Source organism: Homalodisca vitripennis, chromosome 6 (assembly GCF_021130785.1).
Source record: "Homalodisca vitripennis isolate AUS2020 chromosome 6, UT_GWSS_2.1, whole genome shotgun sequence".
In the NCBI taxonomy this organism is placed as follows: Eukaryota; Metazoa; Arthropoda; class Insecta; order Hemiptera; family Cicadellidae; genus Homalodisca; species Homalodisca vitripennis.
The window spans coordinates 161,956,794-162,028,882 of record NC_060212.1 but is presented as its reverse complement, the minus strand read 5'-3'; positions in this window follow the sequence as shown (position 1 = coordinate 162,028,882).

Sequence of the window (72,089 nt, the reverse complement as noted above, 5' to 3'; positions counted from 1 at the left end):
AGTAACCAATAGTTCCAGGTCTCGGTTGTAGTTTTATTGACATGTCCATAACGAACACTGCCAATTAGAAACACAACTGAGCGCTATTTACAATAGTAACCTATAGTTCCAGATCTCTGTTGTAGCTTATTGACATGTCCATAACGAACACTGCCAATTAGAAACACAACTGAACGCTATTTACAATAGTAACCAATAGTTCCAGGTCACGGTTTGTAGTTTATTGACATGTCCATAACGAACACTGCCAATTTAGAAACACAAACTGAACGCTATTTACAGTAGTAACCAATAGTTCCAGGTCTCGGTTGTAGTTTATTGACATGTCCATAACGAACACTGCCAATTAGAAACACAAATGAACGCTATTTACAATAGTAAACCAATAGTTCCAGGTCTCTGTTGTAGTTTATTGACATGTCCCATAACGAACACTGCCAATTAGAAACACAACTGAACGCTATTTACAATAGTAACCAATAGTTCCAGGTCTCTGTTGTAGTTTATTTGACATGTCCATAACGAACACTGCCAATTAGAAACACAATCTGAAACGCTATTTACAATAGTAACCAATAGTTCCAGATCTCTGTTGTAGTTTATTGACATTTCCATAACGAACACTGCCAATTAGAAACACAACTGAACGCTATTTACAATAGTAAACCAATAGTTACAGGTCTCTGTTGTAAGTTTAATTGACATGTCCATAACGAACACTGCCAATTAGAAACACAACTGAACGCTATTTACAATAGTAACCAATAGTTCCAGATCTCTGTTGTAGTTTATTGACATGTCCATAACGAACACTGCCAATTAGAAACACAACTGAACGCTATTTACAATAGTAACCAATAGTTCCAGGTCTCTGTTGTAGTTTATTGACATGTCCATAACGAACACTGCCAATTAACGCCAACAAGGCTCGTATTGTCGCCAGCTCCCTTTTCTTATTTTTTGTACTTCCGTGATAACGTGTATGAGATGTAGTTGTTGCTAAAGAGAATTTTAAATTATAGATGTTTGACTACAAATAAATTATGTTATTTTACAGTTTTGCGAGTTTAAAATAATTTTTAATAACATTCCTAATAATACCAAAAAAACCATAGCATGTTTTAGAGACATATTATAAATAATGTTATAACCAGCTTATATTTAACTAACATTCATTTATTTGCTGTATTTTATAGAGATTAATTTATTTTAAACTCAGTTACTGTTTCCCTCTCTTATAGAAATTTACGGAACACATTTGTTCATATTCCCATAGTCTCTATGCAAGAAACTCCAATCGATACACTCTACTTGGGCATTTATATCCATAGAGAATCGAATTAATTAAGAAATGTATAAGTCAATTAAACAAATACAAAATTTAATAACTTCTTTTAGCATATGTTCGATTGTGCGTGTATGTTTAAATGTATATTTTTGGTTATAGATGTCCGATCTAGTACATGTTACAGTAATGAAATAAAACTTGCTGTCTATACTAATGCACAATTCTGTAACAAATACGTAACTGCTGCGAAACGTAAACTGAAGTAACTGTAAAAGTTTCACAGGTAAAGGTTTAACAGTAAAATTCTCTACATACGTAAAACTCGTACAATTTATTGACGCACAGATAAATTGATGCTGATACACAATTTATAAACACTCTCCTAAGCTACAACTCTTAGGGCCATAAGAAACTAAGATGCTAGGTGCCAAATGCTCAGCAAGAATTTGTATTGGTTCAAATGTATGTAGGGATGACAAGTTAAGACAGTGAAACTGAGAATGTATAGAAGACAATTACCAAGGCGCCAGAATTAAGTCCATTGTTACAGTTACAAGAGGAAAGAGCCCAGACATTGTTTCTTGTCCTTGTGTCACAATAACTCAGTCTTTGTCTGTATCATAAATGATTATTTTGTTCTTCTGCAGAACTTTCTTTATGCGTTTTATCCACTGTTAATTTTCTATTAAGATTGATACATATTTTGATAAACACAATATATAAAGCTTTCGCAAAAAGCATTCTACATAATAGCCTCACCTATATTTTTCTACACAAACATTTAATTAACCTATGCCATAAAAATTGTAATTGAAACTATGTATAATTTAAGGCAATACGCATGTGCATTCTTTTCTATTCATTCTACCCTTATGTCATAAATTTTGCACTATCCGTTCCCAATTTGATGAATGGTGTAATGGCATTTACACTGAAGTATGTAGGAGCTATCAATCATTGTTCGGGGATATGAGAGCTTTACTATAAAGTAGCCATTCCTCTGTTACAGATATGTGTTATAGCCCTTAATAATACAATTATTGACATTTTGAGCCCGTATACTGATCTGTATATCAAGGTATGACCAAGGAAAAAATGTAATTCCAATAAAACGTGAGGAAGAAGAAAAACATACAGTTACAGGCTAACCCATACTCTTTATTGCATCATATGTACTTTTCAAGAAGAACGCTAAAGTTACCAATGATAGTAGGAAGACGAATGGTCAGGTGAAGTAAATGAACTATCAACGAATATCGTTTTAAGGATTCGTCCTTATCGAAAATATTTTAAATGCGATGGAATTAAATATCTGTCATTCTACCTTGTAGCGTCTACTATTTAAAATAAACACGTTGCATGATTTTTCTTTAAATTTATATTATATTTAAACGTGTGTATTTTATGTTTAAATATGATTACAGCCGCTTTTATGAGTTGCACAATGGGGATGGATTACAGACCATGATGTAGAGGTGCGGATTTAATGAATAACCTTATCACTTACTGCACTCTTAGAAGAAAACGAACCACTTATTGTGACATTTCAAATTGAAACTGTTCCGCTTTTCAACTTTATGGCTCTTACACACACTGCCATTTACACTTCAAATGTTTATTCATAATTGAACCTGGATTTTAGAAATGTTACAAAGATCAGTTATCTCCCAGAGAAATGACTCGCCTAAATATGAGTTGCCTTTTACATCCCTGATGTAATACAGCGAGTAGCGTGAATTTTGTCAGTTCCGTCATGAATACGCTAAATTTAAAATAACTTTGTACTTAATAATCTGAATTTCCAAATAGAATCGTGAAAACTTAAATGTCGCGAGGTTAGATTACGAGAAAAAATATTCAACTCGTTTAATGTTTTTTCCATAGTAAGTACTTCTACAATAAAACATCTACAGTATCAAATGCATTTTAACATTAATTAGGTTAGCAGAAAATATTTAACAAAATCTAATATATATTATTCAGTGTAAAACCTCTGTAGAGTGTTTTTTTTCTGGCGACATCCAGTATTAATACCAATTAAAGTTAAAAAAGCACTTATGACCTGTTCACTTTAAACTAAAAAATCGCAGTTATTTGTTTTGTACCTCTTTCTTATGTTTGGCAAATAAGGAAATTACTTTTCAATAAACATGATTTTAATATTCGATAAACACGATTTTTCAGAATTAATAAAAAGCAGGCAGCTATTTATAACAAAATGTCTAAATATTTTTAGTAGGAGTAATTTACAGACAGACAATAAACATGCATATACATGTACAACACTAACACTGCAAATGAGATTAATTTGTAATTAAATCTCATATAATATTTACTTCACTAAATACTACTGATTATCGTATTGATGCTCTTAATAAGCATTGACAAAAGTATTAGGATCAGAGATAACGTGCGGATGGACGTATGAACTGAGGAATAGATAAATAAAAATTTCAATGTCGAAAGAGAGATGCAAGTGTTACTAAAGCGTATTATAATGAATGGCAGCAATAGACACTCCAGCCCCAATGCCATTGCTTTAGCGTCTGCCGCACAGTAGTTCGATTCCAATATTCCTACCACAGATTTATGACCGTCCTTCTATTCTACAGCTTTGGCATATTCCCTCTAATCACTGCTGTACAGATAAATCAATCTTGAACCATTGTTTTTTATACTTTTACATCCATTTAAAAATAAATCTCAGCGCTTTTCACCTCGTTATTGTAGTATAAGTGCATTGCTTGAATCAGGTGGTCTAGAAATAAAATGTACGTAGATCGTTCTGAGCAAAACGACTTTTATGTCATAAAGTAATTGTGTTGTTTGGGTTGTAATTTATAAGATTTAGGTTAAATAATATTGGATAAGCTTTACGTACCCAGTTTGATTAAAGTTTGTATTTAAGAAACTATATCTACATATCTCAACTTTAAAATTATTAGTTTATCCACATTAAGTATTGTATACTAATAATAATTATGTTAGCTTTAAATTAAATTTATATTATTAATAAAAATGCATTGTTACGAAATGTGTTGCTAAGCGTTTATCTCAAGTTCGGCGACCAAAAGGACCAATTCTCTTCGTGCAATATACCTGTACATTGAAATCCGAGGAAGGTTTATATGAAGAGAAATATCTGAAAAGTTTACTGGAATATTTTTTAATTTATAAAATATGGCAATATCTACGAATAAACAACTGTTGGCAGTTTAATTTGAAGTTCATCAAAGAAACAGATTCGTTTGTTTACAATTTAAATTTTAGAACAGTGCTTGATTAGTAGTGAAGCAAATAGCTAAAGCTAAATCTATATACAACTTTTACTTCAGGTTGTTTCAGTGACTAATTTAAATTCTAATACATTGCAGATGCAATTATAACACTGTTATAAAACCAACCTTAAACACCAAAGCTGTGAAGGTTTCAATTAAGGTATTTGAAACTGGTTGGGTTTATTTGGCATTGTGATATAGCGAATTAAGAGTTGTTTAAGAAGGAACATAAAAATTAACACTAACATGACAACAATTGATATTTTATAGAATACATTCCAAAGAACAAGGAGACCACAAAATACTCTTATAAACGAATAGTTTTAAAAGTTACATATACTTAATCAGAATTTCTCCTTATACCGGAATTAGATAGGGGATAGGAAATCCTAGTATGTGTATATACTCGTATTTTATGTATCGGGACAACAATGGAAACAGCTTTTGGAACCTTTATATTTTCTCTGTCATGTTAACAAGGCAGACTCACCTGTGACATTGGAGTTAAAATTAATTTGAACAAAACTTTCCTACACTGCAAAACGTAATACAAGAATCAGTTTAAACTGTGATGCCCTTAGCCATAAACTCTTAAAACATATTTACCTGATGAATGCCTGCTTACCTTTGAATTATTTTATAGGACTTCATAATTTTATATTACAATTGCTTTTACTAAGTAATAATAAGGATTTTGATTTTTAAATTTGCTGGGAAGCTGCTGATAACAGCTGGTTCTCAATATATCTGTAAATTATTATTTATATAATAATGCTGTTATTTTTTTACTTTGGTAAATATAAATATAACATTCTATATTACCGACTCCCTAATCGACATTCTATTGATTTCTATATTAGTAGTCAGATTTGATGCTGCACCGCGCTCTTCATTGGGTTTTGAATTAGAAACTCATACACGTTACTATGGTCTACTGAGGAGGGTTAGAATACGGCTAAAAAGGAATAGGCCCCTCATTCAAAAATAATAAAATCAATAAAAAACCTAGGCTATCAAAGTAATACAGAAATGATTATTGATTACGTTAACCTAGATTGTAATGTAAATGTGACTAATTCTAAATGTAAATTACTTTTGGTACGCCCACTGTAAGAACCCAGCAGTTAGATCCAATAATTGGCAAAGGATGGGGTTACGTTTCAAATTACAGTTGAGATCTTGAGAGGAGACAAAGACTGATTATTTTACCATCCTAGCTCACCAAGGTCATTAAATGGCTCCTCTGGGGTAAAACTTCTACGTTTCATTCCACGTCTACAACAGAAGGCTGTATTTCACTGATATCTATTTAAACCAACAGTGAAACAAGTAATCAATAACCTGTCACAGTAAAATATTTATTTAAACTCTTATAAGATGGTTTAGTATTAATGTCTAGATATAAAGTAGCCAAGTTTTAACTCATAGTTTTAACTCTATACATACTTTTACGTAAAACATATTTAGTATCGTCTCATCAAACTTCATGGGGTAATTCAAACACCAAAATAGGAACAATAGTGCCATATGTATGCCTTAAAGTACTGATTGTAAATGATAAAAAAAAGTAAATACGAAGGCTATGTTTAAGCCATATTCTGTCCGTGATCATGAGTCACAGTGGCCTGTGCGAGATTCTTGTAAAACAGATTAATTTCGAAAGTCAATACGGTACAAGATATATTATAGAATTAATAAAAAGTGCTTCGGTGACATTTATGATTTACACCTGCGCTATTTCTAACACAGACCTAAAGTCCAACATCTTAAACCGCTAGGCTATCGGCACTCCAAATTATAGTAAAAGAGCTACGGTGACGTTTAGGTCTTAAACCGCTAGGCTATCGGCACTCCAAATTATAATAAAAGTGCTACGGTGACGTTTAGGATTTAATCCTTCGCTATTTCTAACACAGACCTAAAGTCCAAACATCTTTAACCACTAGGTTATCGGCAATCCCAATTATAATAAAAGTGCTACGGTGACAATTAGGATTTAAACCTGCGCTATTTGTAACACAGTCCTAAAGTCCAACATCTTAAAACCGCTAGGCTATCGGCACTCCCAATCATAATAAAAAGTGCTACGGTGACATTTAGGTCTAAAACCGCTAGGCTATCGGCACTCCCAATTATAATAAAAGTACTACGGTGACATTTAGGATTTAAACCTGCGCTATTTCTAACACAGACCTAAAGTCCAACATCTTAAACCCGCTAGGCTATCGGCACTCCCAATCATAATAAAAGTGCTACGTTGACATTTAGGTCTTAAACCGCTAGGCTATCGGCACTCCCAATTATAATAAAAGTACTACGGTGACATTTAGGATTTAAACCTGCGCTATTTCTAACACAGACCTAAAGTCCAACATCTTAAAACCGCTAGGCTATCGGCACTCCCAATTATTAATAAAAGTGCTACGGTGACATTTAGGTCTTAAACCGCTAGGCTATCGGCAGTCCCAAGTATAATAAAAAGTGCTACGGTGACATTTAGGTCTTTAAACCGCTAGGCTATCGGCACTCCCAATTATAATAAAAGTGCTAACGGTGACATTTAGGATTTAAACCTGCGCTATTTCTAACACAGACCTAAAGTCCAAACATCTTAAACCGCTAGGCTTATCGGCACTCCCAATTATAATAAAAGTACTACGGTGACATTTAGGTCTTAAACCGCTAGGCTATCGGCAGTCCCCAAGTATAATAAAAGTGCTACGGTGACATTTAGGTCTTAAACCGCTAGGCTATCGGCAGTCCCAAGTATAATAAAAGTGCTACGGTGACATTTAGGATAGGTCTTAAACCGCTAGGCTATCGGCAGTCCCAAGTATAATAAAAGTGCTACGGTGACATTTAGGTCTTAAACCGCTAGGCTATCGGCACTCCCAATTATAATAAAAGTGCTACGGTGACATTTAGGATTTAAACCTGCGCTATTTCTAACACACAGACCTAAAGTCAACATCTTAAAACCGCTAGGCTATCGGCACTCCCATTATAATAAAAGTGCTACGGTGACATTTAGGTCTTAAACCGCTAGGCTATCGGCAGTCCCAAAGTATAATAAAAGTGCTACGGTGACATTTAGGTCTTAAACCGCTAGGCTATCGGCACTCCCAATTATAATAAAAGTGCTACGGTGACATTTAGGATTTAAACCTGCGCTATTTCTAACACAGACCTAAAGTCCAACATCTTAAACCGCTAGGCTATCGGCACTCCCAATTATAATAAAAGTGCTACGGTGACATTTAGGATTTAAACCTGCGCTATTTCTAACACAGACCTAAAGTCCAACATCTTAAACCGCTAGGCTATCGGCACTCCCAATTATAATAAAAGTGCTACGTTGACATTTAGGTCTTAAACCGCTAGGCTATCGGCACTCCCAATTATAATAAAAATACTACGGTGACATTTAGGATTTAACCTGCGCTATTTCTAACACAGACCTAAAGTCCAACATCTTAAACCGCTAGGCTATCGGCACTCCCAATTATAATAAAAGTACTACGGTGACATTTAGGTCTAAACCGCTAGGCTATCGGCACTCCCAATTATAATAAAAGTACTACGGTGACATTTAGGATTTAAACCTGCGCTATTTCTAACACAGACCTAAAGTCTAACATCTTAAACCGCTAGGCTATCGGCACTCCCAATTATAATAAAAGTGCTACGGTGACATTTAGGATTTAAACCTGCGCTATTTCTAACACAGACCTAAAGTCCAACATCTTAAACCGCTAGGCTATCGGCACTCCCAATTATAATAAAAGTACTACGGTGACATTTAGGATTTAAACCTGCGCTATTTCTAACACAGACCTAAAGTCCAACATCTTAAACCGCTAGGCTATCGGCACTCCCAATTATAATAAAAGTGCTACGGTGACATTTAGGATTTAAACCTGCGCTATTTCTAACACAGACCTAAAGTCCAACATCTTAAACCGCTAGGCTATCGGCACTCCCAATTATAATAAAAGTGCTACGGTGACATTTAGGATTTAAACCTGCGCTATTTCTAACACAGACCTAAAGTCCAACATCTTAAACCGCTAGGCTATCGGCACTCCCAATTATAATAAAAGTACTACGGTGACATACTCTTAGGTCTTAAACCGCTAGGCTATGGGTGACATTTACCTCCCAATTATAATAAAAGTACTACGGTGACATTTAGGTCTAAACCTAGGTCTAAACCGCTAGGCTATCGGCTTCGGTGACATTTAGGTCTAAACCGCTAGGCTATCGGCACTCCCAATTATAATAAAAGTACTACGGTGACATTTAGGATTTAAACCTGCGCTATTTCTAACACAGACCTAAAGTTCCAACATCTTAAACTGCTAGGCTATCGGCACTCCCAATTATAATAAAAGTGCTACGGTGACATTTAGGTCTTAAACCGCTAGGCTATCGGCACTCCCAATTATAATAAAAGTACTACGGTGACATTTAGGTCTAAACCGCTAGGCTATCGGCACTCCCAATTATAATAAAAGTGCTACGGTGACATTTAGATCTAAACCGCTAGGCTATCGGCACTCCCAATTATAATAAAAGTGCTACGGTGACATTTAGGTCTAAACCGCTAGGCTATCGGCACTCCCAATTATAATAAAAGTACTACGGTGACATTTGGGATTTAAACCTGCGCTATTTCTAACACAGACCTAAAGTCCAACATCTTAAACCGCTAGGCTATCGGCACTCCCAATTATAATAAAAGTGCTACGGTGACATTTAGGATTTAAACCTGCGCTATTTCTAACACAGACCTAAAGTCCAACATCTTAAACCGCTAGGCTATCGGCACTCCCAATTATAATAAAAGTGCTACGGTGACATTTAGGATTTAAACCTGCGCTATTTCTAACACAGACCTAAAGTCCAACATCTTAAACCGCTAGGCTATCGGCACTCCCAATTATAATAAAAGTGCTACGGTGACAATTAGGATTTAAACCTGCGCTATTTCTAACACAGACCTAAAGTCCAACATCTTAAACCGCTAGGCTATCGGCACTCCCAATTATAATAAAAGTGCTACGGTGACATTTAGGATTTAAACCTGCGCTATTTCTAACACAGACCTAAAGTCCAACATCTTAAACCGCTAGGCTATCGGCACTCCCAATTATAATAAAAGTACTACGGTGACATTTAGGATTTAAACCTGCGCTATTTCTAACACAGACCTAAAGTCCAACATCTTAAACCGCTAGGCTATCGGCACTCCCAATTATCATAAAAGCTACTAACAATATCATATCCCAATTATAATAAAAGTACTACGGTGACATTTAGGATCTTACTAGACTGTCATCTTAAACCGCTAGGCTATCGGCACTCCCAATTATAATAAAAGTACTACGGTGACATTTAGGTCTAAACCGCTAGGCTATCGGCACTCCCAATTATAATAAAAGTACTACGGTGACATTTAGGATTTAAACCTGCGCTATTTCTAACACAGACCTAAAGTCCAACATCTTAAACCGCTAGGCTATCGGCACTCCCAATTATAATAAAAGTGCTACGGTGACTATCTGGCTATCTCCCAATTATAATAAAAGTGCTACGGTGACATTTAGGTCTTAAACCGCTAGGCTATCGGCACTCCCAATTATAATAAAAGTGCTACGGTGACATTTAGGATTTAAACCTGCGCTATTTCTAACACAGACCTAAAGTCCAACATCTTAAACCGCTAGGCTATCGGCACTCCCAATTATAATAAAAGTGCTACGGTGACATTTAGGATTTAAACCTGCGCTATTTCTAACACAGACCTAAAGTCCAACATCTTAAACCGCTAGGCTATCGGCACTCCCAATTATAATAAAAGTACTACGGTGACATTTAGGTCTTAAACCGCTAGGCTATCGGCACTCCCAATTATAATAAAAGTACTACGGTGACATTTAGGTCTTAAACCGCTAGGCTATCGGCACTCCCAATTATAATAAAAGTACTACGGTGACATTTAGGATTTAAACCTGCGCTATTTCTAACACAGACCTAAAGTCCAACATCTTAAACCGCTAGGCTATCGGCACTCCCAATTATAATAAAAGTACTACGGTGACATTTAGGTCTTAAACCGCTAGGCTATCGGCTATCGCTAGGCTATCGGCACTCCCAATTATAATAAAAGTACTACGGTGACATTTAGGATTTAAACCTGCGCTATTTCTAACACAGACCTAAAGTCCAACATCTTAAACCGCTAGGCTATCGGCACTCCCAATTATAATAAAAGTACTACGGTGACATTTAGGTCTTAAAGCCGCTAGGCTATCGGCACTCCCAAATTATAATAAAAGTACTACGGTGACATTTATGATTTAAACCTGCGCTATTTCTAACACAGACCTAAAGTCTAACATCTTAAACCGCTAGGCTATCGGCACTCCCAATTATAATAAAAGTACTACGGTGACATTTAGGATTTAAACCTGCGCTATTTCTAACACAGACCTAAAGTCCAACATCTTAAACCGCTAGGCTATCGGCACTCCCAATTATAATAAAAGTGCTACGTTGACATTTATGTCTTAAACCGCTAGGCTATCGGCACTCCCAATTATAATAAAAGTACTACGGTGACATTTAGGATTTAAACCTGCGCTATTTCTAACACAGACCTAAAGTCCATCATCTTAAAGCGCTAGGCTATCGGCACTCCCAATCATAATAAAAGTGCTACGGTGACATTTAGGTCTTAAACCGCTAGGCTATCGGCACTCCCAATTATAATAAAAGTACTAGGGTGACATTTAGGATTTAAACCTGCGCTATTTCTAACACAGACCTAAAGTCCAACATCTTAAACCGCTAGGCTATCGGCACTCCCAATCATAATAAAAGTGCTACGGTGACATTTAGGTCTTAAACCGCTAGGCTATCGGCACTCCCAATTATAATAAAAGTGCTACGGTGACATTTAGGTCTTAAACCGCTGGGCTATCGGCAGTCCCAAGTATAATAAAAGTGCTACGGTGACATTTAGGTCTTAAACCGCTAGGCTATCGGCACTCCCAATTATAATAAAAGTACTACGGTGACATTTAGGATTTAATCCTGCGCTATTTCTAACACAGACCTAAAGTTTAACATCTTAAACCGATAGGCTATCGGCACTCCCAATTATAATAAAAGTGCGTTTGTAACCCCTTCACTTGGATACTTAGAATATTCAAAACTAGAAATTCAAAACAAGAATTACAGACTACTTCTATTTTTGTTCTACTCTACTGCTATTTGCGTGTCTTTAATGCTAGATTTCGCCGTTTAAATCGCAGCATCGTTCACTGAAGGAACACAAATAACAGGGGGAGATATTAAAAACTTGGCTAATATTGGGATCTCTACAACTAATAATAAGATTTGATTGATAAAAATTTTAAATAATTACATATATCGGATCCATTACCATACTAGTATGGAGATAAATTTCTTTGCATTATGTTATAAAAAGAACAATTTAAAAAAGGAATTGAATAAAATATGTTATATTCTACACTGGTAATTTTGATGATATGTATATGATCCTGATATACATGTTTACCACCATAAGGGCAACGAAGAGTTTGCTTAGTTTGTGCCTAGTGTAAAGGGGCTGGTAGTTAGTTTAGGCTTGTAGCAGATAATTAGACTAGAACGAGGTTTGTGATCCACGGATTACAAAAGCGCCCAGGGAGAAACAAGGCTGACTTTGTTACACGACTTTCCAAGGGCGATAAATGCCTCTTCTTGGGTTTTAAGTTAAGGCTGTAATACTGTTCTATCAACCACAGTAGAACATCTTCCTATTCGGGAGTATTTTGTTTATATCCAACAACGATAAACAACTAGAACAGTACAAGAATTGTTATTAAGAGCAGGTAGATTAGTCCCAAAAGAAAAACCTGGATATACATTAGGAATATACATAAAATGAACATGCGTGATGAGTACTGGCATAAAGATAATTTTCCTTTGGCACATTGATATAACACATAGTAATAACTTAGAATATGTTTTACGTTTGTAATACGTTTTAATTTGCAAGAAAATTATATACATGTAAGAAAACCCATCCTTGAACACCATACCATTTCCAAAAATGTATTTTAATTCAAAAATATAATCACCAGAAGTCATGTATTTTCCTGAAACTATAGCTCGTTATCATGCTGCAAAAATTTCTCATTAATATATTCAGCCTACTGTATTTGACCCTCGAATCATTTTTGCTAAGTTTTGTAATTTAAATTCCTGTAGTATCTCGTGGAGGGAAAAACACTGTTACCTACTTGTTCTGTCTTTTGTAGAAAATATCTATTATATACAACCTTCACGAGTTACGGAGTACTTTAATTAATTATATATTTGTTTAAGTACCGATGCTTTTTATATATAGCTATTTGTTGTTACCACATTCATGTATAGTTCTATACAAGATTTATCCAACCAACCACGTTTGCTCAACACACGTATACAATGTTACTGTACTCGAAAAACTCGCAAGCATAAGCTGCCACTTAAACAATCAGTAACATTCCATCCTCCCTATTGGTATTGTATGCCTGATTTACATTACACGTAGAGGTTTGTGTCACCAAATTGGCTTACGTGAAAAGTGCGATGGTTATAAAAAACTGATTGAAGTGGATATTGTTAACACTACTAATGGCAGAACGTGTGAATATTATTGATTATATAGCTAGCACATAATATTGCATATGAAAAATTTAGTGTCAGTTTATGTTGGTACAGCATGTCGATAAGTTGGTGGCTTGTTGTACAACTACTGCATTAAATGTAAATTATAAATATTATATTGATTAGTTATAATATCGGGCAGTAAAATATAACATTATAATAAAATACAATTTATAATGTTAAAACGTCTTCAGTATACCTCCATTATATAAAGCGAACATTATTATATCCATGTACTGCTGACAGCTACAGCTAAGAACATAAAGAACTAAGCAAAATATAAATAAGACTTCACAAGATTTTAATAAATTCAGTCAAAATTACCACCAACAAATAGGAAATAAAGAAAAGGACCTGCGGTATTGTGAATAAGGTGTAACATGAGTATGTATACTTAAGCTGCATTGTATAAGAGAAAGCAAGCCCTAAAATAAACAACAATGGTTTTATTGAAGATTCAGTAAAACTTGGAGTATATTGGTGAGATTGTGGAAGTTAGGAGCAGATATATGCGATCTGTAGTTGACAACGTCGCTACTTCACAGAGACTCGCCTAACATTTCCTGGAATTGCGCGGAATTATACAGTAGGGGTTACATCACAGGGTGACTAGGGTTAATTAATACATGACAGAGTGGTATGTAATCAGCGTGTCTATCAATTATGTCTAACACGTACAATAATCAGGTACATGCAACATGACAATCTCTCTTGATAGTATCTTGAGTTGGTTAACTGAACCAACTGTAAAATTATGCATAATCGAAAATTAATAGAATATTTCATAAACAATTACACTCGCATCAGGCTAATTTATTGGTTTCTAATTCCTTAAATTAAATTTAAATGATACATAAGGTAGTATAAAACGTACAACTTAAAACCTATATTTTCAATAGAACTTAACTTATTCAATAGAATGTAACCTTTAGTATGTTAATTTATATATTCAACTATGTGAGCATAAACTTTAAAATTTTAATATTCTATAAATAATATTTCCTCTAAAGTTTAAAAGGCCTAAGCGATTAAGAGTGTAAACTATATGTCTAATTATACTACTTTAAATAGTAATAATGGTAAAAGTAGTACATAATTAAAAGCGTCAAGTATACGTGCTTTACATTTATAAGCAGGTGTAATTATACCAGAGTAACAAGTCAAACAGACTAAAACTGCATTATATTAACTCCTCCTATACTGTAGTTATATTATAATATACACAAGAATTACTGCAGATTTCTTGGGAATGTCGTATAGGTGAAAGTAAAGTAAAAATGTGTTATTTTACCAGGCGAAGTATGCGCTAGGAGACCCTTTCTAACACTTAACATGGTATTGATAGTAGAATATAAAAGTATAGTATAATTTAATAAAACATATACAAATCAACATTGGTTCTTAAATATGAGTATTATTAAGAACTATAAGATGACCAACTGCTCGAAATAATATCTATAAATATTTGACACGGGCACTGGAAATAACCGAAGAAGGGATATTTAGAAAATTAGATTCTCTCCTAGTGGAGTTGTTTTAGAGATTTATTAGTCGCTGAAAATATGGGTTAAGACACACTTTCTATTGAAGTTCTGAATATTTATTTATTTTGATAGTTAAATTCTCGCATTGGATATTGTATTTTGCTTTCATATTCTATTTTTCATCTTATGATTGTTTTAAATCACCTTTAATCTTGTAAGCATAAATGGTGGACTTCAAAGGTAATAATATAATTGTATTTTTCATAAATCTTAGGTAAGCTTGTTTAAGGATGTATTAAGTTTTTTTCAGTAAAACTTTCTGGAATATTAACACATTGTTTAATAGCTGACAGATAAAATCTAATAAAAAATAATTTATAATTTCAATTAGTATTTAATTATTTTCTTGTTTCATGAATTTAATTTTTTATTTAATTGGGTAGTGATTTAAAATTACATTTAAACATGCAAACAAGAGTAAATTGTTCATTATTTTGAACAGATTTTGAAGTTAGAGATGTGAATATTTCGTCTGCCTCAATGTTCGAGCCTCTGACGTACTTTTCCTGGAACACTCCCTCTCTCGGTCTCGGTCTTCACTTGTTTTTGTATACTTGGCTGTACACAACGACCGATTTTACACAAATACGATTTCCTTACTTCTCTGTTATTAACAAATCTGTTTCTAAACTATTCTCATGTAATTCTCACGAGAGAAGTTTTGTTACCTCGTATAGGTTTTTCAAAATTACACATAATTTTGTGATAGTTGGAACTTTATGTAGTACACAATGTCTAAATTGCATTTTCTGAATTGTTGGACCTCAAGATTTTTTCATAGGTAAATGTACATTTTAACATAATTCAAACAATCTAAACTCGTAAAACACGGAAATGAAAAAACACAATAACTTGGTATTTGTGATACAATAAGGTTTATTGGATAAGTGGCATGAAGCTTATCCCTTATGGAGATGGAAAATTTGCGCTTGTGACTATTTAAATATCCAAATGTTGTTTCGGAAACGAACTGACCAAAGGAAAATTATAAATTTTGCATAAAGCGTAGTTTATATATCGGCAATATTGAGTTCGATTGTGCGCATGTGAATCCACGGAGTGTGATTGATCCTTACCAATCGTGTTTATATTAGTCGTATGGGTAACTACAGTATGATGACAATGACAAAGTCTCAGAATATGTTTATTTGTAATCAAACAGAGTATAATTATACACAGTTTTAAGTAGTAACACGTATAACCTAACAATATGTTAGATAGCTCGATAGGTTTTAGTCTCTAGACTATATTTTTCATCAAATTCAATTTCCCCATAGGAAGAGTAAGTTCTATGATAGAGTTTGGCTGAGTATCGCTGAAGCCTTTAAACTATCACAATTTATCTTTTGTCTGCCGAGATAATGTAAAAATGTCTTACCTGTCTGCTGTGGGATAATCAAGAATGAAATGAACTACACGTTTTAAATTTTGCATGGGAATTTAGAGAGGTCTATAACGAGTCGTGTGGGGTGCACCTACTGTGCTAAGTCCGTAAAGCATTCTTATTTTATGTGCGACTACAATGTATTTATCTGATGTTTAAAGCTATATTGTTTAAGAAATAGCATTCGTGGTCCAATATAAGTTACTAATTGAATTTTGTTCTCTTGACATTCAACCTGCAAATGTCTAAATGCGCCCCTTAATAATTATTTTAATATCTGCAAGGATTCTAAAAATGTTATTTAGTATTATCTCGGCCTTCAAAAATATACAATAATAATATGTTTTATAACTTTTCCCTTTGTTTAGCTATCGTTATATCAAGTAACACTTTGATCGATGGCCAAAACCTAGTGTTAATTGTATTACATTTATCATTCAACATTTCTTTAACGGCTTGAAGGTTTGTGAACATATTTATTATTGATTAAACTTTAGACAACATACGCTTGGGTGAACAAGGAACAGGTGTTGAGTGGTGAATAGTAATTGGAGCTTACCACTGGCACTCCATTATCGTTGTTAGTTATTCAAGAGACCCTCCCTTGAGACTGTGATAGGTCACTGATCCTGTATTGTATTTAAGTACTTTAGACAACATACGCTTGGGTGAACAAGGAACAGGTGTTGAGTGGTAAATAGTAATTGGAGCTTACCACTGGCACTCCATTATCGTTGTTAGTTATTCAAGAGACCCTCCCTTGACACTGTGATAGGTCACTGATCCTGTATTTTATTTAAGTACTTTAGACAACATACGCTTGGGTGAACAAGGAACAGGTGTTGAGTGGTGAATAGTAATTGGAGCTTACCACTGGCACTCCATTATCGTTGTTAGTTATTCAAGAGACCCTCCCTTGAGAGTGTGATAGGTCACTGATACTGTATTGTATTTAAGTACTTTAGACAACATACGCTTGGGTGAACAAGGAACAGGTGTTGAGTGGTGAATAGTAATTGGAGCTTACCACTGGCACTCCATTATCGTTGTTAGTTATTCAAGAGACCCTCCCTTGAGAGTGTGATAGGTCACTGATCCTGTATTTTATTTAAGTACTTTAGACAACATACGCTTGGGTGAACAAGGAACAGGTGTTGAGTGGTGAATAGTAATTGGAGCTTACCACTGGCACTCCATTATCGTTGTTAGTTATTCAAGAGACCCTCCCTTGAGAGTGTGATAGGTCACTGATCCTGTATTGTATTTAAGTACTTTAGACAACATACGCTTGGGTGAACAAGGAACAGGTGTTGAGTGGTGAATAGTAATTGGAGCTTACCACTGGCACTCCATTATCGTTGTTAGTTATTCAAGAGACCCTCCCTTGAGACTGTGATAGGTCACTGATCCTGTATTTTATTTAAGTACTTTAGACAACATACGCTTGGGTGAACAAGGAACAGGTGTTGAGTGGTGAATAGTAATTGGAGCTTACCACTGGCACTCCATTATCGTTGTTAGTTATTCAAGAGACCCTCCCTTGAGAGTGTGATAGGTCACTGATCCTGTATTGTATTTAAGTACTTTAGACAACATACGCTTGGGTGAACAAGGAACAGGTGTTGAGTGGTGAATAGTAATTGGAGCTTACCACTGGCACTCCATTATCGTTGTTAGTTATTCAAGAGACCCTCCCTTGAGAGTGTGATAGGTCACTGATCCTGTATTGTATTTAAGTACTTTAGACAGCATACGCTTGGGTGAACAAGGAACAGGTGTTGAGTGGTGAATAGTAATTGGAGCTTACCACTGGCACTCCATTATCGTTGTTAGTTATTCAAGAGACCCTCCCTTGAGACTGTGATAGGTCACTGATCCTGTATTGTATTTAAGTACTTTAGACAACATACGCTTGGGTGAACAAGGAACAGGTGTTGAGTGGTGAATAGTAATTGGAGCTTACCACTGGCACTCCATTATCGTTGTTAGTTATTCAAGAGACCCTCCCTTGAGACTGTGATAGGTCACTGATCCTGTATTGTATTTAAGTACTTTAGACAGCATGTGCTTGGGTGAACAAGGAACAGGTGTTTGAGTGGTGAATAGTAATTGGAGCTTACCACTGGCACTCCATTATCGTTGTTAGTTATTCAAGAGACCCTCCCTTGAGACTGTGATAGGTCACTGATCCTGTATTGTATTTAAGTACTTTAGACAACATACGCTTGGGTGAACAAGGAACAGGTGTTGAGTGGTGAATAGTAATTGGAGCTTACCACTGGCACTCCATTATCGTTGTTAGTTATTCAAGAGACCCTCCCTTGAGACTGTGATAGGTCACTGATCCTGTATTGTATTTAAGTACTTTAGACAACATACGCTTGGGTGAACAAGGAACAGGTGTTGAGTGGTGAATAGTAATTGGAGTTTACCACTGGCACTCCATTATCGTTGTTAGTTATTCAAGAGACCCTCCCTTGAGACTGTGATAGGTCACTGATCCTGTATTGTATTTAAGTACTTTAGTTCTAATGGTAGTTATTATGTGTTACAAATTAACAGCAAATATCATTGCAGTATTAATTATATTGAAAATTTTAGATATATATATAAGATGCAAGTAAACTTTTAAAAGGTATACAAAATGTATACATTTCAAGAGTCATTAACTTGAATAAAACCACTTAATCATGTTTATTCTTAAAAAAATTTAAATATCAGCCACAGCAAATACCACCCAATGTTTTAAAGACCGTGGTTAATTTTAAGATATCTGTGATCAAGAAAATAAATCCCAGACCTATATATTATTATTAAGAAACTATATTATTATAATGAGGATTAATTCATGATTTAAATCCCTAAAATTAATCATAAACATAATAAATAAAGGGTTTAATTTAATACGCCATCATAACAATAGAGTATGTGATAGTTATGCAATGTAGTTACCTATGATAAACATTAGTGCATTAATCGCTAAGTAGCAAATATGATTACACTAAGTGGTTAGGTTTATAGGGCATTGTATTATGTACGTATTAATCATAAATAAAGGCATTTATATAACCTCACTAGCAAAGATATTACTATTGAAACGTAAAACATTCACAGTTTAATAACATTATTCATTTTATAACTAATAATAAATCATTTTTACTATACAATATGGATTGTAATAAAGCGTTTTACCTTGATATTTATTTAATGTAAGGTTTTTTTTTGAGTTTGTGAAACTTTTGGAACAAACTTGTAACATACTTAAGTATCAGTTGTATATACGTTTCATTTCTTAAGAGCTAAAGTATTTTAACTGTTTCTTTTTCTTTCCTGTATAAGTATTACACAGGTACCTAAAACGTGTTCCTCTATTCTAAAAACATATACTTGTCTGCATATTAATGCTAGTACATAATATAGCAATATAGCAATGCACTTTATCCTATTATTAGGGAATTCAGATGAAGATATCCATGAAACTCGCAGTGACGTTATTTAACGCCGCCGATTGCTTAAAGTGTCATTTTGGAAAGCTATTCATTTCATCAAACCACTCAACCCTTTCTTTATATTCATAAACGTCGTTAAACTGGATTTTTAGTGTATCTGAGATAAAGTGGAGGGTCTTTTTGGTTTTCCATGATCATCTAGAGAACTCGCTCTCTGTAATCTCTGCTTTAACATTTCTCAATATAAAAAGATTCCATAAATACTTGAATGCGATTGGTAACAAAACAACAGCAAAATTCCCTGAAACTAACTCTTTTGTTATAAAATAATCTATCTGGTGTCTTCATAATTTATGTATTGCTATTAAAAGGGATAGTACTCAAAATGTAATATTGACGCAGACCCTGTTTCCTTTTTTTGAGTTTACCTCTAGTTCACCTTCCTTTTATTGCAGCGCCTGGTATCTGACGATATCTCAGACTTGACTCCTGGAATCTGGAGTCATGTTCATCTAAGGAGATCCAAAAAACATGTACGACAAAGAAGCTCAACATAGTCTTAAGAAATCAGAAAAGTCAATTTATTCGAATTTATGCTAATTTATAACTTTCTAAACATTTTAAATTTTCTTAATATTTCTTCTTTCAACTTGCAGCTTGCTTTATAATTTAATCTTCATTATGACTCTTCTTCGTAAAAATAAAGCGATTGAAGCGAACATTGAATTAAATTTTTACTTATTTGATTAGAAGCAATCTTATAATCTTATCTCAATAGCTTTATTAATGCCATGTTAGCCACAACCTTATTAAATAATAGTACTCCACCTCCAATAATCAATCAAAAACGAGATTCAAGTAAATTATAGAAGCCCAGTTTTTAGAGTAGACAATTCAGGAAGTAGTATTTTCATTTAATTTCCTACGTAACAATAACATCGTTTACTGATATACTTTTTATAAATCCTTTTGTTTCCTTATTTCTTTGTTACTACAAACGTATACTATCTTATTCCGGTTTTCAAAGGTTTTGTATTTGAGTCGATTAAACATTTTCTTAATAAAGATTTAGCCTAATAAAAAGCCGAAATAAATCAAATCACGTGTTTCAGAACTGTTCACGTTGTAAGTAGTGTTACAGGCAGTCATGCTTTTTTATTTTTTATCTCATGAAAACTTTTTCTTATTATTTGTACGATATCGCGTTGCGGTAACCTCACATAAACATGTGAGTTCACGCACAAACTTTGGTGTTGTGATTAACAACGCACGACATAGATTGATAGCCTTGATACTCGTATATGGCAGACCGACCTGCCTGTAAGTCTTTGAACTATGGTGTATTAAGCTTGGTGGTTCGATCTTGTCTTATGACCAGATGAATGTATAATGTGTAATACAGTTTTATGACTTCAGTTGCACCAAAAACTCTAAAGAACTAAAAATATATGACAGTAACGATCATTATTACCAATGATCATTAAGCACATTTCATTCTCGAGTTTTAAAGGTCCCAGGAGTGTCTCCACAGGATGAGTAACGATAGCGGTTATCAAATATTGGGCACGATATGATATTGATAGCCTCGATATATGAGTGGACCAACCATTCTGTTTATCAGTGAACTAGATACACTCATCAATAGTTGATGAGGGTACACTCATAAGGTGTACAGTTGAGTGCACCACGATATGATATGAATGGTCTCTAAGCACGATGGAGCAAACTTATGAGACAATGATAATACCTCTTCACCTATATCTTGTGTTCTAGGTGTTTCTGATGTAGAAACAATGTAACGATTTTATTTTGAGCTTGACGGTTTTTTTTATCTCCTTGCACGAATGTGACTCTAGATTCCAGGAGTCAAGTCTGTGACATCATCAGATTACAGATTCTGCAGTAAGGAGGATGGTGAATTGGAGCTTAGCTCAACATTTGAATGGAATCAACTCCTCCCACCATAGAAACTTTATGTGCAGTAAACACAAAATATATTGCCCCCCAAAGAAATTTTAACATTGATTTTATGTTACTTCTCTAAATAACAATGATGGAAAACCATAACAAGACTTTAGGCAGTAGATATAATCTAAAAATACTGCATTATTTAATAAATTGCTACATTTCACTAAAAAAGCATGACTTGCGAATGGTAATTTGGATAAAATGGTCTCGTCATAAACTGTTTAATGTAGAATGCAACAATTAAGTACATATCGTCAGCATTAATAATAGCATTATGTATCATTTCATTAATTTATTACTTTTACAGTTAAAATAATGATAGAAATTGTATCCTATACATTAAAAATACTTTAGATTAGCAATTACAATTAAGTATTTCGGTTTTATTCAGACAATACTCTACTTTATCGAGAAGCATAAAATAATAAACTTAGATAAACTCTTTGCTGACGTCAAAAATAATTAAAGTACGAGTAAATCTCTGCGATCGAAATAAGACATAAAAAAGTAAATGTAAATTTTATTCATTTTGTGTTCTAATATACGCTAAACAGCTAATTCAGGTTGGAAACAAACCAAAACGGTTGATAGTATGTCAAAATATGATAGAAAAGTGTTCTAAGATTTAATATGAAAAATTGTATTTATTAGGATCAAAAATTCTATAACTTTTTGAGTATGGATACAAACACGTATATATTAGGTACACTAAATAACTCAATACAAACAAAACCTATATAGCAAAATTGTAACTCGTACACATTTTCACTCGTATTATAATTAATATTGTTAGTTAGATACCATGTGAAACATGAGTAATTGGCACATTGCGGAAAAGATAAGAATTCTGGTTGATAGAGGAGACTACGACTAACAGGCGGGTGGGAAGAGATTGGCAGTTTAAGATCTAATTTATACTCGAGAAACGGTTACGTTTTAAAAGTACATAGAGTGGGATAATCTTGAAGGCTTAGTATCTGCTGGTACTATTAATACGACATACTAATTATTTCATCTAGAAACAACGTAAGCGGTTACGTTTCTTAAAGTGCATAGAGTGAGAGAATCTTGAAGGCTTAGTATCTGTTGGTACTGTTAATACTACATACTAATTATTTCCTCGAGAAACGACATAAGCGGTTACGTTTCTTAAAGTACATAGAGTGGGAGAATCTTGAAGGCTTAGTATATGTTGGTACTGTTAATACTACATACTAATTTATACTCGAGAAACGACGTGAGCGGTTACGTTTATTGAAGTACATAGAGTGAGAGAATCTTGAAGGCTTAGTATCTGTTGGTACTGTTAATACTACATACTAATTTATACTCGCGAAACGACGTAAACGGTTACGTCTCTTGAAGTACATAGAGTGAGAGAATCTAGAAGGCTTAGTATCTGTTGGTACTGTTAATACTACATACTAATTTATACTCGAGAAACGACGTAAGCGGTTACGTTTCTTGAAGTTTATAGAGCGGGAGAATCTTGAAGGCTTAGTATCTGTTGGTACTGTTAATACTACATACTAATTTATACTCGAGAAACGACGTAAGCGGTTACGTTTCTTGAAGTACATAGAGCGGGAGAATCTTGAAGGCTTAGTATCTGTTGGTACTGTTAATACTACATACTAATTTGTACTCGAGAAACGACGTAAGCGGTTACGTTTCTTGAAGTACATAGAGTGGGAGAATCTTAAAGCCTTAGTATCTGTTGGTACTGTTAATACTACATACTAATTTATACTCGAGAAACGACGTAAGCGGTTACGTTTCTTGAAGTACATAGAGTGGGAGAATCTTGAAGGCTTAGTATCTGTTGGTACTGTTAATACTACATACTAATTTATACTCGAGAAACGATATAAGCGGTTACGTTTCTTGAAGTACATAGAGCGAGATAATCTTGAAGGCTTAGTATCTGTTGGTACTGTTAATACGACATACTAATTATTTCATCTAGAAACAACGTAAGCGGTTACGTTTCTTGAAGTACATAGAGTGGGAGAATCTTGAAGGCTTAGTATCTGTTGGTACTGTTAATACGACATACTAATTATTTCATCTAGAAACAACGTAAGCGGTTACGTTTTTTGAAGTACATAGAGTGGGAGAATCTTGAAGGCTTAGTATCTGTTGGTACTGTTAATACTACATACTAATTTATACTCTAGAAACAACGTAAGCGGTTACGTTTCTTGAAGTACATAGAGCGGGATAATCTTGAAGGCTTAGTATCTGTTGGTACTGTTAATACGACATACTAATTATTTCATCTAGAAACAACGTAAGCGGTTACGTTTCTTGAAGTACATAGAGTGGGAGAATCTTGAAGGCTTAGTATCTGTTGGTACTGTTAATACTACATACTAATTTATACTCTAGAAACGACGTAAGCGGTTACGTTTCTTGAAGTACATAGAGTGGGAGAATCTTGAAGGCTTAGTATCTGTTGGTACTGTTAATACTACATACTAATTTATACTCGAGAAACGACGTAAGCCGTTACGTTTCTTGAAGTACATAGAGTGAGAGAATCTTGAAGACTTATCTGTTGGTACTGTTAATACTACATACTAATTTATACTCGAGAAACGACGTAAGCCGTTACGTTTCTTGAAGTACATAAAGTGAGAGAATCTTGAAGGCTTTGTATCTGTTGGTACCAGGTGATTAACATCAACATCCAGTCCCGAAAATACGGGTTTGAGTGATGTGAGTATTTTGACGTTTACAAAATGTTTTCTCAGGGGTTCCCCAAATGATACAAATATTTTCTTTGAGAAAATCCAGTCGTCAAAGAGCGAATATATAACTAAATCCTTGAAATACAATTTTCAATCATTGATTAATGTTCTACTGATTACTATACGAGTACTTACCATTCTCTAATATTAAATACATATTTTTATAATCGTATGGAAAATGCACCAAAAGGATTTACTTCCGGATGGTTTATACCTTAGTTAAACAGATAGCTAAACATTGGATGGGTACAGCAAACTCCCATGTGCCACTTAAATCTGGGTAGTATTACGGATGTCCAGGAGTGGCATATCACTAACCAAAATGTCGAGATATTAGGGTACAAGAGTAGATCGATATGTTTAGTCTAGTGCTGGAGTTTAGACGTAACGGCGTGCCACCCCCTGCAAGGTTAGTCTGTTGTTGCAGATACATAGCTGGTTGGTTTTTGTTTTCTTCCTCACAGACATGATTGAGATTAATGCTCAAAATTATTTCTCGTTGATATTGGCAAGAGGCAGCCTCTACCTCCACCCTACCTCACCCATCCAGAATATCCTATCATTCCAGAACCACCACAAATGTTCTTCTTTTAGTACAACTTTTCAACTTCTTGTCATAAGAGAACCAAAGTGTATTTGGTTTTCTAAAAATAACTAAAATACTACAGATTAGATAAACATAAGCAACTTATTTTTCCTTAAGTTTTTAATATTTCTTTAACAGTGTATTGTTCTTACCTATTGTATTATATGTATATAATACAATACATGAAACATAATACGTGAAATGTAAAGGCATTGTATTCTTCAATTATATATATATATATATATATATATATATATATATATATATTTCAATAAATAATTTCAATAAACATTGAATCCCTAAAAGTACTTGCTCCGCCGGGACTCGAACCCGGATCTCTCACTTGCCGGGTGAATGTGTTATTATTACACCATAGAGCCCTTACATTTTACGATTCAATTATTTTGTATTTTGCCGTATCTGTCACACATGCGTTTAAATATCCAAACTAACATATGATCGGAAGACCAAATACCTTTCAAATGACTTTAATTTACATTAAATTTGTATAAATGGCAATAGCCTTATTTAATTTCAATAAAAATTGAATCGCAAAAAGTACTATATATATATATATATAGTACTATATATATAGTCTATTCCTGGTCTATGCAGTTCCCTAATACATATTTTTGAATGTATTTGCAGTTTATAATATAATACGAGACATATCTTTGCTAATCCCGGCTGCTTAGCTTTATTTATTCATGCGAATTTTGATATAATATATGTTTTATAAGGCAACTAAGCAACAGTTCATTTGCTACATCCAGATTTGTCCTCACATCTAAGCTGTCACGCGATGAACAAATAAACAAACACGTTAGTCACCAAACAGTCAAGTTAGCAACCACAGCGACAGTGTTGTTGACGTTTAATGTTTAGAATGTGTTTATTGCTGTTGTTCCGTTATTTTATGAGTAGAGTATCTTCTGATACGAATGACATTTGTCAACTGCCTTTAATCACGTTTTGAAGTTGTTGTTAACGTTACAATTCTTGTAGGTTCAATATATTTAATAAATGAAGGAAATTAATCATAAAAATACTATAAGAGATTTTGTCCTGTTGTCCAATTCAAATGACTATAGAACTGAGTTATCATAAGACACACGGTAAGGAATAACAGCAATATGTCCTACAGATACAGTACACATTGATTTTATTTTTAAATTTTATAAAGTAACATGTATTCTTCTATATTCTGTGTATACAGTAATATAAAAGGTATAAACTTTATTTATTTTTCAATAGCTCTCTACCTTTTTGATGTCTCAGAAATTTGGTACATGCATACATCAGAACGTAAATTGAAAAATAATTTTAATACGAAACGAACTTCTATAGATGATGAGATAATGACGCGAGGCCAAGAAGAACAATGTTTTGTTTTTAAAGTTCTCAAAGATAAAATAATGATATACATTTGTATTATACTCTCATAATGCAAATACCACATCTTTAAGCGGATCTACCGACCCTAGTGGTTGAAATGTGGTTTAAATTTTAGAATTATCAATGATGTGGCAACCCTTAGAATAACTATATTTTTGTTCTTCAAACTTTACGATTTCTTAAAAAGAGAAACTTATTTTTCTCACAAATATGCCTTGTGAACAAGGAAATAAGAAATTGTACAGGTATGTACATACCTGTATATATACAGGTATATACATATAGGAATAATTTCTTATTATATATTCTTATAACAGTATATAAATATTCTTATATATATATATACATATTATTATATATTAACTTAAGGGATATAAAAAAGCGTTGCAACTCCAAAAAGAATGTTTTTTTTCAATTCCCAGTGGTCTACAACAATGAAACTGAAAATACACTCCGGCTTAAGCTCACATAAGACAAAAGAAACATTTTTCTTTAGGCCAACTAACCATAGATGCTGAAAATGGTTAGTAGCCCCATGAAGAATAACATTATTTGTTTCAAATGTTTGTTTTCCTAGGTATGTGAAATTTTATATACATCTGTGTTGTGCACTCACCAGACTATTATTATCAGAAATACATTAGACCGAAAATTGTAAAAAATATTGTGTTGTTTGTAATTTTAAGAATGGTAAATTTAAAAAAAAATTATCTAATATATATTATTGTGATCTATTTATAACGTGTAACATATAATTGTGTACATAAAATTTACTATAAAGTATTTATTAAACAGTCAAATCGACTTATAAAGTTACAAAAATTCACGTTTTCTGACATTATTAAACATTTTTACATGACCTACCACCATATGAAACACATTGTCGGTCACTTGAAACTTTGTATGATATATTGACTTTTAAAGCTGTTGAATATATTGTTAGTGACACAAACATTAAATTGTTGAGCAAATTTTATGTAAAGCACGGTTTTAAGCATCTAAAATTATCTAAAGCTCCCCTTATATTTCTTAGGACATTTCTTTTCATGGACCAGTCCTAACTTTAGGATGGATACAAATGTAATGGAAAATTTATGTAAATTGCACTCTATAAATTCGTATTGTTACATGTTATCTTTTTTAATATGAAACTGGAATTTTTGAGTAGTAAAATCACGTTAATTGCAAGTTTTCTGTTAGAGGAATACTTTTTAAATGTGGCTTTATGTAAGAGTATACTTGCTAAGTACTTATCGAGTTCAAAAACACGTTTGCATAACTTCTGGCTGAAGGATGTAAAAAATAAACACACTTTAGAGTACAGTGATTATTTACTTACAAACCTCTAGGCCTACCGCAAACCGGTAAAGAGATGAACTGGCTGTATTCACATGACACTGAAAGCCCCATCCCAAAGAAGGGTTGGAGATTCATTACAGCCCTTTTGGTAATCAAAGCTACCACTTATGTCCAGCCATGCGCGCTTTTCATTTCCGAACGCTTGAGCTCCAATTTGACTGAATCCGATATTTTGATCACAACATGTTTATGTTAATACTTTATTTCATAACATATGTACGTATTTAACAAAGTAATATTTTTAACTAACCAATGTTTTAATTATTTTATTTACATTTAAATGTTAATATCATTTTGATAATATAAAATAATAAAAAATGGTGGAAAGGCTGATGTGTGTGTGTGTGTGTGTGCGCGCGCGTGTGTGTATTAAAGGAAGTCACCTAGTTATTTTGATATAAAGAAAGAATATGCAAGACTCAATCCTTTAGCATTAAAAGAGTTATATTTTCAAAGGTAGTAAATTATTTAAATTAATATGTTACAATTATTATTGACTATTAAAGTTATAAATATTTATTAATTTTCATTATTATCGTTTGTATAAACCTATGGATTTATGATAATGTAAATAAAAATAAAAATTCTGGAATACAATATTGCAATATATCTTGCAAAACAGCATCTATTGTTGTTCCGTATTTCGTTGAACTCATTTTTTTATCGTTTGGCATTGTTAAATTTAATTTTATGTAATTAACTTTTTAAGTCATTGCAGGGTAAGGCTCAATTGAAATGAGTAAAGGTTATAATTATACTTATCAGGAAAACTATTATCTTCCAGGATAAAATTACACTACGGCTTTGTTAGCTAGAAAAGATATAACCAATTTATTTTTAATCGTTTTGTGAATCAAGTCAGGACGAAACTAGTAGTGAATTTAAATAGGAATTAACAACGACCTTGCTGAAATTCAATTTGGAATTTGATGAGCTTCTATCAGATTATGAAGTTAGTCAATTTTACGTAGGATCCATTAATAAATAAATTAGTGGTTCATTCTTTGATTCAAACCGTAATTTTACCATTTATTGTGACCAGTTTTCAATGATTGTTTGATGTTGGAAGTTTTTATTGCATTACAGACAATGTAGTTAGTAATAGCAGAGTATGAATTAATTTTGTTAATTTAAACAGTTTTTGAATTTGGAGCCTAGGTTACTTGAATAACTCCATGAACAAGACAATTCTGCAAAATCAGGGCATCGTAATACAGACGATGCGATATTTCGGGCAACAATAATCAATAATATGAGTAAACCGATCGAACAGTTAGAAAACAAATCATTGTGAAGCATTACTACATTAGAGAAGCATTTCGTTATTTTCCTTATCATATATGTAATTTTGTATGTTATTGTGGCTTATGTTTCCCTTTTAATCTCTTCTAACAAATATTTTTTCCAACGTCAACTTTTCATTTTTCAGATCATATGTTTACATACAGTTTTGTTTACGTTTCGGTAAATCTGTCAAGAATTATTAACTATAAATAACTATAAAAAACTTTGACAGCATATGTGGAAAACATAAATGTGCGTACCGCGAAATGAAAGTTTTTCCTCGTGCAAAACATGCATCCATAGCCCGCCAAAAGATGTAGTCACTTCAACGTTAAGTTATGAACTAATCAGTACTAATACAAAAGTAACAATAAGTAGAGAGAATTTGTATGTTCTAGGACAACCGTTACACGGCCAAGGTCACACAACATCAACACAAAGATCAATGACCCCTCTCCCCCCCTCCACCCCCTCGCCCACGGAGGTCAATAACCCCTCGCCCACTGAGGTCAATGACCCCTCCACCCACAGAGGTCAATTACCTTCAAGGTCATCCGATGACCTTGACTTTAGACTTCAAGGTCACACTATGACCTTAAACTTGAGTTGTAAGAAGATTTCGTCATAAGACTTAAGTCGTCATACAACTGTGACAACACACGGCTATACGTAGTTTACTTATTATGTACGTCATACAACTGTGACGTGTTAGCGTAACGATGTAATACTTAGGTGATTGCGCAGTGTAAACGCGCATGACTAGGAAATACCGGCCATGTGCAGTGCAAGGTTGTTTGTTGCATCAGCATAGGAAATACCAGTGTGATTAAGCCACGCGCATTGCAAACTTGTTTGTTGCATCACCATATGAAATACATGTGTACTTTACATCCGCCAGAGATATCAGGTTATTAAAAAAATATGTTATTATATAAGTATACACTATAGGATTAATGTGATTCATAAGAATATTTTTTTTATTGACGTCATAATTTTACTATAAAACCGAGTTATTTGTGAACGAAATCATTAGTAACGAACAAACATTTCATATAGTGATTATTTAGTTTGTGTGTGTGTGTTAATACAGGTAACTAAATATGGAACTTCCTAATGAAAGGCTATTTCAACTTACCAATGTTTTTAAAGTTTTTGTGCGAGAACATTTAAATAAAACAAAAGTTGTTTTAGAATTAAACAATCAAAGTTTTATATTAGATATTGATAATTGGAAAAAGTTTAAAAAATATTTTTTTGTTATTGATACTGAATTTAGATTGAGGCATAATAATTTTAATGATGATGAAGATACAACTGATTGACTTGATTATAGAACAGTATCATTTTCAAATCCTGTGGTTAGTAAATGTTATATATTAGAAGGGTATGAAGATAGAAAATCCAAATGGGAACAAATTGCAAGAGACAGAGATCGTTTTAGAAAAAGAATAGCTGAATTTGAAAAAGTGTTTAAATCAACTTTGAAAAAGCCAAGTGCAACGTGAGTGAAAAAACTTTCATGTGTGTTAATGAAAGACGAGTTGTGAAACTTATTTAATGCCGCCTCAAGGTCGCCAACCTTGTGAATAGTAATGAGTGATCTAATAAACCATTTTATTTCTTCACTTCCACTTTTTTTAAATTAGTTTAAAATTTAAAATATTGCTTAATCTTTCATATGAAGATGTTTATTTTATAGAAAACGATTATTTTTGGTATTTTATTTTGTAAAGAACACTGCATTGAAAAAAAGAATGGAATATTTTCTTGGAAAAGTAATGTTATTCTTAATAAAACTTTAAATAAAGATTCTGTGCATGTAGTTTCTTTTTATGCATCTATATTGTATTTAGGTCAAATTTATTCACATAAAATTTCTTCAGATTTTGTAGCTTACGTAGGTAATCATTTATATAAAATGGCTACATATTTTTTTATAAAAAAAGGAAATTGTTTATGTTGAGGATGGGTGTATTACAAATTATGCAATATTTGTAGGTGATACTAAATTTAGTGTTTCTAGATTATTAGATATTAATATATTACGAAGTGTTATAATAGACTTTTTTAAAGTTAATTTTTATGATAATATTAGAACTATAGACTTTTCAGAACATAATGAATATTGTTATATATCAATATATAAAAATCTTCCAATAAATAAAATCATTTTTAAAAAAATTTAATGATTTAATATGGTTACTTAAAGAAAACCAAAACGTAGTTGGTTTTTTAGTTTCAATGAACTGCTATTGTTATTGGTTAAATATGCTTGAGTGATAATATTTCGTTCATATTCATTCTACTTGTTGAACTGAACAGGTAATATGGAGTATTCTTACAGTAAAACTTTTATTGTTACAGGAGATATGAAAGTAGTTGTTAGTGGCTGGCAAAACCAAGTTCAAATTTGTATTGTAAATAAAGATAATAAAAATAATTTTGCTTATATGGATCATGATAAATGGACTGAATTTAAAAAAAAATTAATACTATTGATGGTGAATTTTGGAAGAGATTAAATTACCAATATAGTACATAAAATATATTATTTTAATTTTTTTGTTTTATAGGATGGAATTTATACTGGATTTTCAAGGATTCAAAAACATTATCAACGACTTTGTCATAAAAGAGCTTGCTCTAATATCAACGAACGAGCAAGTCTACCAAACTACAGTTATTTCAAACCTCCGTGTAATTTTAACAAACTGCCTACACATTTACAAAAAACAAGTTAATTGGTTTAGAGAAACAACATCACGGTTTACAATGGAGTTCTGGTATTAAGCATTATTCTGAATTGAAAGACGTTTTTAAAATATAAAAAATACAAGGTAAAATTTATGTAAAAGGCAGTGAAAAAGAAAAGTTTATAAAACATTTGCTATCCGAATTCAATGTTGAAGTAATTAATCTTGAAAATCTCAATTGCCCTAGTTTATGCATTTTAAGAAAACAAATGAATGTAGATATATTGAAGCCATGTGTGTTTAATCACAATTCATCAAATTGCGCATATGTAAATGTACATGCAATTTTAAGTTGGTGGAAGAAATACAAAATATGTTAAAGAAAATTTGTAAAAAATAAATACGGCAATTAAAACTTTGTTCCATAATTAGTTACACAAATTTGTCAAAAGATCAATTAGAATATCTACCAAAAGAATATATAATAAATCACATTATTAATATTGATTGTATTTATGATAAGTTACCAGTTTATTTGAAAAATGAAAAGGACATATTGAAATCACTACGTTGTCAAGAGCATTTTTTCCCAAGAATTTGTAAAAATGATGGTCCACAACCGAAAATAAAGGACTGTTACTTTTGTAACTATGGTGAAAACTGTGTATAGTAAATAAATATATGTGTGTCTTTGAAAAATGTTTTCTTTGTATTTACCCTGCACTTATCCTTTATAAATACTGAGAGAGCATACAAATATAAACTAGTGTTATTTACTTTTTCATATCAGCTATGAGTGTAAAAGAGGAAATAGCAAAAGAACTGCACAAACAAGCACGTAAAAACTTTCCTCGGCGATATGTAGAATTGAAGGGATTAAAAGATTTATATCAAGCGGATTTAGTTGAAATGATACCTTATTCTAAATGTAATAAAGGTTATAAATATATAATGACAATGCTTAATTGTTTTTCCAAATTTGCAATAGCTGTTCTATTAAAATCAAAAAGCGCTACTGATGTTGCGCTAGCATTAGATCCAATTTTATCCAAATTTCCAATGAAACATATTCAAACTTATGCAGGAAAAGAATGGTTTAATGTGAAAATTCAATCTTTATTCAATAAATATAATATTAATCATTATAAATCATTCTCTGATTTAAAAGCAAGTATCGTAGAACGCTGGAATCGCACATTGAAAAATAAAATGTGGATTTCGTTTAGTATACAAGGTAAACTATTGTTGGCTAAATATTTTACCTGATTTGGTAAAACTATATAATAATACCGTACACCGTACAATAGGAATGAGACCAATTGAAGTTAATAGTAAAAATGAAAGAAAGATATTAACTAGAATTATAAATGCAAGAAAAAAAATTTACTTAATGGGGGGGGTGGGGGGGGGGGGGGGTGGGGGGGGGGGGGGGTGGGGGGGGGGGGGGGTGGGGGGGGGGGGGGGTGGGGGGGGGGGGGGGTGGGGGGGGGGGAAACCGCTAGGCTATCGGCACTCCCAATTATAATAAATGTACTACGGTGACATTTAGGAATTTAATCCTGCGCTATTTCTAACACAGACCTAAAGTCCAAACATCTTAAACCGATAGGCTATCGGCACTCCCAAATTATAATAAAAGTGCGTTTGTAACCCCTTCACTTGGATACTTAGAATATTCAAAACTAGAAATTCAAAACAAGAATTACAGACTACTTCTATTTTTGTTCTACTCTACTGCTATTTGCGTGCATTTAATGCTAGATTTCGCCGTTTAAATCGCAGCATCGTTCACTGAAGGAACACAAATAACAGGGGGAGATATTAAAAACTTGGCTTAATTATTGGGATCTCTACAACTAATAATAAGATTTGGTTGATAAAAATTTTAAATAATTACAAATATCGGATCCATTACCATACTAGTATGGAGATAAATTTCTTTGCATTATGTTATAAAAAGAACAATTTAAAAAAGGAATTGAATAAAATATGTTATATTCTACACTAGTAATTTTTGATGATATGTATATGATCCTGATATACATATTTACCAACACTAAGGCCAACGAAGAGTTTGCTTAGTTTGTGCCTAGTGTAAAGGGGCTGGTAGTTAGTTTAGTTTAGGCTTGTAGCAGATAATTAGACTAGAACGAGGTTGTGATCCACGGCTATTTAAAAAGCGCCCAGGGAGAGAACAAACAAGGCTGACTTTGTTACACGAAATTTCCAAGGGCGATAAATGCCTCTTCTTGGGTTTTAAGTTAAGGCTGTAATACTGCTCTATCAACCACAGTAGAACATCGTCCTATTTGGGATTATTTTGTTTATATCCAACAACGATAAACAAATAGAAACAGTACAAGAATTGTTATTAAGAGCAGGTAGATTAGTCCCAAAAGAAAAACCTGGATATAAATTAGGAATATACATAAAATGAAGATGCGTGATGGAGTACTGGCATAAAGATAATTTTCCTTTGGCACATTGATATAACACATAGTAATAACTTAGAATATGTTTTACGTTTGTAATACGTTTTAATTTGCAAGAAAATTATATACATGTAAGAAAAATCCATCCTCGAACACCATACCATTTCCAAAAATTTATTTTAATTCAAAAATATAATCACCAGAAGTCATGTATTTTCCTGAAACTATAGCTCGTTTATCATGCTGCAAAATTTTCTCATTAATATATTCAGCTACTGTATTTGACACTCGAATCATTTTTGCTAAGTTTTGTAATTTAAATTCCTGTAGTATCTCGTGGAGGGGAAAAAAGAAAAAAAACACTGCTACCTTACTTGTTCTGTCATTGAGCAAATATCTATTATATACAACCTTCACGAGTTACGGGAGTACTTTAATTAATTATATATTTGTTTAAGTACCGATGCTTTTTATATATAGCTATTTGTTGTTACCACATTCATGTATTGTTCTATACAAGATTTATCCAACCAACCACGTTTGCTCAACACACGTATACAATGTTACTGTACTCGAAAAAACTCGCAAGCATAAGCTGCCACTTAAACAATCAGTGACATTCCATCCTCCCTATTGGTCTTGTATGCCTGATTTACATTACACGTAGAGGTTTGTGTCACCAAATTGGCTTACGTGAAAAGTGCGATGGTTATTAAAAAACTGATTGAAGTGGATATTGTTAACACTACTAATGGCAGAACGTGTGAATATTTATTGATTATATAGCTAGCACATAATATTGCATATGAAAACTGTAGTCTCAGTTTATGTTGGTTACAGCATGTCGATAAGTTGGTGGCTTGTTGTACAACTACTGCATTAAATGTAAATTATAAATATTATATTGATTAGTTATAATATCGGGCAGTAAAATATAACATTATAATAAAATACAATTTATAATGTTAAAGCGTCTTTCAGTATACCTCCATTATATAAAGCGAAAATTATTATATCCATGTACTTGCTGACAGCTACAGCTAAGAACATAAAGAACTAAGCAAAATATAAATAAGACTTCACAAGATTTTAATAAATTCAGTCAAAATTACCACCAACAAATAGGAAATAAAGAAAAGGACCTGCGGTATTGTGAATAAGGTGTAACATGAGTATGTATACTTAAGCTGCATTGTATAAGAGAAAGCAAGCCCTAGAATAAACAACAATGGTTTTATTGAAGATTCAATAAAACTTGTATATTGGTGAGATTGTGGAAGTTAGGAGCAGATATATGCGATCTGTAGTTGACAACGTCGCTACTTCACAGAGACTCGCCTAACATTTCCTGGAATTGCGCGGAATTATACAGTAGGGGTTACATCACAGGGTGACTAGGGTTAATTAATACGTGACAGAGTGGTATGTAATCAGCGTGTCTATCAATTATGTCTAACACGTACAATAATCAGGTACATGCAACATGACAATCTCTCTTGATAGTATCATGAGTTGGTTAACTGAACCAACTGTAAAATTATGCATAATCGAAAATTAATAGAATATTTCATAAACAATTACACTCGCATCAGGCTAATTTATTGGTTTCTAATTCCTTAAATTAAATTTAAATGATACATAAGGTAGTATAAAACGATAACTTAAACCTATATTTTCAGTTAACTTATTCAATGGAATGTAACCTTTAGTATGTTAATTTATATATTCAACTATGTGAGCATAAACTGTAAAACTTTAATATTCTATAAATAATATTTCCTCTAAATTTTAAAAGGCCTAAGCGATTAAGAGTGTAAACTATATGTCTAATTATACTACTTTAAATAGTAATATGGTAAAAGTAGTACATAATTAAAAGCGTCAAGTATACGTGCTTTATATTATAACCAGGTGTAATTATACCAGAGTAACAAGTCAAACAGACTAAAGCTGCATTATATTAACTCCTCCTATACTGTAGTTATATGATAATATACACAAGAATTACTGCAGCTTTCTTGGGAATGTCGTATAGGTGAAAGTAAAGTAAAAATGTGTTAGGTATTTTACCAGGCGAAGTATGCGCTAGGAGACCCTTTCTAACACTTAACATGGTATTGATAGTAGAATATAAAAGTATAGTATAATGTAATAAAACATGTACAAATCAACATTGGTTCTTAAATATGAGTATTATTAAGAACTATAAGATGACCAACTGCTCGAAATAATATCTATAAATATTTGACACGGGCACTGGAAATAACCGAAGAAGCGATATTTAGAAAATTAGATTCTCTCCTAGTGGAGTTGTTTTAGAGATTTATTAGTCGCTGAAAATATGATTAAGACACACTTTCTATTGAAGTTCTGAATATTTATTTATTTTGATAGTTAAATTCTCGCATTGGATATTGTATTTTGCTTTCATATTCTATTTTTCATCTTATGATTGTTTTAAATCACCTTTAATCTTGTAAGCATAAATGGTGGACTTCAAAGGTAATAATATAATTGTATTTTTCATAAATCTTAGGTAAGCTTGTTTAAGGATGTATATGTTTATTTTCAGTAAAACTTTCTGGAATAATAACACATTGTTTAATAGCTGACAGATAAAATCTAATAAAAAATAATTTATAATTTCAATTAGTATTTAATTATTTTCTTTTTTCATGAATATAATTTTTTTATTTAATTAGGCAGTGATTTAAAATTACATTTAAACATGCAAACAAGAGTAAATTGTTCATTATTTTGAACAGATTTTGAAGTTAGAGATGTGAATATTTCGTCTGTCTCAATGTTCGAGCCTCTGACGTACTTTTCCTGGAGCACTCCTTCTCTCGGTCTCGGTCTTCACTTGTTTTTGTATACTTGGCTGTACACAACGACCGATTTTATTATTTCTCTGTTATTAACAAATCTGTTTCTAAACTATCTCATGTAATTCCTACGAGAGAAGTTTTGTTACCTCGTATAGGTTTTTGAAAATTACACATAATTTTTCTGATAGTTGGAACTTTATGTAGTACACAATGTCTAAATTGCATTTTATGAATTGTTGGACCTCAAGATTTTTTCATAAGTAAATGTACATTTTAACATAATTCAAACAATCTAAACTCGTAAAACACGGAAATGAAAAAAACACAATAACTTGGTATTTGTGATACAATAAGGTTTATTGGATAAGTGGCATGAAGCTTATCCCTTATGGAGATGGAACATTTGCGCTTGTGACTATTTAAATATCCAAATGTTGTTTCGGGAACGAACTGACCAAAAGAAAATTTTTAATTTTGCATAAAGCGTAGTTTATATATCGGCAATATTGAGTTCGATTGTGCGCATGTGAATCCACGGAGTGTGATTGAGAGCTTTACCAATCGTGTTTATATTAGTCGTATGGATAACTACAGTATGATGACAATGACAAAATCTCAGAATATGTTTATTTGATATCAAACAGAGTATAATTATACACAGTTTTAAGTAGTAACACGAATAACCTAACAATCTGTTAGATAGCTCGATAGGTTTTAGTCTCTAGACTATATTTTTCATCAAATTCAATTTCCCCATAGGAAGAGTAAGTTCTATGATAGAGTTTGGCTGAGTATCGCTGAAGCCTTTAAACTATCACAATTTATCTTTTGTCTGCCGGGATAATGTAAAAATGTCTTACCTGTCTGCTGTGGGATAATCAAGAATGAAATGAACTACACGTTTTAAATTTTGCATGGGAATTTAGAGAGGTCTATAACGAGTCGTGTGGGGTGCTCCTACCGTGCTAAGTCCGTAAAGCATTCTTATTTTATGTGCGACAACAATGTTTCTTATCTGTTGTTTAAAGCTATATTGTTTAAGAAATGGCATCCGTGGTCCAATATAAGTTACTAATTGAATTTGGTTCTCTTGACATTCAACCTGCACATGTCTAAATGCGCCCCTTAATAATTATTTTAATATCTGCAAGGATTCTAAAAATGTTATTTAGTATTATCTCGGCCTTCAAAAATATACAATAAAAATATGTTTTATAACTTTTCCCTTTGTTTAGCTATCGGTAAATCAAGTAACACTTTGATCGATGGCCAAAACCTAGTGTTATTTGTATTAAATTTATCATTCAACATTTCTTTAACGGTTGAAGGTTTGTGAACATATTTATTATTGATTAAACTTTAGACAACAATATACGCTTGGGTGAACAAGGAACAGGTGTTGAGTGGTGAATAGTAATTGGAGCTTACCACTGGCACTCCATTATCGTTGTTAGTTATTCAAGAGACCCTCCCTTGAGACTGTGATAGGTCACTGATCCTGTATTGTATTTAAGTACTTTAGACAACATACGCTTGGGTGAACAAGGAACAGGTGTTGAGTAGTGAATAGTAATTGGAGCTTACCACTGGCACTCCATTATCGTTGTTAGTTATTCAAGAGACCCTCCCTTTGAGACTGTGATAGGTCACTGATCCTGTATTGTATTTAAGTACTTTAGACAACATACGCTTGGGTGAACAAGGAACAGGTGTTGAGTGGTGAATAGTAATTGGAGCTTACCACTGGCACTCCATTATCGTTGTTAGTTATTCAAGAGACCCTCCCTTGAGAGTGTGATAGGTCACTGATCCTGTATTGTATTTAAGTACTTTAGACAACATACGCTTGGGTGAACAAGGAACAGGTGTTGAGTGGTGAATAGTAATTGGAGCTTACCACTGGCACTCCATTATCGTTGTTAGTTATTCAAGAGACCCTCCCTTGAGACTGTGATAGGTCACTGATCCTGTATTGTATTTAAGTACTTTAGACAACATACGCTTGGGTGAATAAGGAACAGGTGTTGAGTGGTGAATAGTAATTGGAGCTTACCACTGGCACTCCATTATCGTTGTTAGTTATTCAAGAGACCCTCCCTTGAGACTGTGATAGGTCACTGATCCTGTATTGTATTTAAGTACTTTAGACAACATACGCTTGGGTGAACAAGGAACAGGTGTTGAGTAGTGAATAGTAATTGGAGCTTACCACTGGCACTCCATTATCGTTGTTAGTTATTCAAGAGACCCTCCCTTTGAGAGTGTGATAGGTCACTGATCCTGTATTGTATTTAAGTACTTTAGACAACATACGCTTGGGTGAACTAAGGAACAGGTGTTGAGTGGTGAATAGTAATTGGAGCTTACCACTGGCACTCCATTATCGTTGTTAGTTATTCAAGAGACCCTCCCTTGAGAGTGTGATAGGTCACTGATCCTGTATTGTATTTAAGTACTTTAGACAACATACGCTTGGGTGAACAAGGAACAGGTGTTGAGTGGTGAATAGTAATTGGAGCTTACCACTGGCACTCCATTATCGTTGTTAGTTATTCAAGAGACCCTCCCTTGAGACTGTGATAGGTCACTGATCCTGTATTGTATTTAAGTACTTTAGACAACATACGCTTGGGTGAACAAGGAACAGGTGTTGAGTGGTGAATAGTAATTGGAGCTTACCACTGGCACTCCATTATCGTTGTTAGTTATTCAAGAGACCCTCCCTTGAGAGTGTGATAGGTCACTGATCCTGTATTGTATTTAAGTACTTTAGACAACATACGCTTGGGTGAACAAGGAACAGGTGTTGAGTGGTGAATAGTAATTGGAGCTTACCACTGGCACTCCATTATCGTTGTTAGTTATTCAAGAGACCCTCCCTTGAGACTGTGATAGGTCACTGATCCTGTATTGTATTTAAGTACTTTAGACAACATACGCTTGGGTGAACAAGGAACAGGTGTTGAGTGGTGAATAGTAATTGGAGCTTACCACTGGCACTCCATTATCGTTGTTAGTTATTCAAGAGACCCTCCCTTGAGACTGTGATAGGTCACTGATCCTGTATTGTATTTAAGTACTTTAGACAGCATACGCTTGGGTGAACAAGGAACAGGTGTTGAGTGGTGAATAGTAATTGGAGCTTACCACTGGCACTCCATTATCGTTGTTAGTTATTCAAGAGACCCTCCCTTGAGACTGTGATAGGTCACTGATCCTGTATTGTATTTAAGTACTTTAGACAGCATACGCTTGGGTGAACAAGGAACAGGTGTTGAGTGGTGAATAGTAATTGGAGCTTACCACTGGCACTCCATTATCGTTGTTAGTTATTCAAGAGACCCTCCCTTGAGACTGTGATAGGTCACTGATCCTGTATTGTATTTAAGTACTTTAGACAACATACGCTTGGGTGAACAAGGAACAGGTGTTGAGTGGTGAATAGTAATTGGAGCTTACCACTGGCACTCCATTATCGTTGTTAGTTATTCAAGAGACCCTCCCTTGAGACTGTGATAGGTCACTGATCCTGTATTGTATTTAAGTACTTTAGACAACATACGCTTGGGTGAACAAGGAACAGGTGTTGAGTGGTGAATAGTAATTGGAGCTTACCACTGGCACTCCATTATCGTTGTTAGTTATTCAAGAGACCCTCCCTTGAGACTGTGATAGGTCACTGATCCTGTATTGTATTTAAGTACTTTAGACAACATACGCTTGGGTGAACAAGGAACAGGTGTTGAGTGGTGAATAGTAATTGGAGCTTACCACTGGCACTCCATTATCGTTGTTAGTTATTCAAGAGACCCTCCCTTGAGACTGTGATAGGTCACTGATCCTGTATTGTATTTAAGTACTTTAGACAGCATACGCTTGGGTGAACAAGGAACAGGTGTTGAGTGGTGAATAGTAATTGGAGCTTACCACTGGCACTCCATTATCGTTGTTAGTTATTCAAGAGACCCTCCCTTGAGACTGTGATAGGTCACTGATCCTGTATTGTATTTAAGTACTTTAGACAACATACGCTTGGGTGAACAAGGAACAGGTGTTGAGTGGTGAATAGTAATTGGAGCTTACCACTGGCACTCCATTATCGTTGTTAGTTATTCAAGAGACCCTCCCTTGAGACTGTGATAGGTCACTGATCCTGTATTGTATTTAAGTACTTTAGACAACATACGCTTGGGTGAACAAGGAACAGGTGTTGAGTGGTGAATAGTAATTGGAGCTTACCACTGGCACTCCATTATCGTTGTTAGTTATTCAAGAGACCCTCCCTTGAGACTGTGATAGGTCACTGATCCTGTATTGTATTTAAGTACTTTAGACAACATACGCTTGGGTGAACAAGGAACAGGTGTTGAGTGGTGAATAGTAATTGGAGCTTACCACTGGCACTCCATTATCGTTGTTAGTTATTCAAGAGACCCTCCTTTGAGACTGTGATAGGTCACTGATCCTGTATTGTATTTAAGTACTTTAGTTCTAATGGTAGTTATTATGTGTTACAAATTAACAGCAAGTATAATTGCAGTATTAATTATATTGAAAATTTTAGATATATATATAAGATGCAAGTAAACCTTTAAAAAGTATACAAAGTGTATACATTTCAAGAGTCATTAACTTAAATAAAACCACTTAATCATGTTTATTCTTAAAAAAATTAAAATATCAGCCACAGCAAATACCACGCAATGTTTTAAAGACAGTGGTTAATTTTAAGATATCTGTGATCAAGAAAATAAATCCCAGACCTATATATTATTATTAAGAAACTATATTATAATGAGGAACTATTCATGATTTAAATCCCTAAAATAAATCATCAACATAATAAGTAAAGGGTTTAATTTAATATGCCATCATAACAATAGAGAATGTGATAGTTATGCAATGTAGTTACCTATGATAAACATTAGTGCATTAATCGCTAAGTAGCAAATATGATTACACTAAGTGGTTAGGTTTATAGGGCATTGTATTATGTACGTATTAATCATAAATAAAGGCATTTATATAACCTCACTAGCAAAGATATTACTATTTAAACGTAAAAAATTCACAGTTTAAGAACATTATTCATTTTATAACTAATAATAAAAAATCATTTTTACTATACAATATGGATTATAATAAAGCGTTTTAAACTTGAAATTTATCTAATGTAAGGTTTTTTTTGTGTTTGTGAAACTTTTGGAACAAACCTAATAACATACTTAAGTATCAGCTGTATATACGTTTCATTTCTTAAGAGCTAAAGTATTTTAACTGTTTCTTTTTCGTTCCTGTATAAGTATTACACAGGTACCTAAAACGTCTTCCTCTATTCTAAAAACATATACTTGTCTGCATATTAATGCTAGTACATAATATAAACAATATAGCAATACACTTTGTCCTATTATTAGGGAATTCAGATGAAGATATCCATGAACTCGCAATGACGTTATTTAACGCCGCCGATTGCTTAAAGTGTCATTTTGGAAAGCTATTCATTTCATCAAACCACTCAACCCTTTCTTTATATTCATAAACGTCGTGTAACTGGATTTTTAGTGTATCTGAGATAAAGTGGAGGGTTTTTGGTTTTCCATGATCATCTAGAGAACTCGCTCTCTGTAATCTCTGCTTTAACATTTCTCAATATAAAAAGATTCCATAAATACTTGAATGCGATTGGTAACAAAACAACAGCAAAATTCCCTGAAACTAACTCTTTTGTTATAAAATAATCTATCTGGTGTCTTCATAATTGATGTATTGCTATTAAAAGGGACAGTACTCAAAATGTAATATTGACGCAGACCCTTTTTCCTTTTTTTTGAGTTTACCTCTAGTTCACCTTCCTTTTATTGAAGCGCCTGGTATCTGACGATATCTCAGACTTGACTCCTAGAATCTGGAATCATGTTCATCTAAGGAGATCCAAAAAACATCTACGAAAAAGAAGCTCAACATAGTCTTAAAAAATCAGAAAAGTCAATTTATTCGAATTTATGCTAATTTATAACTTTCTAAACATTTTAATTTTCTTAATATTTCTTCTTTCAACTTGCAGCTTGCTTTATAATTTAATCTTCATTATGACTCTTCTTCGTAAAAATAAAGCGATTGAAGCGAAAATTGAATTAAGTTTTTTACTTATTTGATTAGAAGCAATCTTATAATCTTATCTCAATAGCTTTATTAATGCCATGTTAGCCACAACCTTATTAAATAATAGTACTCCACCTCTAATACTCAATCAAAAACGAGATTCAAGTAAATTATAGAAGCCCAGTTTTTAGAGTAGACAATTCAGGAAGTAGTATTTTCATTTAATTTCCTACGTAACAATAACATCGTTTACTGATATACTTTTTATAAATCCTTTTGTTTCCTTATTTCTTTGTTACTACAAACGTATACTATCTTATTCCGGTTTTCAAAGGTTTTGTATTTGAGTCGATTAAACATTTTCTTAATAAAGATTTAGCCTAATAAAAAGCCGAAATAAATCAAATCACGTGTTTCAGAACTGTTCACGTTGTAACTAGTGTTACAGGCAGTCATGCTTTTTTATTTTTTATCTCATGAAACCTTTTTTCTATTATTTGTACGATATCACGTTGCGGTAACCTCACATAAACATGTGAGTTCACGCACAACTTTGGTGTTGTGATTAACAACGCACGACATATATTGATAGCCTTGATACTCGTATATGGCAGACCGACCTATACAGACAGTCTTTGAACTATGGTGTATTAAGCTTGGTGGTTCGATCTTGTCTTATGACCAGATGAATTTATAATGTGTAATACAGTTTTATGACTTCAGTTGCACCAAAAACTCTAAAGAACTAAAAATATATGACAGTAACGATCATTATTACCAATGATCATTAAGCACATTTCATTCTCGAGTTTTAAAGGTCCCAGGAGTGTCTCCACAGGATGAGTAACGATATCGGTTATCAAATATTGGGCACGATATGATATTGATAGCCTCGATATATGAGTGGACCAACCATTCTGTTTATCAGTGAACTAGATACACTCATCAATAGTTGATGAGGGTACACTCATAAGGTGTACAGTTGAGTGCACCACGATATGATATGAATGGTCTCTAAGCACGATGGAGCAAACTTATGAGACAATGATAATACCTCTTCACCTATATCTTGTGTTCTAGGTGTTTCTGATGTAGAAACAATGTAACGATTTTATTTTGAGCTTGACGGTTTTTTTATCTCCTTGCACGTATGTGACTCTAGATTCCAGGAGTCAAGTCTGTGACATCATCAGATTACAGATTCTGCAGTAAGGAGGATGGTGAATTGGAGCTTAGCTCAACATTTAAATGGAATCAACTCCTCCCACCATAGAAACTTTATGTGCATTAAACTAAAAATATATTGCCCCCCAAAGAAATTTTAACATTGATTTTATGTTATTTCTCTAAATAACAATGATGGAAAACCATAACAAGACTTTAGGCAGTAGATATAATCTAAAAATACTGCATTATTTAATAAATTGCTACATTTCACTAAAAAAGCATGACTTGCAAATGGTAATTTGGATAAAATGGTCTCGTCATAAACTTTTTAATGTAGAATGCAACAATTAAGTACATATCGTCAGCATTAATAATAGCATTATGTATAATTTCATTAATTTATTACTTTTACAGTTAAAATAATGATAGAAATTGTATCCTATACATTAAAAATACTTTCGATTAGCAATTACAAATTAAGTATTTCGGTTTTATTCAGACAATACTCTACTTTATCGAGAAGCATAAAATAATAAACTTAGATAAACTCTTTGCTGACGTCAAAAATAATTAAAGTACGAGCATCTCTGCGATCGAAATAAGACATAAAAAAGTAAATGTAAATTTTATTCATTTTGTGTTCTAATATACGCTAAACAGCTAATTCAGGTTGGAAACAAAACCAAAACGGTTGTTAGTATGTCAAAATATGATAAAAAAGTGTTCTGAGATTTAATATGAAAAATTGTATTTATTAGGATCAAAAATTCTATAACTTTTTGAGTATGGATACAAACACGTATATATTAGGTACACTAAATAACTCAATAGAAACAAAACCTATATAGCAAAATTGTAACTCGTACACATTTTCACTCGTATTATAATTAATATTGTTAGTTAGATACCATGTGAACCATGAGTATTTGGCACATTGAGGAAAAAGATAAGAATTCTGGTTGATAGAGGAGACTACGACTAACAGGCGGGTGGGAAGAGATTGGCAGTTTAAGATCTAATTTATACTCGAGAAACGGTTACGTTTTAAAAGTACATAGAGTGGGATAATCTTGAAGGCTTAGTATCTGTTGGTACTATTAATACGACATACTAATTATTTCATCTAGAAACGACGTAAGCGGTTACGTTTCTTAAAGTACATAGAGTGAGAGAATCTTGAAGGCTTAGTATCTGTTGGTACTATTAATACGACATACTAATTATTTCATCTAGAAACGACGTAAGCGGTTACGTTTCTTAAAAGTACATAGAGTGGGATAATCTTGAAGGCTTAGTATCTGTTGGTACTATTAATACGACATACTAATTATTTCATCTAGAAACGACGTAAGCGGTTACGTTTCTTAAAGTACATAGAGTGGGAGAATCTTGAAGGCTTAGTATCTGTTGGTACTATTAATACGACATACTAATTATTTCATCTAGAAACGACGTAAGCGGTTACGTTTCTTAAAGTACATAGAGTGGGAGAATCTTGAAGGCTTAGTATCTGTTGGTACTGTTAATACTACATACTAATTTATACTCGAGAAACGACGTGAGCGGTTACGTTTCTTGAAGTACATAGAGTGAGAGAATCTTGAAGGCTTAGTATCTGTTGGTACTGTTAATACTACATACTAATTTATACTCGAGAAACGACGTAAGCGGTTACGTTTCTTGAAGTACATAGAGTGAGAGAATCTTGAAGGCTTAGTATCTGTTGGTACTGTTAATACTACATACTAATTTATACTCGAGAAACGACGTAAGCGGTTACGTTTCTTGAAGTACATAGAGTGGGAGAATCTTGAAGGCTTAGTATCTGTTGGTACTGTTAATACTACATACTAATTTATACTCGAGAAACGACGTAAGCGGTTACGTTTCTTGAAGTACATAGAGTGGGAGAATCTTGAAGGCTTAGTATCTGTTGGTACTGTTAATACTACATACTAATTTATACTCGAGAAACGACGTAAGCGGTTACGTTTCTTGAAGTACATAGAGTGGGAGAATCTTGAAGGCTTAGTATCTGTTGGTACTGTTAATACTACATACTAATTTATACTCGAGAAACGACGTAAGCGGTTACGTTTCTTGAAGTACAATAGAGTGGGAGAATCTTGAAGGCTTAGTATCTGTTGGTACTGTTAATACTACATACTAATTTATACTCGAGAAACGACGTAAGCGGTTACGTTTCTTGAAGTACATAGAGTGAGAGAATCTTGAAGGCTTAGTATCTGTTGGTACTGTTAATACTACATACTAATTTATACTCGAGAAACGACGTAAGCGGTTACGTTTCTTGAAGTACATAGAGTGGGAGAATCTTGAAGGCTTAGTATCTGTTGGTACTGTTAATACTACATACTAATTTATACTCGAGAAACGACGTAAGCGGTTACGTTTCTTGAAGTACATAGAGTGAGAGAATCTTGAAGGCTTAGTATCTGTTGGTACTGTTAATACTACATACTAATTTATACTCGAGAAACGACGTAAGCGGCTACGTTTCTTGAAGTACATAGAGTGGGAGAATCTTGAAGGCTTAGTATCTGTTGGTACTGTTAATACTACATACTAATTTATACTCGAGAAACGACGTAAGCGGTTACGTTTCTTGAAGTACATAGAGTGAGAGAATCTTGAAGGCTTAGTATATGTTAGTACTGTTAATACTACATACTAATTTATACTCGAGAAACGACGTAAGCGTTTACGTTTCTTGAAGTACATAGAGAGGGAGAATCTTGAAGGCTTAGTATCTGTTGGTACTGTTAATACTACATACTAATTTATACTCGAGAAACGACGTAAGCGGTTACGTTTCTTGAAGTACATAGAGTGAGAGAATCTTGAAGGCTTAGTATCTGTTGGTACTGTTAATACTACATACTAATTTATACTCGAGCAACAACGTAAGCGGTTACGTTTCTTAAAGTACATTGAGTGGGAGAATCTTGAAGGCTTAGTATCTGTTGGTACTGTTAATACTACATACTAATTTATACTCGAGAAACGACGTAAGCGGTTGCGTTTCTTGAAGAACATAGAGTGAGAGAGAATCTTGAAGGCTTAGTATCTGTTGGTTCTGTTAATACTACTACATACTAATTTATAATCTCGAGAAACGACGTAAGCGGTTACGTTTCTTGAAGTACATAGAGTGAGAGAATCTTGAAGGCTTAGTATCTGTTAGTACCAGGTGATTAACATCAACATCCAGTCCCCAAAATACGGGTATGAGTGATGTGAGTATTTTGACGTTTACAAAATGTTTTCTCAGATGTTCCCCAAATGATACAAATATTTTCTTTGAGAAAATCCAGTCTTCAAAGAGCCAATATATAACTAAATCCTTGAAATACAATTTTCAATCATTGATTAATGTTCGACTGATTACTATACTTACCATTCTCTAATATTAAATACATATTTTTATAATCGTATGGAAAATGCACCAAAAGGATTCACTTCCGAATGGTTTATACCTTAGTTTAACAGATAGCTAAACATTCAATGGGTACAGCAAAATCCCATGCGCCACTTAAATCTGGGTATATTACGGATGTCCAGGAGTGGCATATCACTAATCAAAATGTCGAGATATTAGGGTACAAGAGTAGATCGATATGTTTAGTCTAGTGCTGGAGTTTAGACGTAACGGCGTGCCACCCCCTGCAAGGTTTGTCTGGTGTTGCTGATACATAGCTGGTTGGTTTTTGTTTTCTTCCTCACAGACATGATTGAGATTAATGCTCAAAATTATTTCTCGTTGATCTTGGCAAGAGGCAGCCTCTACCTCCACCCTACCTCACCCATCCATAATATCCTATCATTCCAGAACCACCACAAAGGTTCTTTTTTTAGTACAACTTTTCAACTTCTTGTCCTAAGAGAACCAAAGTGTATTTGGTTTTCTAAAAATAACTAAATAATTTGGTTAACTAAAAAATTATATATATATATATATATATATATATATATATATATATATATATATATATATAATTAAATAATACAATGCCTTTACATTTCACGTATTATGTTAGATGTATTGTATTATATACATATAATGCAATAGGTAAGAACAATACACTGTTTAAGAAATATTAAAAACTTAAGGAAAAATAAGTTGCTTATGTTTATCTAATATATATATATTAGATAAACAATTATATATATAATATAATATATATATATATATATATATATATATATATATATATATATATATATATATATATTAATAATATAAATAATATTATATATATATATATAATTTCAATAAACATTGAATCCCTAAAAGTACTTGCTCCGCCGGGACTCGAACCCGGATCTCTCACCTGCCGGGTGAATGTGCTACTATTACACCATAGAGCCCTTACATTTTACGATTCAGTTATTTTGTATTTTGCCGTATCTGTTACATATGCGTTTAAATATCCAAACTAACATATGATCGGTAGACCAAATACCTTTCAAATGACTTTAATTTACATTAAATTTGTATAAATGGCAATAGCCTTATTTAATTTCAATAAACATTGAATCGCAAAAAGTACTATATATTATATATATATATATATATATATATATATATATATATATATATATATATATAGTCTATTCCTGGTCTATTTAGTTCCCTAATACATATTTTTGAATGTATTTGCAGTTTATAATATAATACGAGACATATATTTGCTAATCCCGGTTGCTTAGCTTTATTTATTCATGCGAATTTTGATATAATATATGTTTTATAAGGCAACTAAGCAACAGTTCATTTGCTACATCCAGGTTTGCCCTCACATCTAAGCTGTCACGCGATGAACAAATAAACAAACACGTTAGTCACCAAACAGTCAAGTTAGCAACCACAGCGACAGTGTTGTTGACGTTTAATGTTTAGAATGTGTTTATTGCTGTTGTTCCGTTATTTTATGAGTAGAGTATCTTCTGATACGAATGACATTTGTCAACTGCCTTTAATCACGTTTTTAAGTTGTTGTTAACGTTACAATTCTTGTAGGTTCAATATATTTAATAAATGAAGGAAATTAATCATAAAAATACTATAAGAGATTTTGTCCTGTTGTCCAATTCAAATTACTATAGAACTGAGTTATCATAAGACACACAGTAAGGAATAACAGCAATATGTCCTACAGATACAGTACACATTGATTTTATTTTTAAATTTTATAAAGTAACATGTATTCTTCTATATTCTGTGTATATAATATAAAAGGTATAAACTTTATTTACTTTTCAATAGCTCTCTACCTTTTTGATGTCTCAGAAATTTGGTACATGCATACATCAGAACGAAAATTGAAAAAGAATTGTTAATACGAAACAAACTTCTATAGATGATGAGATAATGACGCGAGGCCAAGAAGAACAATGTTTTGTTTTTAAAGTTCTCAAAGATAAAATAATGTTATACATTTGTATTATACTCTCATAAGGCAAATACTACATCTTTAAGCGGATCTACCGACCCTAGTGGTTGAAATGTGGTTTAAATTTTAGAATTATCAATGGTATGGCAACCCTTAGAATAACTATATTTTTGTTCTTCAAACTTTACGATTTCTTAAAAAGAGAAACTTATTTTTCTCACAAATATGCCTTGTGAACAAGGAAACAAGAAATTATACAGGTATGTACATACCTGTATATATACAGGTATATACATATAGGAATAATTTCTTATTATATATTCTTATATATAAAATATTCTTATATATATATATATATACATATTATTATATATAACTTAAGGGATATAAAAAGCGTTGCAACTCAAAAAAATATGTTTTTCAATTCCCAGTGGTCTTGAACAATGAAACTGAAAATACACTCCGGCTTAAGCTCACATAAGACAAAAGAAACATTTTTCTTTAGGCCAACTAACCATAGATGCTGAAAATGGTTAGTAGCTCCATGAAGAATAACATTATTTGTTTCAAATGTTTGTTTTCCTAAGGATGTGAAATTTGATATACATCTGTGTTGTGCACTCACCAGACTATTATTATCAGAAATACATTAAGACCGGAAATTGTAAAAAATATTGTGTTGTTTGTAATTTTAAGAATGGTTAAATTTCAAAAAAAAATATCTAATACATATTATTGTGATCTATTTATAACGTGTAACATATAATTGTGTACATAAAATTTACTATAAAGTATTTATTAAACAGTCAAATCGACTTATAAAGTTACAAAAATTCACGTTTTCTGACATTATTAAACATTTTACATAACCTACCACCATATGAAACGCATTGTCGGTCACTTGAAACTTTGTATGATATATTGACTTTTAAAGCTGTTGAATATATTGTTAGTGACACAAACATTAAATTGTTGAGCAAATTTTATGTAAAGCATGTTTTTAAGCATCTAAAATTATCTAAAGCTCCCCTTATATTTCTTAGGACATTTCTTTTCATGGACCAGTCCTAACTTTAGGATGGATACAAATGTAATGAAAAATGTATGTAAATTGCACTCTATAAATTCGTATTTTTACACGTTATCTTTTTTAATATGAAACTGGAATTTTTGAGTAGTAAAATCACGTTAATTGCAAGTTTTTCTGTTAGAGGAATACTTTTTAAATGTGGCTTTATGTAAGAGTATACTTGCTAAGTACTTATCGAGTTCAAAAACACGTTTGCATAACTTCTGGCTGAAGGATGTAAAAAATAAACACACTTTAGAGTACAGTGATTATTTACTTACAAACCTCTACCACAAACCGGTAAAGAGATGAACTGGCTGTATTCACATGACACTTAAAGCCCCATCCCAAAGAAGGGTCGGAGATTCATTACAGCCCTTTTGGTAATCAAAGCTACCACTTATGTCCAGCCATGCGAGCTTTTCATTTCCGAACGCTTGAGCTCCAATTTGACTGAATCCGATATTTTGATCACAACATGTTTATGTTAATACTTTATTTCATAACATATTTACGTATTTAACAAAGTAATATTTTTAATTAACCAATGTTTTAATTATTTTATTTACATTTAAATGTTAATATCATTTTGATAATATAAAATAATAAAAAAATGGTGGAAAGGCTGATGTGTGTGTGTGCGCGCGCGCGTGTGTGTAAAGTAAGTCACCTAGTTATTTTGATATAAAGAAAGAATATGCAAGACTCAATCCTTTAGCATTAAAAGAGTTATATTTTCAAAAGTAGTAAATTATTTAAATTAATATGTTACAATTATTATTGACTATTAAAGTTATAAATATTTATTAATTTTCATTATTATTGTTTGTATAAACCTATGGATTTATGATAATGTAAATAAAAATAAAAATTCTGGAATACAATATTGCTATATATCTTGTAAAACAGCATCTATTGTTGTTCCGTATTTCGTTGAACTCATTTTTTTATCGTTTGGCAATGTTAAATTTAATTTTATGTAATTTACTTTTTAAGTCATTGCAGGGTAAGGCTCAATTGAAATGAGTAAAGGTTATAATTATTATACTTATCAGGAAGACTATTTTTCTTCCAGGATGAAATTACACTGCGGCTTTGTTAGCTAGAAAAGATATAACCAATTTATTTTTAATCATTTTGTGAATCAAGTCAGGACGAAACTAGTAGTAAATTTAAATGGGAATTAACAACGACCTTGCTGAAATTCAATTTGGAATTTGATGAGCTTCTATCAGATTATGAAGTTAGTCAATTTTACGTAGGATCCATTAATAAATAAATTAGTGGTTCATTCATTGATTCAAACCGTAATTTTACCATTTATTGTCACCAGTTTTCAATGATTGTTTGATGTTGGAAGTTTTTATTGCATTACAGACAATGTAGTTACTAATAGCAGAGTATGAATTAATTTTGTTAATTTAAACAGTTTTTGAATTTGGAGCCTAGGTTACTTGAATAACTCCATGAACAAGACAATTTTGCAAAAGCAGGGATAGACACAGACGATGCGATATTTCGGGCAACAATAATCAATAATATGAGTAAACCGATCGAACAGTTAGAAAACAAATCATTGTGAAGCATTACTACATTAGAGAAGCGTTTCGTTATTTTCCTTATCATATATGTAATTTTGTATGTTATTGTGGCTTATGTTTCCCTTTTAATCTCTTCTAACAGATATTTTTTCCAACGTCAACTCTTCATTTTTCAGATCAAATGTTTACATACCGTTTTGTTTACGTTTCGTAAAGCTGTCAAGAATTATTAACTATTAAATAACTATAAAAAACTTTGACAGCATGTGTGGAAAACGTAAATATGCGTAACGCGAAATGAAAGTTTTTCCTCGTGCAAAACATACATCCATAGCCCGCCAAAAGATGTAGTCACTTCAACGTTAAGTTATGAACTAATCAGTACTAATACAAAAGTAACAATACTTATTTTAAACTAAGTTTACAATTAAATGTTTAAACTAAGTCAACTATAACCTATATTTTACAAACATAATATAACGAGATTAAAAATATAACGATGCTACGGCAGCAAAATTGTTCTTTAATTGAATCTGAAAATGTTGCAACGTCGAAGAGTCGAGAGCTATTAGAACTGATTAATTCATCCACGCTGAAAGCCTCTAATATAGATGTAAAGCCATCATTCCTTGTAACTATGGATCCGTCAAAGAATAAGCTTATAGAACTACTGACCTCGTTGCCCAGTCGAAGAATTCTCGGGATGGAGCTGAAATAGTGATAGTTTCGGTTATGAGTCCTAGTGCAAATAAGCGGTAAGATCTAGCGGTAAGGGGGAAACGAGACATAATTCTCTGCAACAGAGATGTCACTAAAGAGATGAAAAGATAGGCATGTCACTAAAGAGATGAAAAGATAGATGAACTTGATAACAGAGACCTGTCTTCTAACCTTGAGTGGATAGAGTCCGTATTCTTACTGGCCAGATTAAGAGCATCGTAATTTCTGACTGCCTCTCTCAAATCCAAGAACAGGAAAAATATCCTCTGGACGACTTTAAGTTTAATATTAAGACCCACTTCGTGTGGTAACCATACCACGGATGTATACTCAAGCAGCTGCAGGACCAGGGAATTGATAAAGACAACAAGTTCCCCAGAGTTTAGGCCATGCCTAGAAGTCCGAACTGTCAGGCCAAACAAACGTGAAACACTTCATCATCATCATCATCATCATGTAGACTGAAGATGAAGAAAGAATAATCAAGAACAATGCCAAGGTCTTTAATTGAGGCACACTCCTTCAGTACTTCATCGTAACAGGAGCAGTCAATCTCAATGGCAGTAGTAGTCATATTATGTATTATTAGCTTGGTTTTACTAATATACTAATTTATTTTTAAATAAAGAATAATATTTTTGAATTTATTAATGAAAGACTTGTATAGTATTTGTCATACTATAATAACGATAAATAATATTTAACTAAATATAGTTATATATTATATATATATATATATATATATATATATATATATATATATATATATATATATATATATATATATTTTTATTTATTTTTATTTTCATGCTAGTTAAAAGCTGTATCAAAGTAAACAATGTAACGGGTGTTTCTTTCTAAAATGTTCTTGATTTTTCCTTAAGCAATTTTCTCGCATTTGCACGATAAGCGATTTCTTGGGATTTTTCGGATATTTTTCATCGTTAAATAACACAATAAACTTGAGACTACGTGTCGAGATCTTCAATATATTTCTTTCTCGGGTAAATAACTAACTTAACACAAATATGTTAAAGTAAAAAAACCATACTGGAGCATTGTAACATGCATAGCTCAGCAACCACAAGAGGTGAATTGTGTGGAGTGCCAACCTCACCAGCTCTAAACCATGTACATAATAACAATAATTACTTCAATTAAACTAAAGAATGCAGGTGACAGTAGATCTTCACTGACCGAACAAGCATTAAAAACTCTTACTCGGTCGGTGCTATAAGGTATCAAAAAGGATATCCAATTCACACTGCGTAAAAAACTGCCAACACAGTTCAAATATTACAATATTATATTTTAGAATATAAGTTTTTATAATCTTTTTGTTATTAGTCCTTACATTATTATTTCAACTAGCAAAAAATCAAAAACAATATTTATGAAAATCAATTTTAATAAGATTTTTTACCATGTAAATATCAGTTTAAACTAGCTAGTATGTACACTGTTTAATCCATAACAGCCTAGTGCAGCCATATGGACAAGGTTGTACGAGCAGTACTCATACAAAACATAATCATTGGAATATATTAACTTGTGATGTGACAGGTTGTAAATCACAATATTGAAGATTTAATTAATTTTAGTCTTTTCTGCAGTTTATCGATACTCTGTGAAGTGGAAACTCTATTGGACAGCCTTATATTGCTAGCTTTTGAAATCACTGCATTCAATTTGTTCAGAAAAATGCCTACAAAAGAGTTGGTGGTTTTTTTTTAAATTTTTGTATTTCTGATAAAAACATCTGCAACTTGAAAAAATTGTGTTTCTAAACTAAATAACATTTTTGGTTTCAATTTTATAAACTAGAATGTATTGGATGTTTTTATTTGTTTTGTTAAAAAATTTTATTTTAATGAAACTTTGAAAAGAAACTTATAAAATCATCTCCAAATAGTAGAACACGAAGTGATGTTTGTAGATGTTTGGATTCTCTTACGAACCGTGTTATACTCACGTGGAAGTATGCAGCAATGGTACAAAACTTCAAGGTAATGATTCCAATGGTGAATAGATTCCCTGTAGGATATATAGATGAGTACTAATAGTAAAAGGAGAAAAGATAAGGACTCAATTTTGATCGAAAATAAAGAGTTACCCGTTTTTTTGATTTAAAGTAGATTTCCAAAAGCCACATACGTATATAGTTTTTGATATATAGTATATAGAGTTTTTGCTAAGAAGGTAAACTAAATTGTGACACACAATAAGCGGATTTAAAAATCCAGAACGAGACACCTTGTAACCAAAGTATGCTTCGCAGTATTAAGTACGTATATATCTTTCTTCGTCGAGACAACAAGGCCAACTATTATACAAGGAACGCTTGCGTTGCGTTAAAAGTTTAATTAGTTTGTTACATTAATTTTTTTATATATAATATTATGAGCTATTTGAAACTAATATACTATTGTGTAAATCAATACTAAAATTGAAATTTTTAGACCAACATTGTCATTAAATTTATATGTATCGCTAAACTATGATTAATATAACTGTATGTGTGTAAATATGTAACAACCTATCCCAAGGCACCAATAAAATACATAACAATATTAATCCAACGGTAGACATAGAGAAATGTTTCCGAAGCCACAATAATATAACATACGTCTTAAAACCACTTCCGTCTCAAATAAGGAGAGGGTAGCCAACAATGTAAGGCAAAATTGTGTTTCTCTGTTGAAAATATTGCTTTAGGTAAACAGGAAAACACAATTTAAACATCGAGTTTCAAAATACTCACTTTTGACGAGCGATAAGTTTTACATTGTCACGAATGTTATTTGATACGCGAATAAGAAAACAGTTTAAAATGTGCATTCGATAGTTCGTGATGATAAAGTTGGTTACTATTTAATTTACTTTTATAAAACACTTAATTTCTATTGGGAATACAGTGAAGAAAATATTCTACTAATCCGTAGCCATAAAAATAAAACACATATATAATATTAAAAATACTGAGCGAATTTGTTATGATTAACTGTTAAATTAATAATTTTAAAATATTGAAAATAACCCCACCCAATTGGTCAGGCCTACTTTACATCGTACCCTTTCATAAAGTTGTCGATGTGTCCGTCCGATTATTTTATAATAAGGTTAAAAACGGCTATACAAAAGTCAGAAAACTATATAGTTACTTAATTGAAAAATTAATATTATTTATCATACTCTAAATTATATAATATTATATAATACTCGAATAATACAATATTATATAATATAATAGCTGGTAACCGCGCTGTTGCCCTGATAAAAATAAAAATAAAGGTCTCGAAAACGTATCACGGTAAAAAAGTGCTTTCTTCTAGTTTTTGTCTCGTACTTTGGGTCATACGTATATATAGTATAGTGCCATAGTACAGTTTTCCTTGTTCTCCCGACGAAGAAAGGTCTGAGATGCCTACTTCCGTTACATTTGTATAAATCGACCGTATAAAATCACTTACGTTGCCACATTGGAGTGTACCTTATTTCCTCCAAGAAAAAGCTATATACATATGTAGCTCTCAAAATTCTCCTTGGGTTAAAAAACAAATACTTCCGTCTCTTGTAATTTAGATTCGGTGTAAGAATTTCGAATCCTATACAGGTTTGCCTTGTCACGATGAAGAAAGTATATATACCTTCGTTTGACTGATAAGCCTAGGAGTAAATCCTATCTACTTCATAACCATTTCCGGTATAAATTTTATGCCACATTCCAAAGTAATCGATTATAAGAATTTGCGCTGTTAAGTCTCGTTGCTTTTGGACTGTAGTAAGTCAATGTTAAAATCGTATACCACAATGCCAAGGAAGTACACCAGTTTGTAGTACAGTATCTATTGTTAGGTATGTAATACAGCTGCACAAACATTCACAGTTTAATAATTGAGGTTGGTGTTATAACACTGGACAAATAATATTTAGCATACTTTAGATTTTTTTAAATCAGTGCCTGTAAGTTACTCATAGTATACTCACTGTAACCATCCAGAAGTTCGTTTTATCGGATAATTGTTAGAAGATGAGGTTGTGTTACAGTTTACAGAGCTTGAGAGGAGGTAAGACATTATTTTACCACCCGAGCTCACAGGTGTTACTACTATATAAACTACTGATGGAACGCCCACTGTAATAACCCCAGCAGTTAGAAAGGAGTTGTGTCCTATATTTGGAAGAGGATGATGTGTTGCAAATTACAGAAAAGAATCTAAGGGGAGGCAAGACTTATTATTTTACTAACCAAACTTACCAAGGTCATTCTGATAAATATAAATTACTGATAGTACACCCACTGTAAAAACCCCAGCAGTCACAAGGGAGTTGTATCCGTTAATTGGTAGAGGATGAGATTGTATTCTGCAAATTGCAGTTGAGAGCCTGAGAGGAGGCAAGACTGATTATTTTACCGCCCGAGTTCACCGAGGACATTATATGGCTCCTTTAGGGTTGAACTTTAACTTTAATACTTCCTATAAATATGTCATTAAGTGCTGATTTAGAAAAATAAAAAGTAGACAGTAAAACGTCTAAATTTCATACTTTATTTGTTAAGATTATCTGAAAAATTACAAGCTATTAGAATTTTACCGATTTTTGTATTATAAAATTTGCATTAAAATAGGATTTATGATAATTTAAACAAGGAACTAGAATTTGACAAAGAATAAATGTAAACTATACATTTCAAAAATGATATCCTATATTAGGTTGACGTGATAATAACTTTTTAATTGTTATAACAGTAACTAATTATTATTGAGATTATCGTTATGTTAAACATAAACTATTTTATATTTAATTATTCCTTCTTGTGGTGAAATATGTAATAATCGTTCTGAAAATACAACATAGTAGCCAAAGATGAAATTCCTGAATATAATAGCTTTTAAAACTTCATTAGTGTTTGTGGAATTGTTAAATATGATACGAGAAATTGGGACGTATAACAAAGATTTAATTTACCAGAGGAAATCAATGATTTAAAGATTGAAAGTTTACGCTAGTTAATAAATTACTCTCATATTTACTATATATAATTTTAACTTTTATTCAATAATTAAAATGTGAAAACCATTCGGTAAAAATATCACCATGTATGTTTGAGTGGCGTCGTTGCTCGCAGGTGAAACTTGGGTAAACTCAGGTTTTATTTTTCCAGGGCAGTTGTAGCTTCAAAGGAGTCACAGTTCCCGGCACTTACGGTTGGTATATAATTCTGTCCTCTACCGTTAATTGATAATTACTCATGTGTTTTTGACGCGTGTAACTCCTGACTCGCTAATGTTGAATAGTGTGATAGCAGGAGTGACAACTTTATGTTTCAATTTTATTATAGTTGCAAAATATCAATAACATTTTAAATTTGTTATTCAAAATGTAATCTTTCTCGCAATGAGGTCCATCGTATTAACGCTACTGACGTCATAAACCGAGATGAACGAGCCTAAGCAAGAAGAACTGTTCTTGAATTCTATATTAATTTTTTAATGAGAACCGGATGTACTATATTGCTCCGTATATATAGTTTGCATTCCATTCAATTTAGACAATACCATAAAGTACATATTAACTACTACTTCTGGAGGCACATGCGTTCTCGAACCAACAGGGCACTAACAACTGTTTATCTTATTCACATTTTTCGAAGCTTATAATTGCAAACTAGAGTTTAAACTTTCAAAAACCCGTATTTCTTTTATATAACTGCAATAGCTTCTTTAATGTTTATTATTTATTACGTTTTTCTCCAAGCCATATAAAAAGAATGGATAGTTACTAAAAATCTGTTATTGCCTTATAGCGGGAGATAATGATAACTCTTTTGTGGGAGAAATTAGACGTTACCTAACAAGCCAAGATGGCTTATACCACTCCTAAAGAATATCTAAACCCCAAAAATAATATTAAATATTAGCATACTCCTCGAAGTTTTTCATAAAGTTAATTTTATTATTATTTTAGGAGGAACCGATCCCATTCCTAATCCTATTCTGTTCGTCCTCATGGGCCACTGTAGCCCATGAGAGAATCCTACAAAACAGAATAACGAAATGAGTCCTTAAAGTACAAGATATATAGTACTAATAAAATTGCTACGGTCACCGTTAGGGTTTAAACCTGCGCTAATTATAACTCAGACCTAAAGTACATCTTAGACCGCTCGGAAATCGGCACTATGAGTTGTAATGAAAGTAGTTTTACAGCTTCCCTCACTAGGATAATTAGCAATTTGATAATTCAATACGTGAAAACGAAACATAATAACCACTTCAAAACTTGTCTCACTTTATTACTGCTGTGCGTGTATTTTAATACTAGATTCTAGCGATTAGATTGCAGGAACATTCACTGAATATATAACGGCAGGAGATGTTAGGAAGCAAATATCGGTACACCATATTTATTAACAGTCATAATTTTATTAGAGAATATTTTAAAAGGTTATAAGAAAAATGTATGTACAATAATAGTAATTATTATGAAATACATGTTTAACACCCTGAAATCAATAATAATCGTGAGTTATGTTTTTTTTTTTTTATAGTTTGTACCTAATGTAAGAGGACTGGATGTTAGTAGATGCTTGTAGCCGATAATTAGCTGAGGACGAGGCTGTGTTCTACAGACACAAAAGCGCCCAGGGAGGGAAAGGGCGTACTTTGTTACACGAGCTTCCGAGAGCGATAAATGACTCTTCAGCGGTTTATGTCAAGGCTGTAAAACCACCAAAGAATCTCTTCGTTTTGGACATAATGTTTTAAATACATTTAAAAAGGGCAAATAACCAGAACAACACCAAAATATTTAGCAAGCGCAATTGCATACCTCCCACATCAAATGCCTGGTTATACATTTGATGTGCAATCTAAATGAACATTCGTGACGAGGACGTAAATAAAAAATAATTTTTATTTCACAAGTTTATTTTACACATAGTTATATATTTTATACCCAGATTAAATAAAATAAAGGTTCGCTGTTTCTAAACCAATAGTCATTTAAGCAGAAGTACACATTTAATGTCACAGTAATACCGGATATCTAGCAGAAATAAAACAGAAACGTAGATAAGGTTTCAGCTGTAAATGACATAAAAACCCGATGTTACAACTGTTCACTGGCTCTTATGTCCCTTGCTGTCAACTCCACAATACTTTTGATTCTAGTGACATAGTTACTTATACTGTGATGTACCGAATACTGAATATGACGCCAGAAGTAGAGCAACACTGATGCCACGACCATAGCTCAGGCTGCAGCTGTAAATGACATAACAAACGCATGTTACAATAATTGTTCACTGACTATAAGGTCCCTTGCTGTTGTGACACCTCGGTGTTAACGCCCCAAAGCTTCAACAAATAAATTAATTTAAACTAATATTAAACTGAGAATTCTGCGAAAATTTACATAACATTAATTTAGTGACTACTTCTAATCACTATTTAGAATGGAAGTCAAGACCTCCACAAGGTGTAATAATGCCACCGTACACATTAAGTGCCATCCGGAATAATATAGCGAAATATAGGCGCTGAGCCGACTTCAGAGGAAGGGGACAGGGAATTTTCCACAGCCTGCAGGTGCATTAAACTAAAGCTAACGACCTGGTGTTGCCGCAGACACGTGTAAGGAATCCGCTGACATCAGCGAAGAGCTGTGTTCAACGCAGGCCTCGAGCCGTCCAAAGTACCATGTAGTTTTGTTAATTACTGGGTAAATCGTTGGCGGCAGCACCTGATGGACAACTACCAGGGAAGAACTGGCGCTCTGATTGGTCGGGGGCCAAGAGAGAAGGGAAGGGGCATCACTGGAGGCGATCTTAGAGCAGGGAGTCGTAAAATTGGTTCGGGATGCGGTAGATCATAATTCGGCTCCTCTCTCTACAATTCTCTTATTCTATTGTTCTAGAGCCAAATTCTAAATTTTCAATCATGTGTTAATTTTTTTAATTCAATTAGTTTTAATCTTTTGTTATCTTAATCTAAATCTCTAATCACAAACGTTCGAAATTAAACAAGTAAGATTTTATTCCGACTTCGCTGTTTTATTTCTAAAGTTCGACCTTTCCTCGCCGCGAACTCAAGAACGAAGATCCCTTCTTTTGTCTCCCACTGGGCAAACTCCAGGTCGGCGGCAGATCACAACTGGTGTCAGGTGTGGGGTTGGTAAAGACTGCAAGAACGTCACCAACATGCGAGGTAAGTGATTAAATTAATAAACGCAGCATTAGTCTCTAAACTTTTAAACTTTTTAAACTTCATTTCACTTTAATAGACTGCAACGTAATTTTACAAACATTTCTTTGTATCCCGTACAGTAAAGATTTAATTTTCAATTTATTAGAGAGTTTTGGAATAATTAGAATAATTGTAATAGAAATTACTGGCGGCCATTAACCACGTTAGAAGTTCTGACCCCCCCCCCCCTCTCCGCATTGTTAGGGTAAATTGCGCGTCATAATGGCGTGATTTGTGAATGAACATTACGGAATAGGTAGTGTAAAATTATTTACTATAAGAGTTTTGTTAGAGAGAGAGAGGAAAAATTATAACGGTATATTAACTTATAATTATTGCTGGAGACCGGGGGAGTATTAATTTGTGAGTTACATTATTTTAATTTCAACTGTAATAGCTAATAACAGAATTAGACTACGCATCGAGATGGCCGTGGTTGTTGAGCGGAAGTGACGCTCGAGGTGGCTGTGTAACTGCGCATGAGATACGTTTCATTGTTGACTCTGTAAAAATACGGTCAGCGACGGCACTACTTATAGATAGAAGGGGGCTACCGATCTTAAGCTATACATTGTAATGTGATGGTGACCAATAGCGAAACAGTTGTTTGAAAATATTAAATCATTAAGGAATAAGCGTTTATAGAATATATTAATACAATAACCTAATCATTAGAAGCTTCTTTAGAATTAACCTAGTCTTATTTGCATGTGGAATTGACGACATAACTAAATTAAGTAGGAGGCCTATGAGTGAGTTGGATAACGCCTGGGCGTTAGTGGAAGTAAGCCATTGATTGGAATCAATTAAAAAAAAAATAATAATAACTATAGATTGATCTTATATTGTGAAAACTTGATTAAATTGATTTAAAATTAATGTAATTTAATATTGCAAGTAAATATTGAAAAAAAAAGAAATAGTAAGTAGCTAAAGGGTCAGTTTCACCGGCTTACTTCTGCTATCAGGTCAAAGGGCCCAATTAACTCCGATCTCCTTAGGAATTAAGTACCATAATTAATTAATTGTATCTGGTTTGACTTGTAAACTTTTGTAAGAAGATAAATCCTAGTATAACGACGAAAATTGATTGGACTTAGAATAATTCAACGTAAACGCACCTAGTATGCGGGGAAGAATAGTGCAATTCCAATTTTCGGAAGTAATCGTGTTTTTGGGTTAAGGACTTAGCCGAATTTTCAGAAAAGTGGGAATTTCCTTAAATCTTTAACAGACGGCTTGTGATCTTTTGAGATTTAAATATGTGGATTAAGTGGACTTTAAATTTTTTTTTTTTTTCATTTTTAATTATTTTCTCTTAAAACCCGACAACGTACGGACTTTGTTGTGTGAGCCCCCGACGGACGCAGTAATAATTAATTGGGATTTATAAATTCATCTTCTTTATTTTTTTATTGATGGGGACTTAGGAAATATACCTCGTTTTGTAATTTGAAGGAAATAATTACATTGATTAGCCTGTTCGGTAGATGTTTTGTTCTTTTTCGCTTCGGAATCTAGTATCGGCCATCAACATGAATCCCTACTTTTTGATAAAAGAAGAAAATCAATACGAATTGAAAATCCGCGGTCAACTTACTACCGGTAGTGCAGAGGACTTACGGAAACGGTTGACTAAATGTGTCAAAGCCAACATGCCCGTTGACCCGGCTGTTTTGGCATCTCTGGACGTGGAAGAGGAGTTAGAGGCCTGCGAGGCCAAGCTGAATCGATTATCCACCTCCATCGACGAGTACGAGGGAGACTATACTGATACGGAAGGCCAGCGGCTTCAGGCCCGTTTATGGCATAACTACCTCAGGATTCGACGTATCCCAGTAGCAACCGAGGCGGATGAGGAACGCCAGCGAAACTTATTAAACGAGACGAAACGCTTTTGTGATGCCGCTACCGAGCAAAAGGGCGCGGTGGAAGATAGGAGTGAGAATGATGGGAAATTGATGGATAGTGAGCCGGCAGTTGACCAAATGCACCCGCCTCGTGTAACCGCGCCCGTGGCGGCGAGTCGAGCCAATGTGGAAAACTCAGCACCAAGCCCGGCTGACCAACACGCACCGCTGGTCAGTTCAAGCGCTATACCACCGACGCCACACGACTCGTATCAACGCACCCGAGCCGTGCCTGTCTATAAATGGGGGTTGATGTTTGACGGAAGGTCACAAAGCGTGGGGGCATTCCTACAACGCGTTGAAGAACTCCGAAGAGCTAGGGGCGTGACTCCTACCGAACTTTTTGAGACCGCTGTGGATTTGTTCTCAGGATCAGCCCTAGTGTGGTATCGATCCACAATAGGCCGGATAAATACCTGGGAAGAGTTGTTTCAGGACTTAGAAGTAGTCTTCCAGCCGCCCAACCATGACATCCGGTTGCAGCGGGAGATTTTTAATCGCATGCAAGGGGAGACCGAGTCAATCGATCTCTTCATTGCGGCGATGGAAGGGTTGTACGGGCGACTGGCCACCAATGTGCCCGAAGAAACCAGGCTGCGGCAAATGTATCACAATCTAAATTCCCAACTACAAGATAGGTTAGCCTTGTTTGACGTTACATCAATCGAGCAGCTACGGAAATTAGGTCGAAAGGCAGAAGCGGGACGTTACCGGTCAGTAGAACAGCGCAATGTGCACAGGGACCACAACGTGATGGAGCCGGACCTAGCTTACACACCTGTAAGGCGTAGGCCAACGAGCGACGCTGCACACCCTCAATCAGATAGGAAAATATTCCAAACAACTCGGGAGGCTGACGTAACTTGTTACAACTGTCACGAAAAAGGGCATATGTCAAGAGAATGAAAAATAGAAAAAGGCCGCCCCTTGATAGGCTAGCATGCTGGCGCTGTAATAAAGTAGGCCACATACAGCGAGATTGTCATGTTAGGCTGAACGCAAACGGCCCTCGTTCGGGAAACGAGGCCGGGGTAAGTGGGAGCGCCGCCATGACACCCCGCAAGTAAAGGATGCTGTCAACCGACAGCTTCCGAAGGCGAGATTAGTGATCAGGTACAACGCAAAAAAAATGTTACCGCCCAAAAGGATATAAGAGTAGTGCCTGTAGTTCGTGAACTTGTTGACGAGTTAGTGGCAATTGGTCGGATTGAAAATGCGGAGGGTAAAGTTTTAATCGATACAGGAGCGCAGGTGTCCTTATTGAAGCGTGGAGCCTCCTCCGCCGACCTTTTAAAAACAGATGTAGTATTAAGAGGAATCTCTGGGAAGGTACTAAAAACATATGGTCGCCAGCGAGTAGCCTTGAACCTAAAACCGGGAGTTCAAGTACCAGGAGATTTTGTAGTGGGAAATCTGCCAAAAGGCTATTTAGCGGTGCTGGGCTGTGATATGTTAGGTCAAGGGAACGGAGAGATTAGTATAGAACGCGGCGTGCTCAGGTTATCGGGAAAAGACATTTGGCTGAACCGCATAAGAAAAGGGGAAACCGTGCCGGACCCCAACCGCAGTGCTTCCGGAAGCGAGCAGCCGAAGCCACAGCGTTATGTGTTTTGTTGCAACGAGGTCAAAATCCCACCACGTTGTGAAAAAGTTGTTCGTGTCAAAATTAGTCGCCTTACCACAAAACTAAACGAGTTGGAAGGCGCAGAAGTGATGATTGAGCCCGGTGAGTTTATAATGCATGGCGTCTACATAGCCCGGACTTTAACAAAAATAAAACAAAATTGTTGTTGGATCAAGACCGTGAATGTGAGCGCTGAGGAAGTCACGTTGGTGAAAAATTTAAAACTAGGGACCCTTGTTAGTGATATTGATCCTGTGGAGAATGAACATTCTAATCGGCGTAAATTGGTAATTTTAGCCGACAGCCATGGTAGGGGCCTGCAGAGTATTTTATCAGAGAGACTGCCCGGAAACGTTGAAGTAGAAGTTTTTTTTTTGCCTAACGGTAAATTGAAACACGTAACATCAAGATTAGGCAATTTGCTAAACAAATTGACTTCCAATGACTCAGTAGTTGTAATAGGAGGAACAAATGATGTAGATAAGTCGATGCCTTATCCGTTGACCTTGCAGCAGGCTTTTGTAACCTTGCCGGCGGGATGGAAAGCCAATGTCATCGTGCTCTCCATATTTGATCGCTATGACACGGATCTAAAGGCTGAACTGAGTGACGCGAATGGCCTCCTCAAGGCCATCGTTCAAAATTTAACGAAGCAAAGCAAGGGAAAAATTGATTTCTTGGATTTAAAAGGAAAACTAAACCGACGCTGGTATACGGGGCACGGACTGCATTTGAATGAGGAGGGGAAGTTAAATTTAGCACGACTTATTAAGGATAAGGTCATATTGAACCATAAAGTAGCGCAGGTAAGAGTCGGAAGAGTTGAACGGTGTGATGAGGCGGAGTTTGAGGCGTGCATAGATGCAAACCTGGCCCATCTCTCATTAGAAGAACGGGCTCAGTTGAAAGCCACCCTCCTAGAGTTCGGCCATGTTTTAGATTGCAGAGACAACCAACCCCTTGGTTGTACGTCTGCTGTCAAACATATAATCCGAACTGGGGACGTTGCGCCCATCTATAAGAAAGCCTACCGCGTACCACACCATCACAAGGCCACGCTCGACAGTCTCATCCAAGACCAGCTGGATAAGGGCATAATTGTCCCTAGCCAGAGCCCATGGGCTTCGCCAGTAGTACTAGTGCCTAAAAAGTCCCCGGACGGTACACCCAAGATGAGATTCTGCGTTGATTACAGGGAGTTGAACGCCGTAACTACCCCCGATGTGTACCCTCTCCCTAATATCACGGAGACCCTAGATTCGTTGGATGGCTGTACGGTTTTCACTACTTTAGACCTTCGGTCAGGGTACCACCAGATCCAAGTCGACGAAGAGAGTAGGCCCAAGACCGCCTTCAATGTGCCGGGAGGGCACTATGAGTACCAACGCATGCCGTTTGGGTTAAGCACCGCCCCCGCTACCTTTCAAAGATTAATGGACTCGGTTTTAATGGGATTGAAGGGTGAAAAATGCCTTGTCTATTTGGATGATATAGTTCTATTCTCCAAAGACCTGCCTTCTCACCTGGAAGCCATAAGAGAGGTATTCTCTAAATTGGAGGGGGTAAATTTGACGGTTCAATTGAGTAAATGTAATTTTGCGGTTGACGAAGTAAATTATCTTGGCCACGTTATAACAAAGAGAGGGGTAGGACCGGATCCGGGCAAAGTTAATGCTGTGCGCGATTTTCCTGCGCCGAAGACCGTTACAGACGTCAGGTCATTCTTAGGCCTCTCTGGTTACTATCGCCGTTTATCGACAGCTATGCTACAATCGGTCGGCCACTTTTTGAATTAACAAAACAGGGCCACGAATTTGTATGGACGCCCGAATGCCAGGAGGCCTTTGATCAGCTGAAACAAAAATTGATCTCAGCACCTGTGCTAGTGTACCCGGACTTTAATAAACCTTTTATATTGGCCACGGATGCGAGTATGTTTGCCTTGGGAGCTGTTCTATCGCAGGAGATAGATGGAGAGGAACACCCTGTAGCCTACTGCTCCAGGACGTTGTTTCCGGCAGAAAAGAATTACTCGACCACTGAGCGTGAGCTGCTTAGCTTGGTCTGGAGTACCAAGTATTTCAGGTGCTACCTATTGGGCCGCCCTTTTAAAGTCATTACTGATCATGCTGCTCTAAAGTGGATGCTTTCACTTAAAGACCCTAGCAGTAGACTGATGAGATGGTAGTTAAGGTTAGCAGAATTCGATTTTACCGTAGAACACAAAGCCGGTAAAAAGCACAGCAACGCAGATGGCCTCAGCTGGACGGTACAAGCGATTAGAAAGGATGTGCTCCCCATTGTTGACCTTGACGTACTAAGGACGCGACAACGAGAAGATCCAGTAGTGCAAGGTTTGCGCCAGGCTAAGAGCTTTCGCATGAGTCCGGAGAAGATCCTGTACCATCTGAGTTCGGGTGAGCAGAAGATCGTAGTACCGGCATCCCTAGTACCGGAAGTTATTCGGTCGAATCATGATTTGCCTACCGCCGGACACGCCGGGGTAGCAAAGACATTGGAACGGGTACGACAGAAATTTTGGTGGAGAAAGATGGATAAGGACGTACTGGATTACGTTAGGACGTGTCGTAGTTGTAGTCAGCGGACAAACTATGGAAAAACCAAAGCACCCCTAGGAGAAGTTTTCAACGAACCCCGAGAACCATTTGAAGTAATCGCAGCCGACATAGTGGGACCGTTGCCCCTTAGTGAGTCTCGTAACGTGTATATTTTAAGCGTAATGGATCATTTCTCGCGATATTGCGAATTTATTCCGTTACCTGATCAAACGGCAGAAAGTGTCGCGCGGGCACTCGTACAGCGTGTGATAACCAAGTTTGGCGTACCAAAGATCCTTATTACCGACCAGGGTGCGAACTTTACCTCTGATCAGTCAGCTCTGTAAGTTCTTACATGTTCGTAAGATACAGACTATAGGATTCCACCCTCAGTCGAACGGCCGTTTGGAAAGAGTGCACTCGACTATTGCGCGTATGTTGAGCCATTTTTTAAATCGGTATCAGACCGATTGGGATGAGTACCTCCCTTACGTCACGATGGCATACAACTCCCAAGGTCATAAGTCGACAGGGTTTTCCCCGTTTGAAATGGTGTTTGGTCGGAAGATGGAAATGCCCATGGAGGCTGACCTGACCATCACTGAAAGCGATGATCTTTACAATGATCATGTGGAAACCCTGCGAAGTAAGCTCAGAGAAACGTTTGAAATTGCCGAGAAACGGAAGATCGCAGCTCGCAGCCGTTATGAGAAGCAATACAACAAGAAGGCTCGCGAAGTGAACTACAACGAAGGGCAGATGGTCCTGTTGCACGTGCCTAGTATAGGTAGGCATCGGGTTAAAAAGTTGTCGAAATTATGGAACGGACCGTACAAAATAGTTAAAGTACTGTCCCCGTTGAATGTGGTGTTAAAAATCCGGAAAAGAGAGGTGACAGTCCATGTAAACCGGATCAAGCCCTGCTTGGGAAGAGCTTCCGTGCCTCCCCAACAGGCTGAGTATCTAAGCGACCCTGGACCTCGAGATGAGGATGACAGGTTAGATGACGACGATGACGAGGAGGAAGAAGAGATCAATGGTGATCCACCTCCAGACATTGGTGACGTAAAAGTTCAAGCAGGTGCTCCGAGGGACCCAGCAGCGGTCGCCGGACCTTCCGATGAGTTGCAGCGCCCAAAGAGAAACAAGCGTGTACCTGCGCGGTGGGGAGACTTTGTTAGACTCCTGAATCTATCTTTGGTAGATAAGCGGTAGTTTAGTCGCTAAGTAGCCGGGATTAGGCGAGGTGTCAACTTTAACCTTACTGTACTAAAGATATTATTGCCTCTGTTATAGGCCTGATTGGTATGTTATTTACTCTGGGAGTCGCCTGGGGTTTTCACCGAGGTGTCGTCTTCGAAAAGGAGGGAGATGTGCTTCTCACCGACAGCCATTGGACTATAGTGCTGCAGTACAACTTAACGGAAGTAGAAGAGGAGAACCAGAAACTAAGTACATTACTGACCAGGGTAAAGGGTCAGTACGATAAGCTTTTCCAAGACCTCTTATCGCTTAATGTGAGCATGCACTCTCCGGTGCGTGAATTGGAAGCAGGATTCAGGTATGAGTACGTAAGTTTGCAGCAGCTGGTAGCAGACTATGTCACCCAAACCAGTGACTTGGTTTCCCTATTACCCAGTACTCGGCAAAGGCGAGGCCTAATTGATGTGGGGGGCCAGGTACTAAAATTTCTGTTTGGAACTGTAACAGATAGCGATTTAGAATTCACCAATAATAGGATAAATGAAATAGAAAATTTAAGTGATGACCTTTTCCACGACACTAAAGACCAAATAACCATTTTAGGCAACATGCAATCAGAAATTTCAAACAATTCTAGGGCAATAAACAAAGTTATCTCTACCCTAAAAGAATATCACCACGTAATGCACATAACTACGGCCCGTAATTATATAGGAGAACTTATGCATGCTAACCAGATGAGAACGCTTCTGAAATACTTAAAGTTGAGCACCGCCCTTGCGGAAGTTAAAGATGCCATAAATTTAGCTGTCCAGAAAATGACCCGGCTTCACCTGGCCATTGAGGATTTAGCGGCCGGAAGAATGACTAGTAACCTGTTGCCTCCCCATCAGTTCTTGAAGGTCCTGACTTCCGTGGAGAGTGTAATACCACCCCCAGAGAAGTTGTTTTTAGATGTAAAACTAGAGAATCTCCATAATTTCTACAAAATTGCTACAATCCAGGCATATGTAACGAAATCTCAATTGAGGGTATTGATTAGGCTACCCCTGAAAAATGATAATCAGTTGTTTGAAATTTTCAATGTGATAGCTTATCCCGTCTACGACCCCTCACTCACAAAGTGGGTGAAATGGGACGTGGCAGATCAAAAACTTGTGATTAGCAAAGACAGACAGACTTATTCACTCTATTCGCCAGATGTCTTCGCAAGGGAATGTAAATTTGGTAAACTCACGGTGTGCCCGTTGTCAGACGCCTTGTTAAGCGTCTACAAACGGCCCAATTGTGTGGTAAATTTATTGATGAAAGAACACGTAACATTGTGTAGTAGGAAGTTGATATCTGGCCTACAGTTCCCCGTTCTCATTAGAACACCCACCCGCTGGCTCTACGCCACATCAGAAGAGACAAAGGTTATATTAAATTGTTTTGGGCGCGATGCAAACCCGAATGTAAGTGCTATCACCCTGAAAGGTGAGGGTGAAATACCGAAGCATGATAGGTGTGATCTGATTGCTGACGGTTACAGGGTGCCTGCCCGATTTATCGGCAGCTCCACATATTCGAGTGACTTTGGAAAGATTGTTTTCCCCGAAGTAGATGGGATGTACAGTAGCGAAGAACGCAGCTTACTGGTACATGATGTTAATGAAACCCTGAAAGTCCTGCAGGGACTGGATGATCAGCTGGGCTCCCTATGTGTTAAGGAATACTCCCTAGAAGGGACAATTCAATTACTTAGGACCCACTATCGTAGACGTGTGGTAATCAAGTATGTAACCTTTGGTGGTGCATCTCTTGTAGTCGTACTAATTGTTGTCACTGTGTTGTTAAGATGGAGGGTGCGAGTTGCCGATCTGCTCCGTGCCGCCCTGGGGGTTAACAGACGAAGCTCGCAGGCCGCCCGGACAGAGTCGCATCTCCCGACCCTCGAAGCGACTGTACGCACTGCGAGCAGACCAGATGCTGAGGATGCTGAGAGGTGGCGCGAGCAGGACGAGACTGACCGAGACCAGAGTGGGAGCATGTCGACCCCACGCACCAAGACTGACATTAAATTGACCGTACGGTAATCGGACGAGAAATGAAGAGTGGGGCCCTGGACACTTGAAGTAAGTGTGAAACTAGTTAAAAGAATGTAAACTTCAGACTTCAGCGATACGTCGTGTGTGCACCGCGATGGGAACAGTAAATCAACCTGTGTCGGAACTGAACGAGTGGTTTTAGACTTTCCGTTGTGGGAACATGGCAGAAGAGTGATTGGGGATCCCCTAATACTTAAAAAAAAAAAAAAAAAAAAAAAATGTTTTCTAAGTTCTTGTATCGCTAATTGTAATTTATGTATGGTTCTTGATGCAGACTGGTAATGGCAAGGTTTTTCTATAATTATTTGAACAATCTGTTAAAACAAGTAGCATTAGTAACTTAAGAGGAATCTAGAACGCCGAGCCAGACTGGTATCCATGGGAAGGTAATGCCGGCACCCCCAACCCCAAATACCCCTTCCTTTCAACTCCCCAACTGGACTGTGGATGCCCGGAACAGCTCGAATAACTTCTAAATTAAAGTGAAATAACCAGTAACAACACTATGAAGAGTGTCTTGCTAAGGGATTTTCCGGACCCCATTATCAAGACAGGAAAGGTGCCCATACGAGGTCTGCAGGAATTGCATTTATTTGCGTTTATTTTACTTCTTTATTCGTTGGGAACGTAACTGTTAGCTAAGGAACTTTTGTGTCGCATGTAAGTTGAAATGGGGTTAGACTTGTTAGAAGCTCTAAGGCACCAGTAGAATGTAAAGGCCAGTAGGAGGAAGGTATCGGTGAGCTTCCCTGCTCCCAGGGGTAAGCGAGGTGAAAACCATGGGGTGCCCCCAGGTCCACAAATGCCCTTAAATACCAAGTGTGGGGGGCGGAATATTGTAGTTGTAGTTTCTTTTTTTTCTGTGTTGATGTTCTTTTGTGAGTTTGAGAGGAGTTGAGGAGTGTGGGGACAGTGTCCTCCTGTCGTTGTCTGTTCGGAAGAACGTCAACATTATGCCTATAAAACTAAATGATGGTTTGTGAACCGCCTTCCAGAGTCCCCCCACGCATTTACAGTCTAACGGCTATCCAGCCACTAGTTTTAAGTCTTTTCACAGGGCCCTTAAGGAATAGAGTTCAGTAATTGTTGGTTGGTGCCTTAGCAGCTTGATAGAAATTTTGTGTAAGCCTGTAACGTGATGAATAATCTGAAAATTACTATGAGAATTAACGAATGCCGTCCCAATTATATGTAACAAGTTACAACTTATCGTCAATTTTGTTATTTTAAGATTGCTATTATTACGAATTGTTGTCGTAAGATGTAGGAACAGCTTTGGGTATGCTTTATTGTATTGGGTTCGAACAGTGTAACTGTTTACTTTGAGTATCTTATAGTTTTGTATTCTAATCGACGTACAAGTGAGCTAACTCAGTATACTCCACTATAATCTATGACAGGGGTGACAGAGGAAACCGGCCCCGAGTGAAAACCCACGAGGCTTAACCAGGATTGGGGGAGTAGCGTTCGAAATTTACCACGAATT